This window comes from Elgaria multicarinata, chromosome 17 (genome assembly GCF_023053635.1).
Source record: "Elgaria multicarinata webbii isolate HBS135686 ecotype San Diego chromosome 17, rElgMul1.1.pri, whole genome shotgun sequence".
NCBI classification, from domain to species: Eukaryota; Metazoa; Chordata; class Lepidosauria; order Squamata; family Anguidae; genus Elgaria; species Elgaria multicarinata.
In genome coordinates, this window is record NC_086187.1 from 8,344,572 (window position 1) to 8,416,660 (window position 72,089).

Genomic DNA, 72,089 nt, shown 5'->3' on the forward strand with positions numbered 1-72,089 from the left:
TGCCAACTTTGATTTTTAAGAACATACGTTTCCTGGAAAAAATAAGGAGCACAAAACTTGAAACTGCTAAATTTATTTTAAAGTGCCAGAAATACGTCATGCCAATTATAGCAAACAAATTGGAAAGGAATGTCTGTGGGTCTAAAATGCATTACTTAATAGGAATATCACCTCCAAATCATCCCCCCTCAACTCTCACACACAATCAGCATCACTCACTCCAAACACACGCATGAACACATGCATTCACTCGAAAGACCCCATGCACCCCATTCACCCATACATTCTCTCTCTTTCTCTCTCTCTCTCTCTCTCTCTCTCTCTCTCTCTTCCGGACCGTTCCGGAAGTCCGAACATGGAGCCCCCCCCCCAGCGTCCCTGGCTTTGCTTCAGCTGGGCGGGCGCGGGGCACCATCTCACCCACCCAGGCGCAGCTGAATCCTCGGGCTGGCCCAGCTCACAACCAACGCGTGTGAGTGCTGCCCTGTGCCCGTCGCCCCTCTTAGCTTTGGCGCTCTAGGCAGCTGCCTGAGTGGCCTCTATGGTAGCACCGGCCCTGACTTGCATTTTTGTCCTGTCATGAATGTCCTGCATTCCGATCAGCTATAATCAAGATTCAAGGTGGTTAAAACACCCACACCCAGGCAATCGTATATGTTTATACTAGTCTAAAGCCCATGTTGTAGGCATTAGTAGGCAGGCTCCTTTTCTGCTTTTTTGCTTCCCTCACCACAAAGGGGCTCATGAATAATGCAAGTGTGGGTCGTGCATAGTGACCACCCTAAAATTTGCATGCAGCACAGCCCCGCCTCCTTCCTCACATGCCCTGATTGGCCGCCTCAATCCCCTTCCTCCTTCCCGCTGGCAACAACAGCCTAACCACTGCACCTGGGGCACACCTTCACACCACACCGATTGGCTAAACTGGCCTGTCTGTCTTCCTGCTGGTGGAGGAGTTACCCCCATCCCCTGTTTGGCATGGAGGAAATGGATTTGCTATTAAAGCTTGAGCTTTGAACTTTTTTTGAAGTGTCAAGGTTTTCTGTTCAAGCTTGAGTTTAAAACAAAACATGAGCAAAACTGGTCTGGTACAGCTTGAGAAATAAGCCTAACACTACAATATCCTTATATAAGGTTAGGCACACATTGGAGATTACTATGAGCTGTCCCCTCCAATGTACTGGCCTGTATATTATCAATACACACTGCAACCTGGCTCGTTTTGCTATTCGATCTCCCACTCCCCACCAGCAGAACATGGCACTTCGAATTTCCCATCTCACTCCATACACAAACACTAGTAAAATGTGCCAACATTAGTGGGGGAAATTCAGCATTGGTTTTTGTTGAGAAAACAGGGGCTGACTGTCCCTTACCACAGCAAGGACGCTCCATCACTCTCCACCCCTGGAAGCTGCAGTTCGTACATTGCTGCAAGCACCTTGTCCACATCATCAGGCCACAATAACTGGAACTGATCCCACAAAATCAGGCAGATGGTGGCATCAGACACCTCAACTGGAGCTGCACTAACAACAGCATTGCGCTCACTGCAGACAGAAGCGGTTTTGTCCTCAAAGTGAGATGTAAAAAGATCACAGCGGGTCCTCGATGGGGCCAGGAAGGGAAGAGGTGGTAAAATCCGACCTGATCAAGGAGGACACTATCCCAGAGTGGATGAAACTAACCTAGAATGGATGAAAATCTGGGGGTTGAATTGCAGGAACACGTATGAGGGGGAAAATACCTCCCATTTAGTCCTCCTTGCTCTCTCGCTTTGTCTTTCTCTCCCCTAGCTCTCTAGATACCTGGTTGATTCCCCAAGGGCCTCATCCTGCAAGGTCCTGCAGCTTTTATCTCTCCTGGAGCGTTAGATATCATCCCAGGCCTTTACAGTTGTCTGCACTACGAGGGAAAAACACGCAGCTCATTGTGCCGTCCCTCCGAAATCTCTCTCAGTCACTTCTGTTTTGCAAAAGATTAAAGCCCAGAACCTTTCTTCTACAAATTGCAATTCAAATTAGTATTTTTGTTCCCCTTTTGCTAACGTTATGTAGTCCCGTCACTCATTAATGGCTCCAGTTAAATTATTGTTCATAAAGCACATTTTTCTCTTTTTAGCAGCAGGTTGGGGTCATCCTCTGTAGTTAGGAATTAAACACCTTTCAATTTTCTTCTTCTAGGTTTTAAGGAAACACATCAATTAACAGATATCGCCGAAGGCAGACTCCTTCCTCAACATCTGTTCTTTCGTTACAGAGAATCCGGCAAAATGCATTATGGAAAGGAAATACATCATGCACTAAAAGTCATGCTCAGAAACTGGAGACCAAGGCCACAGCTAGACCTAAGGTTTATCCTGGGATCATCCAGGGTTCACCCCTGCCTGAGCACTGGTTCCCCCGTGTGTCACCTAGGTGAACAGGTTTGACCCCTGGACGATACAGGGATAAACCTTAGGTCTAGCTATGGCCCAAAAGGAGTTCTACAGAAGCAACCATATCGCTGTTGAGTATACAGCTGAGCCGATGTGACTCAAAGATTGTTTGTGAACATATTTGGCGGTCATGAAAATGCCCCCAACCCTTTTTTGACAGTATTTTTTTTTTTAGCACTGCTTGTGCAAATGTGAAGACATTGAAAATAAATTAGTGAACATGTCCCCTACCCAGACTTGGCCTCACTTGCTCTCAGAAGTGCCATCACTCTGATACATCTGAGTGGCAGTATTGCATGGTGACATTACCCCATTCTCTGCCAGTTTCCTGATTGGATGGGACCACACATGTGACAAATCCAGGAAAAAGGAAGAAGTATCTGACAATAGAAACAAATACAATTGGGCACATTTGGGGAAAAAAGGCCAAGGGGACAAATTTCTACTCCACTAAAATGACCAGTTCCTGCTGCAAATCTGAAACTAGATAATGCCTAATAGAGTTCTAGGTACTGTATATTCCCTTTCCATTGGTTCTGAGGCTACCAGGTGACAAGTATGAACAAAACTGACCTAGTCTCTTGCTTATGCTGGAGGCAATGGAGTCCAATTAACAGAGATTTGGACTGGTGTCTGGGAAGCACACACCCAAGGACTTCCTTCACTTCAGTTCTCCCTCTGCAAAGTGGGAACAATAGTGACCTGCCTTGCAGGATTGTTCTGGACTTGGAAGAGAAACAATAGCAAATAAGAACATAAGAAGAGCCCTGCTGGATCAGTCCAAGGGTCCATCTAGTCCAGCACTCTGTTCACACAGTGGCCAAGCAGCCATCGGCCAGGGACAAACAAGTAGGACATGGTGCAACAGCACCCTCCTGCCCATGTTCCCCAGCAACTGGTGCACACAGGCTTATTGCCTTGAATACTGGAGATAGCACACAACCATCAGGGCTAGTAGCCATTGATAGCCTTTGCCTCCAGGAATTTATCCAACCCCCTTTTTGGTGGCCAGATTGATGGCCATCACTACATCTTGTGGTAGTGAGTTCCATAATTTAACTATGCGCTCTGTGTGTTCTTCCTCTTCCCTGACCTTGAATATAGCTTTTCTTTGTATAGGGAGAGGAATGCATTCCCTCCTCCTCAGGCACCACAGGTCATATGAAGTCTGAGGATCTACACCAAGCAGGATATGACATGTTGAAAACATTTTGAAAACTGTATACGGAGTGTGTCCTGGGCCCCAACAGTTGTCACTACTATTATATTTGGAATCTATTCTGTATCAACTACACTTCAATACCACTTCAGAAAAGATTTTCTATCTCCTGTCTGACACTGACTCTAGGGTAACGCACAAAGTATCTCTTTTTGCCCTGGCAGCAATGCAAATTCGGACAAGATTTATTAGAGATTGCAGTTGACTGTGCTGGAGATGTTCTTATTTAACTACAAATTTTATATTCAAATTATGCTTTTAATTGTATTGAATTTTATCTTTTTACTATGTATGAGCTGTTTGTGATTATATGTAGTATTTTTATATTGTTGTTTCTTTATAGTGTATCTATTTTGTATGCGAATGGCTTATGGCCTAAGCATTAATAAATTACTACTACTACTATTATAAAACATTTTAAAGCCGTCATGTAGATCCTGCTCTCTCTCTCGTGTTATCTTGCTCATGAAGCTCTACAGCTTCTTCTTTTAGCTAAGGTTCAATCATGGCTTCCTCTAAACAGCAAACATATTTTTGCAAATGGCTGCCATTTTATGCAGAGCTCTACGAAGGTAAAAACAGGACCCTCAAGCTACCAGCAAGGGCCTATACATAACGAGAGAGAGAGAGAGAGAGAGAGAGAGAGAGAGAGAGAGAGAGAGAGAGAGAGAGAAATATGAAGATATATAGATAGCCCTAGGTTCTTTGTTAAATCCACCACCTCACCAAACTCGCTACAGTGAGATCCTCTGTCCCTTAACTGTCATATATTATCCACACAGTCTCTTATCCAATGATATACTTCTGGAATTGAAAGTTTAGACCAGTTGTTTGCCTGGGATAATACAAAGCCTTCCATTCCCATCAAGAGTAATTCATGCCCCGTCAACAGAAAATTGACTGTTTAATACAGCAAAATAACTTACTGTAGGGGGCAAAGAGGGCTAATGCCATTAGAGCGCCATTCCTTAGATATTAATGTCTCTCGATGTTTCTAAAATGTCCAAAACAGTTTTTGCCTCATGCAAGCAAAGCCAATAAGAACTGTTTGGAAATAAACCTTAAACCCCCTCAGGGCTCCGGCCGTAATAAGAGAATATCCACCTGAGAGCGCTTGGAAAGGGGGAAAGAAGCCAAATTTCAAAGCAAATCGAAAGCGAGCTAGTCCATCATTTTCTCCCCGGACGTCTAGCGCATCCATTGATTATGAGAAAATGTGCTGATCTTTCATCTCCAAAGGGAAATAAATTCTAATGCGGCTTTCGGAGCACGCTGCCTTCAAACCTTTCTAAGTTCTAATTAATATTCTGGAACCTAATCCAATAGAATCCTGACCTGAAAAATGTTTGGCTTGCAATCCATTACTGTTGTGGGTGAAGGAAAACAGAGATCAATGGGTGTTATGTGCCACCAATGCAGATTCCTCAGTTTCTGGAGTGGGGGGTGGAGGTTAAGGGGTCTTTGGTTTCATATCCAATTATTTTACTGTCCTAAATCCAGGCTCCACTACCTGGGACTATCAGTCACACTCTGCAATACAGCAGTTACACATGAGGTGTATTGCTGGTTTGTGTGTTTACTGGACTTTATATCCCATAATTTCAACTAGGGATTAGGGGTGTGCAAAGTGAGTCTTCTCTGCCTCAAAATTGATTCTGGAGCTCCACAGAGGTGTTTCTCTGCCTTGATTTCTGGGGCAGGTCCCTCTCTCTGCCTCGTCGAATTACCCGTCGAAGAACCGTTCAGTATTTGGGTAACTGGTATTGACATAAATGCTTACAGCTCCCTCAAATTTAAAGCTAGTGTTTAAACTTGGCATACTGATAGCTCTTAAGAAGTGCTTTAGCCCTGCCAAGATTGAATCAGATTGGTTCATGCTTTGATTTTTAGGATTTTTTTTAATGGAAATTAACAAAAATGCTTACATCTGTGTAATTTGTATAGATAAAAAGGTGAAACATGGCAAGGTGATAGTTGTTAAGGAGGGCTTTAGCCATAACAAGTTTTAATCATGTCCATTTATGTCATGCTCTTTTTAGGTTTTTTTTTTTTAATATTCCACACTCCAGCCTTCTCCAACCTGGTGCCCTCCAGATATATTGGACGGAGCACACCCAAAGTAGGAATGGATGAGAATTTCATTTGTGCTCACAAAACATAGTTGTATACCCTGTTCAAAGCTTCTGTCACTTGAGGCCCAGGTGGCCTCAGTGGCATGGAGTGCCTTCTACCAGCTTCGGTTGGTGGCCCAGCTACGCCCCTATCTGGACAGGGATAACCTAGTTGTCTATGCTCTGGTAACCTCCAAATTAGATTACTGTAATGCGCTCTACGTGGGGCTGCCTTTGAAGATGGTTTGGAAGCTGCAGCTTGTGCAAAATGCAGCGGGCAGATTGATAACTGGAATCAGAAGGTTCGAGCATATAAGACAACTTTGGCCCGCTTGCCTTGGCTGCCTGTATGTTTCCAAGCCCAATTCAAGGTGCTGGTTTTAACTTATAAATAGTTACATGGCCTGGGACCACAATACCTGATGGAATGCCTCTCCCGACATGAACCTACCTGAACACTATGCTCAACATCTAAGGTCCTCCCCCTCATTGGACTGAATCAGCCTCACTTTACTCTATGGAGGAAATTTGCACGTTTTAGGAAATTAGTGCAAATTTGTAGAGATCTGTGCAAATTTCAGGCAATTTGCGCAAATATCCCCTTCAATCGCTGCTGGAATGCACAGTATTCTAAGTGTGGTCGTACTACAGATTTGTATAAAGGCAGTATGAGACTGGCAGTTTTATTCTCAATTCCTTTTCTAATTATGCTTAAATGGAGTTTTTCATCTTTATAGCGGCTACACACTGGCTGATGTTTTCATCAAGTTGGCCATCACAACCCCAAGATCTCTTTCTTGGTTGGTAACTGCCAGTTCAGATCCCATCAAATTATACTTGAAGTTGGGTTTTTTTTTTACCCCAACATGCATCATTTCACACCTTTAAGCTGAACCTGAAGCCTAAAATGTGATTGCTTTCATTTTGTTCACACATTGTTTTTCCATAGTCTTTCAATGAAGGCCGACCTGTAGTTCATTAGTGAACCTCTAAAAGGATTTGATTCTCTATGGGAACAGATCTGGGATAATGCACAAATGTTTCCAACGTATATTTTCTTTTAAAAGAAATACACAGATGTCTAAGAGCACAATAATGAGTCATGTTTTCCCATGCTGCTCTGTACCTCTAGTATGCTCTAAATGCATGTGCAACTAAAGGTCTAACAACTAAGATAAATAATAACTGACATAATACATAATTAAACATTTTGCACATCAATGCATGATATTGATGGTTTCAATATTTTATGACTAATACGTTCAGTTAGACAGTTAAAAAACTATTTTGTTGTTGTTTTGTTACCTTACCAAGATTTAGTCATTAAGTTCACATGTCTAATGCCCTGCATCAGGGAATATCAATACAGCTTTCAGTATTTCTGGAATACAGATTTTACGTTTGCTTATCAGAATTTTTATTAAATTGGTAGGTGACTGCTTAATGAACAATGGGATGGAAGCTCCTCCAATAGTTGGTTAGGCAGGAAGGGTTTAATCAATAGGTTGAAGGAATTATCTAACCACAGAGAAGAGAAGTATACAAATAAATGGGTAACGGGGAAGTGGAGCACAAATTCTCATCTGAGTGTGTGGTTGAAGACCGGTTTCCCAAGGAAATTAAGCTGTTTTGAGACTGAGGGAATTTTGCAATTCCTTACTGTCACTTTCCTTCTGCTTCTGTCCCATGATACTTCCTCTTTCTTCACCTGGAGGAAGAAAGAGAAAGTAAACAATGACCACATGGCTCATTCAGTGGGTATTTTTTTTTTTTATCATGCTGCTGTTCCTGTACACAGCAGGAAATAGCAGCACATTTTGCTTCCCCCTGCCCCCCAAATCAGATGTACTGGGGTCTGTTTTGTTGTGGAAAGAAGACCAGGAGGAGCGGGAGATGTGCTGGAGGCAGACAGCATTGTCAAAAGGACCTGCGAGAAACCATGGGTGGCCAGTAATGCGTGTGTGATAAAATGCTCATCTGATGATGCTCTGAGAGGAGGAAGAGGCACTGGGCAGCAGAAAAGATTATGTTCGTTTGTCTAAACCTGGTCTTATTTCCAAAGTAGAATTCATGCATTAGGAAAATATAAATGATTCCATTTCTTTTCTTTCTTTTTTTTTAAAAAAAAGTTCTGAATCTTGTAGAGTATCATGAATGCACAATTTGACAAAGCACAGGTGTTGCTGGTCACTCAAAAGATTCAGGTCTCAGGCCCAAAGGACAAAAATCACATTAACCCAGCTGCTACCTACATGGCAACCAACCCCCCACCCCACCCCCATTCCATTGGCACCAAAAGATCCTCAGGGCTCTGGGGAAAAGCTGCAAGATCCTGATAAATAGATTTAGCCCCTGGTCTAGAAACATCCCCATGCCAAAGGTTTCAGCTCTTCCATTCCTCCCCCTCCCTCTGTTTTCATCAATGCACACATGTGCTTTGACAAAACACTGCAGAAAGCAAACTTGATGTTACGGTAAGTGCGTTTGCATCATGATGGATTTGGTGCAATGTTCTGATGGTGTGAATGCCCACTTGTGTGCATTGGTAAACATTATGAGAACATAAGAAGAGCCCTGATGCTGGGTCAGACCAAGGGTCCATCTAGTCCAGCACTTCGTTCACACAGTGGCCAAACAGCTGTTGGCCAGGGACCAACAAAGTAGGACATGGTGCAACAGCACCTTCCCACCCATGTACCTCAGCAGCCAGTGGACACAGGCTAAGTCTCTAGTGCAAAGAAGGCTGGTAGTTCTGATCTTGGTGGAACTGTGAATCCATTCTGGGTTTCAGTCAGAAACAGCCAGAATTCTAAAGGAGCTATCTGAGGTGCTGAACCCTATCCCTCAAATAAGTAATGGTTGTCCAACATGTCTGATAGACATAACTTTTCCAACCCCATATTTTTCCATACAGAGGGAGTAGCCCAGAGAACTAAAATGAAGCAATTGAATGTAGAAGTGCGGCCCACCGAATTCCCCACCCCATTTGCCTAATTTGTAATATATTACTAGAAGATATATTTAATAACATCAGAAGAGCCTATTGAATGGTCCATCTACTTCAGCACTCTCTTCACACAGTAGCCAACTGTTTACCCTCCTACACATGTTCCCCAGCAACTGGTGCATATAAGATTACTGCCTCAGATACTGGAGGTAGAACATAGCCATCAGGGCTAGTAGCCATTGAGGAGAAGGGAAGCACATTTGTTGTGTTTGTGCATACAAGCTCCCTTCAGAAGGGGGAATTCCTTTACATGCTCAGCTGAATGTGCTTAGAATCCCCCATGCAATTGGAAAGACTGTACAGAAGATTCCAGTTCATCCTTGAATCCTGTTGGGTCAGGCCTGTCAGGGGATGTGGAATGGGACTTTCTACATAGTGCTAAGGAACAAGTGGATAGCGCTTGGGGGAATGTGAACATGTGTGAATGCAATGATACAAACTTGCAGATAAATGACAAGCAAGGAACCTTGAGAGTATGGTCTCTGCTGCAGAAGGCCTTTTGTGAGAAGATCTGAATTATGCAATTTCAGGGCTATCTCTCTTCACCTAGGGATGTATGAGAAATATGTGTTGAGTTCATTTTTTATCAGGATTTACCTAGTTTACACCTTCTGGACCAAACATGTAATTGGACTCAATCTGTCAGTACATGACAGGCTGGATTCCTGCATTGAGCAGGGGGTTGGACTTGATCTCCTCATAGGCCCCTGCCAACTCTACTATTCTATGATTCTATGATTTCTAAGCTTGCAACATAATTCACCAACCAATTTTTAAAAACCGTTTGACATACCTTTAAAAAATGCCCATGGAAAAATGCGTACTCCTTAAAAACGTACACAAATGTGCTTTATCCAATAGGAGAAGTATGCGTACATTTCAAAGTTGTGCCCAGCTGATGCATACATTTCAGGAAACATGTATGGATTTTCAAGTGAAAACGAAACAGAAACCAATGCTCACAAACTAATATGGACTCTGGCGGGAACAAACTTCAAGATGGAATCCAGAGAACTTCAGCGAGGTCATCTTTTGCTGATTCACACATTCCTACCAGGCCTGCAAGCTAGTTGATGGACCACGAATGCTAGAGTTCACCAAGCTCCAAGGATTCAAGATAAAGTTGCAAGTCCTCCCCACACCTGAGACATCCCATCCTCTTTACTAATTAGCAAAGTATGCATATTCTGGAAGGATTAACATTCTGGAGATCCCTCAGGTGCAGCCAATGTCATCTATATGCAGCTACATCGCTGAGGGTGCTGTCAACGAGAGACCATAAATATCTCCTGCAATAAGGAACGGAATGCTCAGTCTCTCCAGCGCACAGAAGTACAGAATGGCACAGTCACCAGGAAAAATCAATTTTAATTAGGAAGACAATTATATTCCCCCCCCAAAAAAGGTTGCCAAGGTCTCAGAGATTTATCTCTAAGGTGATGGAGAAGTAATCCTTTGTCATTGTGTTTCAATTGTGCAGGGCAAACTTTAGTAATATTTTAGGTCCTAGGGGAAGCTCAGGGACCCTTCGGGTCTCGTAGGCAATACAAATCGATGGGACATGATGATCCTGCTCCCACCAATGATAGTTTATGATTGTGCCCTTTGATCACGGAAAAATATGTTTCACTCACCCTTGATCTGTGGAACACAGGTTTGTATACACTGTTACCTGCTTGGTGCAGTACTGATTGTCAAAAAGACACTGTGCAAATCTCTGGACATTTCATCCTTCATTTCTTTTTGTTATTTCATTGTTTCATTATATATATATATATATATATATATATATATATATATATGTATATCCATCCCACACTTTCCTCCAAGGAAGCCAAAGAGACTTACACAGGCCTCCTCCTCTCACAACAACCCTGTGAGGTAGGTGAGGCTGAGAGTCAGTGACTGTCTGAAAGTCACCCACTGAGCTTCATGGCCTAGTGAGGATTTGAACCCAGGTCTCCCTATCATTCTAACCATTGCACCAAACTGGTTATGCAAAACCTCTATGATTTCTGAACCAGAAAACACTGTTGCATCTTCTCTTACGATGGTCAAACATCTCTCCCTTTCATTCACATAGAAATGGGGTTGACTCAGAGTAGATAATTTGAGCTTGATTTGATTTGGGCCTGAATGAAGTTCAGTTCAGCTGTATTCGGAGCTAATACCCTGTTATGCATTAATGGTGCCATTGGGAATATGAGGGGCCGTGGCTCAGGAGTAGAGCCCTTGCTTTGCAGGCAGAAGGTTCCAGGTTTGATCCCCGGCATCTCCAGGTAGGGTTAGAAAAGAATCTTGCCTGGAACCTTGGGGAGCGGCTCCCTAAACTCTACTTTACAGCAAACCTTCTCCCAAACATTTACGGTAGAACAAGAAGTTGCAGTAATGGATCTAGAATAACTGAATAGCATTAAGGTTAAGATCAGTTTTTCCATTGCTAGAAATGCCCCTAGAATGAATGGACCAGGGCTTAAATAAGTTTAATAACCAAACTGTCATAAGCAAAAACATCAATTGAGCAGACAGATGTTCCATTAATTATATTTAAGCTGCTTCTAATAGATAACTGTCTTAGCAGCTCTTCATTCAATGTAACGGAAGGAGGCAGATCAACCCCCAATGCTAAAACTGAGCCCCGTCTGTTTACCAATTCCCCCCCCCCCGGGAGCCCCCGGAAGAGAGTTTCGCTTTTCCCTTTCCCTTTTCTTCTTTTAAAAAAAAGAGGAAGAAGAAGAGGAGGAAGAAGAAGGAGAAGGAAAATGCCCCTTCCTCATTCCAACTGTTGGAAAGCTCTTTTAATTCAAAGCAGTTTGCACTCAGGGAGATGTTTTATTATGCCATTTTGACAAAGAAAAGCAAGGGCAAACTTCAGTTTTAGTTTTGGGGGAAGGGTGAGAGTGAGACAAAGCTGAACGAGAACAGATTGGATCTCCTGCATGCTCGCCACAGCTTGCCTGTTCTGAGTGAAGCAAGCCATCTGAGAACAGTAGGGGAGGGAATGAGAGAAGACCGAGGGAGGTAAAGGGGGGAAAGGAAGGCAGAGGAGATAAGGAGAGAGGAAGACCAGTTGGGGGCAAAGGGTCTTCTTGGGTTCTCACCAGGTGGAATAAGGAAGGGGGAGAGGACAGAGATGCAGTAATGGGAGCAGGTAGACCACTCAGCAAGAATACAGGTTTGGCTTGCAACAGCAAGGGGAGAAGAAATCAAAGTATCTGCGATATACAAGATCCCTTTTTTGAATTTATTTTTGAAGTCCTAATATAGATTGCTATGTTGCAAGCAGTTCATGCTAGGGATGGACAAACCTGTCAAGGAAGGCAATTCTCCTTATGTAGTTCTACTTGAAACTATAGTGATAATTGAGAAGGTGTAATTCATAGAATCATAGAATAGAAGAGTTGGAAGGGGCCTACAAGGCCATCCAGTCCAACCCCCTGCTCAATGCAGGAATCCACCCTAAAGCACACCTGACAGATTGTTGTCCAGCTGCCTCTTGAAGGCCTCTAGTGTAGGAGAGCCAACAACCTTCCTAGGTAACTGATTCCATTGTCGTACTGCTCTAACAGTCAGGAAGTTTTTCCTGATGTCCAGCTGGAATCTGGCTTCCTTTAACTTGAGCCCATTATTCTGTGTCCTGCACTCTGGGAGGATCAAGAAGAGATCCTGGCCCTCCTCTGTGTGACAACCTTTTAAGTATTTGAAGAGTGCTATTATTGTATTGTTCTTTGTCATCACAATCCAGTAGCATCTTCGAGGTATATTGCTTTCAAGGTTTCTTTCTCCTTTTTGCTGCTGCCTTTCATATTTTCCTCCTGCCTGAGTGATAGGACTAAGGAAATTCTCTGGAACATTTAGGAGATAGGAGTCAGTTCATTGTTCCATTTAACTCAATATTATCTTCATTGATAGGGATGCAGAAGGTCCACGGGTTTCAGATCCGGGATTTCCTCACCTCTACCTGGAGATGTCAGAATTTGAACTTGGGACCATCTGCATGCTAAATAGGCATTCTACGGCCAAACTATAGCCTTTCCTCAAAGGGGAATTCCTAAATGGCTATTGAGTTCTGCCTACATAGTCTTGGTGAAACCCTTTATGGCTTCTGTCGAAATTCCTTGGGTTTCACCAAGATTAGTGACACATTTTAATACAGCTTGTTTGCCATGGTATGCCATGGGCCATCAATTGCTTCTCACTAGCACAGGATGTTCTGTTGGAACTTTAGGCTGGCTTGGAAACTCATGATACAATGAGAAAATTAATAAGACCTGGGATTGAGTTGTCACCAAATTTCACATTTAAAGGACAAATTTGGGGGTTCTTGCTCAGGAAAAAACCCTGAGGAGTTTCCAGGGAATCCAAAAGCTTTCAGGAAGTCTAGTTCAATGGCTCTTCTCAGCATCTCTGGTCACAATGGCAGAGTTGATGAATAACCCCTGAAATTTCATAGAATCATAGAATAGTAGAGTTGGAATGGGCCTACAAGGCCATCGAGTCCAACTCCCTACTCAATGCAGGAATCCACCCTAAAGCATACCTGACAGACGGCTGTCCAGCTACAACTTGAATGCCTCTAGTGTAGGAAAGCCCATGACCTCCCTAGGCAATTGGTTCCACTGTCGTACTGCTCTAACAGTCAGGAAGTTTTTCCTGATGTCCATCCGGAATCTGACTTCCTGTAAATTGAGCCCATTATTCTTTGTCCTGCACTCTGTGATGATCGAGAATAGGTCCTGGCCCTCCTATGTATGACAACCTTTGAAGTATTTGAAGAGTGCTATCATGTCTCCCCTCAGTCTTCTCTTCTCAAGGCTAAACACGCCCAATTCTTACCATCTCTCCTCATAGGGCTTTGTTTCCAGACCCCTGATCATCCTCATTGCCCTCCTCTGAACCTTCTGCAACTTGTTCGCATCCTTCTTGAGGTGTGGTGCCCAGAACTGGATGCAGTACTCAAGATGAGGCCTAACCAGTGCTGAATAGAGGGGAACAGTTATGATAGAAATATATCAATATGTTTTCAGGTGAAGGCAACCCATCAACCATGTCCAAAGGTCACAGATTATGGGGAATGTAGTTCAAAATATTTGGAGGGTGTCAAGTTACCCACTTTGGATTATTCCAGTCATACCTATTGATTAATCTATGCTACTAAGATAGGTGACTTCAGAAACTCCTACTTGGTGCAGGATGGCCAGTGTGCTGCCACGTCTTCTTGGATTGCCAAGAGGGTTGTCCTATCATGAACATTGATTTATGAACAGGGACGGTATTAACTCCAGTGTCAATGTAGCTGGAACCCTTCTCCTCTTTTCTCCCAACTCACCTGAATAACTTGGAGAGGCCTCTTAAACAAATTAAAGGCATAAGTGAAAGTGACGGCAAACATCGTTGGAGTATTTAAGTAAGCCACAGAGAACTACACTTGATAATTTATTCTTGCAAGCAACCTAATGATCACCCAACAGGTTTGGTTAAGAAAACGGTTTATCAGACCCCCTTGATATAGTAGGGCAAAAAAATGCACTGAGCACCTCCTGATGATGGATTGCAAGGTTTATTCATAGAGAAAAGGATTGAGATTTCGCCTCTTCAGAGTGGATTAAGGTGTTTAGACACAATCAGGACTGATTCTTTTTAAAACAACAGGGGACAGAGTCTTCTTTGAGATAAGGGCTTAATTTTTTATCGGAAAGCTAGCACCTTCAAAACAGTTTCTGTGGCTGAAGTGCTGTTATGCTGTCAAAAGGCTGTCAAAATAATGCCATTATTAAAAGCTTAGTTTGACAAATCTCTCACTGTTTTGATAAAGGAAATCTTCCTCCTTATGTGTATGAAATGAAATCATTGACTTACGCAAACTGATGGCAGAAATGGAGAATGTTTGAAATGCTGGAAAACACCCAGTTTCCCCCGCACTCACAGTCTTCCCTCCCAGTCAGCCACAAGAGGCAATAATAATAATAATAATAATAATAATAATAATAATAATAATAATAAATTTCTTACCTGCTTCTCCTTTTGGATCGAGGCAGGGAACAACACTAATACAACAATGCAATATAAATCAAATACATAAAATTAAAAGAGCATATAAAACCAATACAATATCAACGTAACAATCAAGACATCTTAAAATTCTTAGTTTAAAATTCATCTGGGTAGGCCTGCTGGAGGAGGCTAGCCTTTGTAGCTGTCTTAAACTTGGAGAGAGAGTGAAGTTGACAAATCTCCTCCAAAAAGCCATTCCACAACCTCTGGTGACAGAAGTAAAGGTTCTCTGGGTAACAATTGTCAGCCTAGTATTGGCTGACTGGAGTAAGTTTTCCCCAGAGGACCTGAGTATGTGGGGCAGATTGTATGGGGGAAGGTGATTCCACAGTAAACAGGGCCCAAACCATGTAAGGCTTTAAAGGTAATGACCAACACTTTGTACTTCGCCTGGAAACTAATTGGCAGCCAGTGGAGTGATTTTAATGTTGGGATAATATGCTCACCCCTAGATGTACCAGTGACCAACCTGGCTGCTATATTTTGAACTAACTGAAGTTTCCAAACTAGGTACAACGGTAGCCCTATGTACAGCACATTGCAGAAGTGGAGCCTTGAGGTTACCAGCACATGCACTACCATCATTAGGTCTTCTAACTCTAGGAAAGGGTGCAGCTGGCATAACAGCCGAATTTGATAGTAGGCACTCCTGGCTGTTGCATCAATCTGGACTGTCATTTGGAGGATGGGACTAGGTGTTATGGAGACTGTACATCTCCCCTCCTCTTTCTCCTTCACTAAAACACATAATTTGACACCATCACACTATAGATTGCCCCACGCCCTGCAAGTGACAGCCTCTGAAGTGGAATGGAGTCTGGAAGGACACTTTCAAATCACATTCTTGGTATTGTTTTAATCTCCTCCAGTTTGATATAGAGATATAGCTTCCAAAATTTATAGTTGCAACTAGGGATGCTCAAAGATTTTCACTTAGTCCACATTTTTAATTAATCCAACCCAAATCACACTTCCCAGCTTAATATGCAGACTAGAATATCCAGTTTTGCAATACAGTTCTCAGCTTGAAAAAAATTGCATTGAAATATGTAGACAAATGTGGCTTTGGGGATAAAATTAGGGATGTACGGATTTTATAAAATCTGTTCCATCTGCATTTTGTGAATTATTAGGTGTGTTTTGTTCCATCATCTACTCATTGACCGAAATGTGCATTTTTGGTCTTGAAAAAAATACATTTTTAAAAGTACTTCTTTTTCCCCAGTCAAAAGTGTGCATTTTCCTGCATAGGCTAAAGTGTGGAAATGCAGATTTTGGAGGGAAATGCACATTTATGCAGATGTGTACTTGCTCAAGTGTGCACTTTTTGACACATGCACAAGTGTCAATAGCTTCAATTTACGTATTCAATTTATATTAAATATAAAAATATTCAATTTTTAGGTACAATTTATATTGAATATAAAAAACAATAGCTTTTTATACCGCCCAATAGCTTTGGCTATTGGGCGGTGTAACAATGTAATAAATAAATAAATAAATAAATAAATAAAATAAACTCTTTTTAACACAAAGATAAGTTTGGCAAATTGCAAGAAATCCCCAAAGATGCTGTTCCTGCACATGTTCTTATTCAGGGTTCATATTCATTTCTGCATGATTTGAGAACAGGAACAAAATTCCTGAACATGAAATATGTAGAGAAGTATTTAATTCATTCTCTGATTATTTTCTTTGGGGTGGTGGTGGTGTCATTGTTTAAAACATTATTTAGGCATCATCAATGAAAGAGATAAGAAAAAGGCAATGCTGGGAGAGTAGATTTAAAATCGGGGGCTCCTGCCGTTGTGGAAAGTCTAAAAATCAGATACTGAAGCAAACTCAGAAGCTTGTATTTCTTGCCAGTCCCTGTCAAAATCTCACACCATGGGAATCGGGGCAATGTGAGCGGCAGATTCAGAGTGCCCGAGGAATTAGAAGGTCATCTCTCCTTTGCAAACTTGCATTCCTTGCATTCATCAAGTCACACGCCAAAGTAAATGGGGCAGAATTTGCTGGTAATGAATTAAGCTGCTCCAACAGCCATCTAAACGCAGATGCAAGACTCGGTAGGAATTAATGGATTAAGAAGTAGGAGGGGAATGGAAAAGATTGGAAGCACAAATGGCTAGGTGTTTTCATGCCATCTCAATTATGCACAGCCCAGTTCCTGATCAGCAGAGTGGCAAAAAAGAAAACTGTTTTCCCTCGGAGACAATTTACTTTTAATTCTTTATCAGTGAGATTATTCTAAACTCCCCGTCTCGGAGCCCATCAACTGTTTAGTTATAAAATCGCCAATCAACATAGAAAATCGTGACCTGGCAGTGGGAGATCCTGTACTGGGCCTGCTTGGGAAGGTTGACTTTGGTACCGCCTCGCCAACTTCGCTGCCGCAATCCATCCATCAGTTCTGATCCTTGTTTGAGCCAGTAATGATCAGGCCTCCCGCTTCCCTGTCTCAGCTTATCTGCCAAAGCAGGATTTGCTTTAGGGTGCATTGTCTGGGGGCCTTAGCTCAGTAGTGGAACACCCACGTTGCATCCCGAAGGTCCCTGGTTCATAGAATCATAGAATAGTAGAGTTGGAAGGGGCCTATTAGGCCATCAAGTCCAATTCCCTGCTTTATGCAGGAATCCAGCTTAAAGCATCCCTGACAGATGGCTGTCCAGCTGCCTCTTGAATGCCTCTAGTGTGGGAGAACCCACGACCTCTGTAGATCATTGGTTCTATTGTCATCCTGCTCTAACAGTTAGGAAGTTTTTCCTGATGTCCAGCCGGAATCTGGCTTCCTGTAAGTTGAGCCCATTATTCCATGTCCTGCACTCTGGGAGGATCAAGAAGAGATCCAGGCCATAGCTAGACCTAAGGTTTATCCCTGGATCATCCAGGGGTCAAACCTGTTCACCTAGGTGACACACAGGGGATCCAGTGCTCAGGCAGGGGCAAACCCTGGATGATCCCAGGATAAACCTTAGGTCTAGCTGTGGCCCCAGTCTCCAGAAGTTCCAGGTAGGGCTAGGAAAGAATCCTGCCTAAAATTCTGCCAGTCAGTGCTGACAATACTGGGCTAGATGGACCAATGCTCTGACTCAGTACCAAGGCAGCTCCCAATATTCCTATGAAAGATGGGTTAAAATAAATTAAGCAGGAATTTTAACTTTATTAAGTACTTCATGGCCATGTATCAGAGGCAGTAAGCCTATGTACAGCACTTGCCTATATACATCAATAGACTCACATCCTGCTTGTGGGTTTCCTGTGGGCAGCTGGTTGGCCATTGTGTGAACAGAAAGCTGGACTAGATGGACCCTTGGACTGATCCAGTATAGCTCTTCTTATGTTCTTATCTTCTTAATTTGTGTTGCTGCTCTTTAGCCCCTACAGTTGCCATCTCAGTGGTGCCAGCTTCCTTAACCACAGCAGCTCCAACAATAAGCCACAGCAAGTAGGGCTGTGTAGCCGCCCCCCGATCCACCTCGGAGGCCCCATATCTGCCTCGTGGCTGCCTTGGGGGTGGCCGACCTGCCTCGGAGCCTAAGCCGAGGCAAGATTCAGGCCCTCCAAGGAAAATCAGAGTTTTCTGGGTGCCAGCTGTGCAGCTGGCACCCAGAAATGGCTGTCCCACCGACCCCACCAGTCTCCTCACCTGCTGCCCCCATCGCCGCCACCATCTTTCTTCTGGCACCTTCCAGAGCTGCTGGTGAAAATGACCGAAAGTACGCCGCACAATTTAAGATATCATGCAGCCTCTGCTGATTAGTACCTCTATAGCCACCATTGTTTATGACCATAGAGGGACTGTTCATAAACTGTTAGTACCTCTATGGCCAAACTACGGTGGCCATAGAGGTACTAACCACAGCAGAGGCTGCGTGATATCTTAAAATTGCACAGCCTACTCCCTTTCAGTTCCGCCGATGGCACCAGAAGCCGCCAGAACCAAGATGGCAGTGACAATGGAAGCAGCAGGTAAGGAGACTGGGGGGTGGCTGGGGGGGCAGCTCTAAAGCACCAAGGCGGCCCAAAGCTTCAGAGCCGATTGGCTTCAGCTTCGGGCCACCTCAGCCTTCGTCTGAACTGCCTCGGATCTATTTTGGAAGGGTCCGAATCACCCTGATCTGCTTTGGATTCAGGGTTCGAATCCAAGTTGGTGCACAGCCCTAACAGAGAGCATGGCAAATACAGAGTAGGCATCTGATCTGCCAGGCAACCTCATATGTCATGGAAGAAGGTTCCCAAAGACTGTGAAAGCTGACAAGCCAGTGATGAGTTGAGTCTTTCTCCCTCCTTCCAAGGACCCAGTGGGTGTAACCAGGTTGGGCCATTGAAGTCCCAGTCTCTTTAATGGCATGCCCCCAGGGCAAAATGCAAGCACAGGTATGCATGAATTGACATTCCCAGGGAGTTTTCCACACAACCTGAAGCCTCTATGCTGGGTGCCCACAGCCAGTTCAGATCTCATCAGTGTGAATGCAAATTTCGGATTTATTTATTATTTTCTCCAAGTACAAAACAATTTTCACGTACTGACACAGAATCTCCCCTGCGTTGCACACCCGTTCACCCTATCTGAAGAGATTCTTTTGGAAATCTTGCATTCATATGCTGGATAAAATAATCCATCTTTGCAACGTTACTTTTTCCTCAGCATTGTTTTTCTTGGGAGATAGTGAGCATGAACAAAATAGGAGTGAAAATGCTGAGGCTTTGAAAATAGGATTGAACCTCTTACAAGATGTATCAAAGTTGGCTGCTACTAATAAACAAATAAGTAAATAAAAACAAGCCTAAGTCAGATGATGGGCAGGAGAGAATTAAAGGTTCTCTCCTCTTCATTCTAGTTGAGAAGGCTATTTTATAGACTGCCCCTCTTTCCTCCCTTTCATTAGTTATGATGGAAGGCTTCCATTTTGGAAGGGTGGCATCTCTTGGCATCTATATACCTTTCCGTATGGTGTTAACTTCTCAATATTGGCCAAGTACATTCATCTTCCTTTGCAAATGACTCCAAGCATGTGAATTACATTCAGAGTAAGAAGAACATTGCTGTGCCTATCCCATTAATATTAAGAAAGCCTATTTAATTCATACGTATCTCACATGGCGTTATCTGCACTAGCGAGATTGGGGTGGGAGAATGGTTTGTCATGGAACAGTTTGTCAAAAAGCAAACGAGACTGTCAGATGTTCAACACTTCACATCATGCACTCTGTGGGAATCTATATTTAGTCTTTGACCATGTTTATCCGCATAAATGATTTCTATCTATCATCTCACATCAGAAGGGTTTTGTGTGTGCACAGCAAACAATATTGGAGAGACTACCTTATCCTGCTACCCCAAGAGAAAAGAAGCCAAACACTCCTTGTGTATTGTAATTCCCAGTATTACTGTGGGGGTGGGGGAGTATGTACTCCTTTTCAGCTTTTCGTTTTACTTTCCATTCTCATTTATTTTCTCTCTCTTTCAACTTCACCGTTCTTATTTCCTCCCATTGCCATTCCAGTAGCAACTGTGGTTTTCCTGTCAATTGGCTAGTGAATGAACTGCAGAAAACACAGGATACAAGTCTGGCCACCATCCTATGATGGATCTTATGGCACCCATTTTCTCAGGTGGCCCAGCATCACCTTCTGCCTCAGAAGTTGAGCTTTCTGCCTTTCCAGGAGACAGATTTGAAGGCCTCAACCCTGAGGGCCCCAGATCTTCTTGGGGAGTGTTGGGGCCATAGAACCATAGGGCATGTCTACATCAGCCCTATATCCTGGGATCGTCTCTGTGCATCCAAATGCCACATAGGGGAACCCAGGAGCAGGCAGGGACGATCCCTCCATTTTCCTGGGGTGTAGAAAAGGGCCCAGAATAGTAGAGTTGGAAGGTGCCTATAAGGCCATCGAGTCCAACCCCCTGCTCAATGCAGGAATCTACCCTAAAGCATGACAGATGGCTGTCCAGCTGCATCTTGAAGATCTCTAGTGTGGGGGAGCCCATGATCACCCTAGGTCATTGGTTCCATTGATGTACTGCTCTAACAGTCAGGAAGTTTCTCCTGGTAAACAGCCAGAATCCCTGGGGCCATCTGGCTCAGAAAGTTCTGGTCCTTCTCTGAAGATGATTCCAGTGGAGGCCACTGGGACCATCACACTTCCCTCTTCCGCTGTGATTGGAATGAAAATTCCCACTCCCCATGCATCTAGCAGCCTTGGCACGAACAGAAACCTTTTTGCTAATGTTCCTAGCCACAACTCTCTCTCTCTCTCTCTCTCTCTCTCTCTCTCTCTCTCTCTCTGTGTGTGTGTGTGTGTGTGTAGCCATTTGGATCACATCTGAAGAGGGAAGAGATGAGCCTCCCCTTCCCACTTGGGGGCAGTCCCAATAACAGTTGGCCCCACATGCCTATAAAAACCTGGTGTGTAACTGCACGCTATGCATTAAGAGAATGTTTAAGCCCTATTCAAGTGTGTCTCACATGAATTGACTCCCTACGGTGAAAGAGCTAGTGGGACCTGCTTATTTACCTCTGACCCCAAAGTGGTGCCATTCCTTCCACCAAGGGAACCATTGGTGCTGTGTTCTCATAGAATCATAGAATAGCAGAGTTGGAAGGGGCCTATAAGGCCATCGAGTCCAACCCCCTGCTCAATGCAGGAATCCCTCTAAAGCATCCCTGACAGATGGTTGTCCAGCTGCCTCTTGAAGGCCTCTAGTGTGGGAGAGCCCACCACCTCCCTAGGTAACTGATTCCATTGTCATACTGCTCTAACAGTCAGGAAGTTTTCCTGATGTCCAGCCGGAATCTGGCTTCCTGTAACTTGAGCCCGTTATTCCGTGTCCTGAACTCTGGGAGGATCGCGAAGAGATCCTGGCCCTCCTCTGTGTGACAATCTTTTAAGTATTTGAAGAGTGCTATCATGCATGTCTTCTGAATTGGAAGGGCATCCCACATCATCAGGGTTCAAATTGTGCAAGGATCCTTCAAGAATATAGACGCCCTCCACCCCACCCCTCGTCCGAAGGTATACTGGACACAGCAACAGTGATGAAGAAGCAGTGTGATTTTGGGGTGGGGCTCAAAGTGCATCTCCAATCACCCCTTCCACCATGGATGTCCTATTCAGGCAAGTAACAGATGAATAGTAGAGGGGGTGGAATCCAGAGGAGACCCCCCCCCCCTGCTGGGCCACCTAGATTCCAGTCTGTGGATGGCACCACTTACCTCCCCCGATTCAACTCTCTGGATGAGCCGCCCCACACCGCACCTGGTGAACAGTGTGAAGATGCCTAACCTCTCAGTGAGCCGCCATTTTGCATAAAAATGGCAATTTGTTGTTTTTCGTAAAGTGGCCATTTACACAAGATTGCAGGCATGAATAGTCCATTCATGTCTGTAATGTCGCACAAATGTCCCCTTTATGGTTGTCATTTATGCAACGTTACATTTATGAAAACATCTGAGCCACCATTTTGTTTTTCAAAGTGGTGACTCGGTGAAGGATTACGTGACTGCACGCCACTCACTGGGCCCCCGTGGACTGCAGGATGTCTCATGTGGCATTGGGAAGAGGGGCAGGCTGCTGCCGGGGTTCAGAGAGGAGCACGCAACAAGGATGGTGGTGCGACCGTTCATCTGTAATGAATAGGGCTCTAGGCTGACCCTCATTCTCCGAGCATGTAGCTGAAAGCAAATAGATTTTTAAGCTGACAGACTGGAACAAATAGCGCACATTTGAAGAGGAGGGGGCATAACTCTGGGTACAGCACATGTTTTCTGATGCGACATTTCCCCAAGTTCTCTCTCCGACATCTCTAGTATGGAGGTAGCAAGGCTGGGAATGATATCTTCTCATGACCGGGGACATCTGCTGATAGCCAGAGGAGATATTAGTGGGCCAAATGTTCCAATTGTCCAATGGTATATGGTAGTGGTAGCTTCATATGTATTTACCTTTTTAAAAAGTGTTTGAGAGCCCTAGACCTGGAGATGTGACCGATTTTCCGTTATGAGCACCACAATGATTCGTGTCCCACTCTCCCTTCCACTTTTAATGCTAGAATAACTCTTACACTGGTGTTTTCTTTTATTAGGTCTAAGATGCCAGAATCTGCACTTATGTTGCAAAACTGCTGGATTACTGTTCCCCCCCCCCTCCGCCATCTGCTTTCAGCAAAGTCAGCTGCCACTTGAAGGTGAAATAGAGGGACCAAACAAAGCCTGAATCAGTATTTCAGTGCACTTGGGTTTTCCCGACAGGGGGAGAGAGAGTAACAACCCCTTAAGGACTAGCCTTGAGAGGCACCAAGGACAGGTGATGGAGATGCTGAATCAGGGAAACCATGAAAAAAATATATAGTGAGAGCCCAGAGAGACCGACGGCAGATACTCTACTGGAAAAGGACTGATGGGGGAGAGAAGGACAATGAAGCTTTTTCCCTGGGAGCAAAACTGGCTGGACCAGTTTTAAGCTCCACATAAAGTTTTCTGTTTGGGAATGCTGAAGTTCCCAGGTGCTCCAGGCAGAACTGCAAGCAACGGCCCAAACTTTTGAATAGCACCCAAACTTCAAATTTAGAAGGTTTCTTTGGAACATTGATCTTTTTCAACAAAAAACCCTTTTTCTAATTGCTAGGTATAGTTCAGCCAAAATGACTCTTTCACTGGAATAGGCCACCTGTATTACAGCAGACCACGTTACTAATTTTTCTTGCTAATTGCAGCCTTTTGCATTGCATCAAATTCCACTATAGAGGGTCTCCCCGACTCCGGGGAGCCAATGTTTGGGATGAATAGGAGAGCCCACAGTGGGAAGCAGGGAGGATGCAGAAATTCCCATTTCATCTGAACACCTCATGTGGCCCTTTGGGGCCAGATTGTGGCCAGATTGTGTGTATGTGTGTGAAAATGTTTAGTGGAAACATTTAGCTGTTCAATGGGTCTCTGGTTCTCTCATTCCCTGGCCAGATCTACACCAAGCAGCTGTATGAAAGTGGTATATGGTCTGTGTCAAAGGGCCCCGACACAATTGACAGTGCACTTCAATACCGCTATATCCTGCCTTTTATATACTGCTTCCATAGTGCTATATTCAGCTTGATGTAGATTTGGCCCGTTGACCCCTGTTACTTTCAGGTAGCCAGATCTGATTGGCTATGGCCTAACCTACACCAAGCAGGATATTGCACTATGAAAGTGGTATCTAAAAGGCAGGAGCCACACCAAGCAGGATATATAGCAGTATGAAAGCGGCATATGGTCTGGGTCATAGAATCATAGAATAGCAGAGTTGGAAGGGACCTAGAAGGCCATCGAGTCCAACCTCCTGCTCAATGGGCCCTAACAGTTGGCAGTCCACTTCAATACCACTATAAAGCAATAGTATGGCTCCTGCAATATTCTGCTTGGTGTAGATTAGGTCCAATCAGATCTGGCTACCTGAGAGTAACGGGAGTCAACAGGGGCCAGATCTACACCAAGCAGGATATAGCACTATGGAAGTGGCATGAAAGCAGTATACAGTATGTGCCATGGGCCCCAACAGTTGTCAGTGCACTTCAATATCACTATAAAGCAATAGTGTGGCTCCTGCCTCTTATATACTGCTTTCATTAGGGGCGTGCACGGACCTCCCAATCCACTTCGTGGCGCGATCCGGAAAATCCGGATCAGGCCCGATCCTCTTCGTGCCGCTCTGCCCATCCCCCGCTCCGCAGAGCGAGATCCGGCTTTGCCGCCGTCGCTACATGGACGGCGGCGGTGCAAAATAAGCCACCACCCCGCCCCCTTACCTGCATCCATCACAGGCTTCAATTGAGGTCCCGGTTGAAGCCGGAAGAGGCCTCGGCCTTTACTTCCGCCTTCAACCGGGGCATCAATTGAAGCCCGTGACGGACGCAGGTAAGCATCCCTCCTCCCTTACCTGGTGCCGCCACCGCCACATGGATGGTGGCACCGGCAGCGCCAGATGAATCCCCCTCCCCCCCCACTTACCTGCAGGCGAAACTCTGGATTGAGGCGATCCTCTTCGCCTCGATCCGCAGCCCCCCTGACTCTCTTCGCCTCCGCCTTTTCCGGAGGCGAATTAGGCCACCTTGCTCCTGCTTCTCTGAACCGAAGAGAAGCGGAGCACATCCCTAGCTTTCATACCACTTTCATAGTGCAATATCCTGCTTTGTGCAGATCTGGAGCTAGTTAGCTTGGATCAGCCATTTTACTAACCCAGGACAATCATTGCTTTCATCCTAATTGTACTCAGTGATGTCATCCTATAGCCAAGCCTGATTGGCTATGTGGCATTGTGATATCTTTCCATCCATGAAGTGATCCCTGATTGTGATTTCCTATGAGACAAAACTTGAAGGATAAAGAAGCAGACACCCCACCCATGAGTGATTCATAGACACAATGTAGTGATTCAAATATTGGACTAAGGTTTGGGATTTCCAACTTCCAGTCCCCATGCAGTCATGAAGCTTGTGAGGTGATTTTGGGCCAGGCACTGACCCTCAGCCTACCTAATCTAACCTACTTCACAGGGTTGTTGTGAGGATAAAGTGGAGACAAAAAGGACCACCTGAGCTGCCTTTGTTTCCTTGCAAAAGTTTTTTAAAAGTGGTATATAAATGTAATAATAAATAAATATTTGCGCAACCTGCTATTTGGTCAATTTTCTATCTTCTCCTGAATTTGCTACTTTTGGCCTGTCAAAAAAGAACAAAATATTCAGTGCAGCCATGGTGATAAATGACGTTGAAAATTATTTCGGGTGATGCAAAAAATCCCCTTATTCCAGAAAGATTTTGGAATGTGTTCTAATGGACATCAGATGAAGCGAATATGATGCTTGTTGCTTTAGCAAAATGGTACAGTCAAGTGAAATTTAGTGTGTAGGTGGGGTGTGTCCCTCTCTATGCGTCCTTATTTAGGACACACAGAAAACAGAAATGCAGGTTGTTAGTAAGACCAGCAGATTGTGGGGCCCATCTGTCTCTAAGGCCTTAGCTACACCTACGGTTTATCCCAGGATCGTCCCTGTTCATGTAAATGACACACAGGGGATCCCTTGAGCAGGCAGGGACAACCCCGGGACGATCCTGGGATAAACCATAGGTCTAGCTAAGGCCTAACTCTAAATGCATTGGGAGTCATGTTAACTTAACAGTGGGTCAAATTTTAGGTACTGCGACTAGATTTTCCATTGACTTCTTTCTCAACTAACATTTCCATGTGAATGTGGAGGCTTGTGTATAGGGTAAACAGCCAGTGAATTTTGAAGCAATAAAAAAGATGTTAAAAAGGCTTGTGAACTTTCTTGGGATGGGCTTGGAAGACTCTATCCAATTTGACCTCAAGCCACAAGAAACATGTTAGCCTTTAAAATGCCACTATAATGTCCCAGTCCCAACAGGCCTGGAATAATGACCCCAAGACATTGGATCCCATAGGTGTGGGTCAGCAGGAGTGTGGCTCTTGTTGTTTATTCCTTCAGTCACTTCCAACTCTTCATGACTTCATGGACCAGCCCACACCAGAACTTTCTGTCGGCTGTCGCCACCCCTAGCTCACCCAAGGTCAAGTCTGTCACCTCCAGACTATCACCCATCCATCTTGCCCTTGGTCGGCCCCTCTTCCTTTTGCCTTCCACTTTCCCTAGCATCAGCCTCTTCTCCAGGGTATCCTGTCTTCTCATTATGTGGCCAAAGTACTTCAGTTTTGCCTTTAATACCATTCCCTCAAGTGAGCAGTCTGGCTTTATTTCCTGGAGTATGGACTGGTTTGATCTTCTTGCAGTCCAAGGCACTCTCAGAATTTTCCTCCCATAATTTTCCCTCACTTCCCTCAATCAATCTTTATTGACAGTCAACAGACCATTGTTATAGCATATAAACAGACATACATTAATAAAGATACAGGATGGTAAAAAGAAAGAATACAAAATCTGAAAAAATGCTAATCAGTAGGTTTAAAATAATGTTCAGACATCCATGAGTGCTCTAATGAGAATAGACAGATTCAGAGATGTCATCCCAAAGCCAAATCTGATTGGCTATGACATAATGGCATTCATTATGTGGTTCCTGATTGAGTAGGATCAGCCATAACTAATTCAGGAAAAGGATGAAGTAGCCAATTGAAAAATCCCACCAAAGAAGTAGCTGTTGGGGAAAACAGCTGCACAAAAAGGATTAAAAAGTGGATTTCCAAAGTGAATAAAATTTGGCTTTATCCAAAATCAGTACTTCAGATGTGAAAATGGAAAAAAGGAAAACATCTGATGAGAAACCCCTATCTTCTGGTGCTAGTCATTGAGTCTCTTAAAATTTTATCGCCATTGTATGAAGAGCTACGAAGTCTCAGAATAATTGGTTGCAGCAACAGAGGGGAAAGTCCTGTAGGGCATCGTTTGGAGATCTGTAGAACTAAAGCTCACACTGAATGTCTCACAGAAGTGGGTATATTGTGGCTTCCAGTAACAAAAAAAGCACCACATACATTTTTAACCTTCCACCACGCATGTCCTTTTCAAATGTGCATCATTCTCCCAGTTCCCCAATAGCATTTGCTTGATGGATTGCTGGTGATTTCTTCACTGGAGCACCTTGGAGCCCTGACTTTAAACCCTTGACAGCGTTAGCATAAAAGATTTACATTATGTTATGAGGGCCACACAAGAATAATAATTTTAAAATACATTGCTTCGGCTGCTGGTGCACCATGGGAAATCTAGAAACGGCAGGCGGTGAGCCTGCTCAGTAATTACAAAATGGCAGCGCGGGAGGTGGGGGAAGCATTGAAGAAAAGGAACTGGAGACTAAAGCCATCTGCGTGCCTTGGCGAATTGAAATTACAGTAATATATGAAGACATTACCTGAAAAACCTGGTGCTATTCAAATGATTTACTATTACGCCCCAGCAAGCTTTAATTTAAGGATAAAGTCATTCCACAAGCTAATCTGATAGAGGAGGCATTATTTCACGCAGTTAAGTTAATTTACACTAGCTGGTTTGTTGTTGCAGTTGGCATTATTATCTGCACAAACAGCCGATCGGCCTTGACAGAAGCAATATACTGTTTAATACAGCATCTTAATTTAGCCAGCGAGCTATCTAGGATAAAGGTTTGTTTATAAGCAATAATGGGGTGGAAAGTCATTTGCGGGGCCAAGCTGATAACGCTGATGAGAAGTCTGGTGTTGCTTCCTTCCTTCCTTCCTTATTTATTTTTTTAAAAGAAGGAACTATCCATTCATTTGCTTGCTTTTATAATAATGTTAGCCTGATGGGTTGTTTTCCCATTGCTCTTACTTTCCCTCTCATTACAAAGTGCCCTGTGGTTCTTCTTATTTCTCTCCTATTTATTCTTTCAACTATCGGCTTCGGCCAAACTGGGTACAAAACAACCTCCAACCCTCTCTCAGCACTTATCGGTGCCATCTGACAAAGGTGCCCGTGCCCTGCTATTTAATTGTAACTAATTTCAAAAATGTCTGATAAGGACATTAAGGAACACGGTTTCCTCTGGCCAGTTGCCCATGATTTTTATTTATTATTATTATTATTAATTATTATTATTATTATTATTATTATTATTATGCCACTACATTGGTAAATCACACATATTAATAAGGATCTTTATCCTTCTACAAGGATACTGTGAGTTGGCAATAGTTCCAGTGTCGGTGATGAGTTATGGGGCAGGTGAGTTCTTCTCATCCACACAGCCTTTTTCTCTTTTAAAAGCTGGAGCCTTCCTGGCTTATAGATAATAGGGGCAGAGACAATCTAAAATAAACATGCCTGATATATAGATAGATAGATAGATAGATAGATAGATAGATAGATAGATATAGATAGAGTAATTCAATGTATTTGACTGGGACCAGGATGAATCAATTACCATATAACATGCCCCACAGAGACCAAACCTGGTCTCCTCCCCCTCCCCTTCTCTCTCTTTTCCTTTTCCTTTTCCTCCTCCTCCTCCTTTCATCTTCTCGTTCCCCTTCTCTTCCTCCCCTCCCCTCCCCTCCCCTTCTCCTTCTCCTCCTCCTCCTCTCTCTTCCCCTTCCCCTTCCCCTTCTTCTCTTCCTTCTCCTCCCCTTCCATCTTCTCCTCCTTCTCTTCTTCTTTTCCTCCTTTTCCTTCTCCTTTGCATTGCCTCCTCCTCCTCCTTTCTCTCCTCCTCCTCCTTTTCCCCCTCCTCTTCCTCCTCCTCCTTTCTCTTCTCCTTCCCCTCCCCATCACTTCCCTTGTAATCTTCCCCTTCCCCTCCTCCTCCTCCTCCTTCCCCCTCCTCCTCATTCTGACTCAAGCCCATATCAAATTATGAGCATCATTTTTCTTTTCCTGTGAAAATCCATGCATATTTTTGTGCATAGTTTTTTCCAAACGTCCACATCAATAGTGCTTGTTTATACAATGTTTGCATTTCCCCAACGATTAAAGCGTGCTTGTCTGCATGTTTCAATTTTTTTTAACGTGCATTTTTCAAATGTATGCATTTTTCAAACACATCTTTTTTGTTCCTCAAATCTCATTACACCCTTGGATATGCATGGAGCTTGGGTGCAGTTTGCATTGGGTTCCCTGTTCAGTTTTGGAAGATGTGAACTGGGTAAATTCTGACAGGGAAAAAAACGAAATGAAATGAATTTCACATACTTCCCTAAACCCAAGTGTGGGCCGGAGGAGCTCATGCTATGAGTCAAAAGGGAATGAAAGGGAATGGACCCCCTCACATCACAGGGCTCACTTGCCTGCTGTCAGTTGCCAAAACTCCCACTTAAATCTCACATGAAAGCTCTGAAACCAGAAGTGACCTTGCCAGCAAGACAATTGCCATGGAGAGGGGAAGATCAGCTCTGCCAGAAGAAAGGGAATTCATACTCCTCTCTTTCTCTGTGCCTCCCCAAGGTGGAAGGACCTTAGGGCATAGCTAGACCAGCTGGGGATTGCCCCGGGATCATCCCTGTGCATCCACATGATGCACAGGGCATCCTGGGAGCAGGGAGGGATGATGGAATGTATGGCCGGGCATCGCGTGTTGTTCCGGCTCCTCGTGAGTAACCACGAGGACCCAGGAGCTCTGTGCCCATCAGGTGTGGGGTGGGGGGAGCACAAGGTTGTTGTTGTTTTTTAAAAAAACGTACGGTTTTTGGACTTTGCTTGTGCGCTCCTTCTCCTTTAAAAAACCAAATCCAAAATGGCGGCCTCAATGTTGCGCACTGCGTGTAGACAAGAGCGACGATCTCACGATTATAAAATTGTGAGATTGTTGCCCTCTGACCCCCTCGTCTAGCCATGGCCTTAGATAACCTTCCAAAATAGATTCAGCACCTTGGATGACTCTTTTAAAGTTCTGGCTGTTTCTGACTGAAATCCAGGCCTAATCTACACCAAGCAGGATATTGCACTATGAAAGCGGTATATAAAAGGCAGGAGCCACACCAAGCAGGATATAGCAGCATGAAAACTGTATATGGTATGTGTCAGTGGGCCCCAACAGTTGTCAGTGCACTTCAATACTGCTATAAAGCAGTCGTGTGGCTCCTGCCTTCATAGCTCCACTGAAATCAGCAACCACCCTCCTCTGGCTACCATTGAACTGCAGGCCGTCCCTTAATCCTCTCTACCATTGGAACCTGCATTTGGAACTTGCTGGAGAATCTTCTCAGCTAAAAGCTGTTTCCCAAACCCAGCTTCAAAGATAATAGGTGCGGTTGGTTGCTCTTATTTTCAAAAAGGAAACTGGCAGCGTTCATGTTTGCTTACCATCTGCTTGACCTGTACACATGTAAAAACCGGTCTATTATAAACACACACAGCAAAACACTCATTACTCTCTTCCTCAGACCACAAGAACAAACCCTTAGAACAATCTATTGTTTAGGGAAGTGGGGAACCTTCGTTAACATCTTTCTTGCTTTCATTGGCAAACGCTGAAAAATGTCCGCTTATCCAGATACAAGAGAGAGAGAGAGAGAGAGAGAGAGAGAGAGAGAGAGAGAGAGAGAGAGAGAGAGGCTGAAAATTAATTCATAATGATGTGGAGTGATTAGATGTATGTCCTGGAAAAATGGATTAGACAGTTCAAGGCAGCATAAGGTAATGAGACTGAGGTTGAAATGCTCAGTGAAAACCTGTTGCCAAAAAGAATTCCCCCCCTCCCCAGTTATAGTAGAAAAATCAAATAGTAATCCTCCATCTCAGGTTTTTGAAATGTTTGATTTGTTTGTTTTACATGAAGTTAATACTAGAATTGAGGGGGGGAAGAAACCCAGATTCTACAGATAAAGTTATTTTTAAAAATGTCAAAATCTGCTAGCAAAATGCATTTCTCCATGTCCCCCACCACCACTTTTCCTCTCTGGGATGGCAACACACCTAAGGAGGTTCGCCTGGCACCTACATTATATGCCTTTAGACACCAGGTGAAGACCTTTTTATTTTCCCAGTATTTTAACAGTCTATAAATAAATTTTAACTTGGTGTTTTAAATTTGTAATTTTGCATTGCTGCTGTTTTTATCTGGTTGAGCTTTTATATTGTATTTTATATTATGGTTTTATACTGTTGTTTTATACTTGAATTGTCTTAAATTTGTAAACGGCACAGAGAGCTCCGGCTATTGGGCAGTAAAGAAATGCAATAAATAAATAAATAAATAAATAATGATTTTCCTTGTCTTTTCTTCTGAAGGATATGGATGGGTGGGTCTGTTCATTTCAGTTTCTCTCAGATTCTCATCCCCCCTTCCCACAATATGGGGTTTGGTTTGTCTTGAATGCTGAGAATTTCACCAGTCTTAAATTTGGTTTGCCCCAAATTTCAAGATTTTTAAAAAAGGTTTGCATGAAAATGCACGAGTAGTTTTGTTGGTGCAGTGCAGAAAATGTCTTACTTTTTTCTTGATCTTTTTTTTTTAACCTTTCTCATTCAATCTAATAGCAAAGAAATTGGAAGAAGAAGAATTTCTTTTGAGAAATTCTCATGGGTTGGGTGTGAGGTCCTTGGGCTTACCTTACCTATGAAGTGGCTGAGGACTGCACATGAGTCTTTCATTGGAGAACCACCTCTCTGGAAGCCCGTAGCCTCCTCAGCTTCATGCACTTCAATAAAAGCCCAGGATAAGACTTCGTGAAGTAACTTATCCCGTAGGTCTTTTTGAGATCAGGAAGCACAGGTAGCCTGGGAGCTTGCAAATCTAAGGACAGAAGTATAACAGAAAGAAAGATGAAAAAAACAGTCAAAGCACCATCAGTCACCTTGCAGTGATGAGGCCAGCTCTAAAAGACCACCAAAATAGTCAATACAAATGACAAAATGCCTCAAGAATGAGGCAAATAACAAACATAACATCAGAAGAGCCCTGCTGGATCAGCCCGCCTCAGCTCGGATTCGGGGTCTCAGTCCGAGGCGGAGCACAGCTCTACTTCTTATGTTGTTATGGTCTTACGTACTCTGCACAGTAAATGCGTTCAGAATTCTGTGCAAGAAAAGCTAAATTCCTTGTCTTGTGTTTTGTGACTTAAGCAAACATGTAGGAATTATCGTGTTTTGCATAATTTAGTCTGCAGTTCTTATGACAGAAGTTGCCTCGTGTGGCGCAGAGTGGTAAAGCAGCAGTTTCTGCAGCTGAAACTCTCCCCACGGCCTGAGTTCGATCCCAGCGGAAGCTGGTTTCAGGCAGCCGGCTCGGGTCGACTCAGCCTTCCATCCTCCCGAGGTCGGTAAAATGAGTACCCAGTTAACTGGGGGAAAGGTAATAATGGCCGGGGAAGGCAACGGCAAACCACCCCACTATAAGGCCTGCTGAGAAAATGTCAGTGAAAGCTGGTGTCCCTCCAAGAGTCAGTAATGACTCAGTGCTTGCACAAGAGGTTCCTTTCCTTTCCTTCTTATGACAGAGCAGAGTTGTTATTGATTTATTATTTTAAATATTTATATAATTGCAATAAAAATCATGCATCCTTCTTAGTATTAAATACTTAGTATTAAATACTTAGTATTAAATACTAAGTGTTCAGTATTATTCTCCTACTAGTCACGGGGAAGTTGTAAAGTGCTCTACAGGCAACAAAGCCACATATGATGAAATTTACAAAGCTTGCCCTGCTGTTCCTCTGGCTTCTGAGATTTCACCAGGCATTTTCAACACAATTTGAAGCTTACCCTTTCAAAGCAAGGACAGGAAGAACAGGATCCCACCATGCCATCGCGCTAATGCAAGTGACATGGTGCTAGCATGAGGAACTTCTAGCACCCTGCCAAGAGGATGCTCTCCAAAGCTTGTGGGGGTGGGGTTTCCTGGGGAATCCCATCCCGCAAGCTAATGCTATTGCTATTGCTCTAGAAATTAGGGCTGTGCTCCGCTTCTCTTCAGGTCGGAGAAGCAATAGTGAGGTGGCCTGATTTGCCTCCAGAAAAGGTGGAGGTGAAGAGAGTCAGGGGGGGCCTGCAGATTGAGGTGAAAAGTATCGCCTCAATCCGGAGCTCCGGATGCAGGTAAGTGGGGGGGGGGAAGGGGACTCATCTGGTGCTGCCACCACCATCCCTGCAGTGACGGTGATGGAGCCAGGTAAGAGGGCAGGGAGGAGGGAGGCTTAACTGTGTCCATCGTGGTCCATCGAGGGCTTCAAATGATGACCTGGTTGAAGCCAGAAGTGAAGGCCGAGGCCTCTTCCGGCTTCAAGCTGGAGCCTCAATTGAGGCCTCCGACGGACTATGATGGATGCAGGTAAGGGGGTGGGGGGTGGGTTGGCCTACCTGGCATCACTGGTGCCACCGTCCATGCGGCGACGGTGGCAACGGAGCCAGGTAAGTGGGCAGGGAGGAGGGAGGCTTACCTGCATCCCTCGCGGGCTTCAATTGAGGCCCCGGTTGAAGCTGGAAGTGAAGGCCGAGGCCTCTTCTGGCTTCAAGCTGGGGCCTCAATTGAAGCCTGCGATGATGGATACTGGTAAGGGAGTGGGGGGTTGGCTTACCTGGTACCGCCGCTGCCACCATCCATGCAGAGCAGAGCGGGGGACAGGCGGATCATCCGGAAGTGGATCGGGCCTGATCCGGAAGTTCCGGAAGCGGATCGGGCGATCCGTGCTCAGCCCTACTAGAAATCCCTTATGCCAGTGCAATATAATTTGCATTAGCACATTGACATCACTGGATACTGTCCAAAGCTGGGAGTTTTTAAAACCAAGGAAACAAAACAAAAGCTGAACTTTTTGGGAAGCTGAATTCAGCAGCCTCTTAACATCCCACAGTTTTCCTGCATGCCTTGAAAATAGTAGCATGCACACAGCTTGGTTCTGCCTCTCTGGAAGGCAGGGGGAAGCTAATCTCAGGCAGAGGCAATGAATTATGAATTTATGAATTTTAGGAAGCTGTCTTGCACAGAATCAGATGAAGGATGGAAGAATCAGTCCATTTTGTTTTTTTCAAAGTTCATTTTTGATCGTTATGTGTGTGTGTGTGTGTGTATTTGGTATGATGATGTTGATGATTGGAGAACTCCATTGCAAAATTTAGAGAAGCGCAAAATTCCAAAGGATTCATATGTTCACTCGATTCATTTGGGCCTAGTATAAAATGAGTTTATCAGTCAGTTGTCTCCCATCTTAGACATGATGACATAGGCCTTAGACATGACCTACCTGAAAGTCTGGGACAGAAGAGGGGAGATCTTGGGTTGCGATTAATGTGAGATCCCTCCTCGATTTACATTTAAGGCTCGATGACCTCAGGAGGACAGGCATCGCACCCGCCATTTTTTATTTTTTAAAGGAGACGGAGCGCACGAACACTCATGCACAAAGGTACTTTAATTTTTTTAACTACTTTCCCTGCTCCCCCCGCACTACCTCTGATGGGCGCAGTACTCCTTTAAACCCACGGAAATGGGCCATACACCCGAGACAGTGGAAAAAGCGGGTCCAAAGGAGAGGGCTGTATAATCCCTCCCCGATCCTGGATCCCCTGTGTGGATGCACAGGGACAATCCCAGGGGTCGCCCCGGGATAAAGCCTGATCTAGCTAAGGCCATAGATATGAGATTGCAAGGGCCAAAAGAGACATGCTATTACTTCTGAATCTAGCAGTGACATCTAACTGTTCCATTTTTAAGAACATCAGAAGGGCTGTGCTGGATCAGACCAAGGGTTCATCTACTCCAGCACTCTGCTCACACAGTGGCCATCCAGCTGTCGACCTAGAACCCACAAGCAGGACACAGTACAACAGCACCCATGTTCCTCAGCAACTAGTGTATATAGGCTTACTGCCTCTGATACTAGAGGTAGCACATAGCCATCAGGACTAGTAGCCCTTGATAGCCTTCTCCTCCAAAAATTTATCCAATGACAGCCCTGGTGAGACTGAGAATGAACATAAGAAGAGCCCTGCTGGATTAGACGAAGGATCCATCTAGTCCAACACTCTGTTCACACAGTGGCCAACCAGCTGTTGACAAGAGAACCATGAGGAGGGGTTCCTGGTAGGGATGAGCTCCGCTTCTCCTCAGACCGGAGAAGCAGGAGCAGATTGGCGGGCTTCGCCTCCGCTTAAGGCGGAGGCGAAGAGGATCGGGGGAGCCACGGAGCATTGCGGATTGGATTGAGGTGAAGGCGGATCCTTTGCCTCGATCCGGAGCTCTGCAAAAAAGTTAAGGGGGTTTTACTTGGCCCTGCCACTGTTGCTGCCGCCCGTGTGGCGACAGCAGCAGAGCCAGGTAAGGGAGCAAGGGGGAGGGGGGTCTTACCTGCGTCCGTTGTGGCCCATCCCAGCTTCACTAGAGCCCACGGCCGCGACGGACACAGGTAAGGGGGAGGAGGGAAGGGGGCCTTACCTGGCGCCACTCCCCGCCACTGCGGAGCTCCGATTCGGAGCTGGACATCCGCAGCGGAGCAGAGGGGCCCCTAGGTGGATCAAGGCGGGGCGGAGCGGGCCCGATCCGCAATTTGCGGATTGGGTGCGAAGAGGATCGGGGGGTCCGTGCACATCCCTAGTTCCTGGTTGATAGCTGGTTTGTCTTTATAGTAAGGAAAGAGGGCTCAATCAGGACCCTAGCATGCAGATAAAGGAAGCTGTTAAGATCTGGATCAGGTCTGCTGTGCCTACTCTAGAGTAAAAAAAAAAAGACATAGCTGCTAGATAAAGATTAAAAGTAATGTCTGTTTTGGTCCTAAATCAAACAATTCTCCCTGCAATGAGCAAAGCTGACACAACCTTGGAGTGAAATTGACATCAGATTCCAGAAGGGAAATTTGAAGGCAAATTTGGGGTGTTCCTGTTTGGGAGAAATATTAGAGGAACTTGCAGGCGAGAAAGAAAAATACTGTGATACAATTAGACTTGCAAAATTCTTCAGGGGGACTGTGCACCACCTTCAGCGAAAGGGACTCTGACAAGGTGATTCTTAAGTCTTCAAATCAATTGACAATGTTGGAAGCATTTCCAAAACCTGAAAATTAAGTCATTTGTGGAGGCATTATTCAAGGACCGAGGGGGTGATCCAATGCCACAGTTAAAATGCAGAAGTATTGGCACAATCAAGAAAAGGGGGTATTAAAAACATGCCAGGGAGAGAAATTATATTACAGAGCTTGTTTTGCTACGAGGATCTATTCTGACTACATATTGAAAAAGAACAAATAGAATTGTGTTTTCATCTAGTTTTGCCTAAAGCTTAAAATAAAGAGAAGGGGTGGGGAATAAAGCCTTTCTAGTAGTAAAAATCTCCCCTCTGAATATCCCCATTGTATATTTTTATTAACTTTTTTATTAGCAATCTTCTTACAGTTGATCTGCAAGTGAATAAAATCCATTTACAAATGATCGGGACTGGATGAAGAAGGTGCCGTTCAAATGGTTCCAAATTATTGGCAGGCTTAGTTCTCATCTGCATATAGATTGAGCGAGTCAATCAGGAGGTTTGCTCCAGGTACATTTCTTGAGATATGATTACGGAGATATTTGGAAAAACCCTCGCGAGCACACAATGGCTGGAACAAGCCAAAAGGAATGGTTTAATTTGTCAAACACTCCTAGGTGTTGCTTGCTCCCTCTGTCCCCCCCTCTCTCCCTTTAAAAATGAAACTATATTGAGTGCTTGCATCTGCAGACAAAAAAAGACCACGCTGGGGAGGAAGCCAAGCTTTTCTTTTCCAAAGTGCGTTTGAAACACATGCACAAAAGAAAGAAAATCCCCACATTATAATGTGATTTGGGATGCTAAGCTCACTTTGCTGGGTTCCCAAATGATTGAAACCAGGGTTCCCCCCCACCCTCTCCCTGGGTTACTGTAAAATCAGGATGAAGTTCATAAACAAGCTGGTCCCAAGCTGTCTCCCAAGTCAGAGAGCCTCAGTAGCCTTGGGGACAGTCCTCTCTCCCCCCCACACCCCTGGGGTTGAAGGTAATGTTGGGAATATTGCAACCTCACCTGCAAGTTGCAGGAAGGGGGCAGTGTTAGGGTGACCAGATGAAAAGGAGGACAGAGCTCCTGTATCTTTAACAGTTGTACTGAAAAGGAAATTTCAGCAGATGTCATTCGTATATGTGGGAAACCTAATGAAATTTCCTCATCATCACAACAGTTAAAGCTGCAGGAGCCCTGCCCTCTTTTAAAACTGGTCAATCTAGTATAGCTTCTGCAGCTTTAGCTGGTGTGATGAAGAGGGAATTTCACCAGGTTCTCCATATATACAAATTAGGGCTGTGCACGGACACCCCCCCCCGATCCTCTCAGCTCCCGATCCACAAATTGTGGATCGGGCCCGCTCCACCCCGCCTTGATCCGCCTAGGGTCCGCTCCTCTCTGCTGCGGAGCTCTGGCTCCGAAGCCAGGTAAGGCCCCCTCCCTCCTCCTCCTTACCTTCTTCTGTCCCGGCCCGCCACCAGCTTCACTAGAGCCCACGGCTCAACCAGGAACTGTAGGCCCCGCTTGCGGCCTACACTTCCGGGTTTAGCCGCGGGCTCTAGTGAAGCCGGCGACAGGCCACAACGGATGCAGGTAAGATCCCCCTCCCCCTTGCCCCCTTACCTGGCTCTGCCGCCTTCGCCACACAGGTTGCAGCGGCGGCAGGGCCAGGTAAACCCCCTCCTTCCTCCCCCTTACCTGCGTCTGTCTGCGACCCCGTGGCTGCTTCAACTGAGACCAGGCCGTCTGAGTCCTTGGGCTCAGTTGAAGCAGCCGCAGGGCTGTGAACGGATGCAGGTAAGACCCCCCTCTCCCTTACCTGGCTCTGCCACTGTTGTCGCACGGGCGACGGTGGCAGGGCCAAGTAACCCCCCTTACTTTTTTTGCGGCACTCCGGATCGAGGTGAAGGATCTGCCTTCACCTCGATCCGCTCCGTGACGCTCCGCTGCTCCCCCTTAAGGGGAGGTGAAGCACCCCAATCTGCTTCTGCTTCTCCGGTCCAAGGAGAAGCAGAGCACAGCCCTAATACAAATGATACCTGCTGAAATTCCCTTTTCAGTACAGGAGATAAAGATACAGGAGCCCTGTCCTCCTTTTCATATGGTCACCCTAGGCAGTATGGCATTTAGTAAGTTGATGCATGCCCATGGCTAGCCTTGGGGTCTCTATAGCATACGGTGTGGTTCCTCCTTCCTTGTCCTCCCCTTCCCACCCCACATCTCTCTGACCGCTTTGTCTTTCCTGCTGGTGTTGTAGAACAAAAAAAGAAATGGATTAAACAAACTTTGTCTTCAAACTTTACGCAGTGCCTGCATTTGTGTGAGCATGACTATTTGTGAGTAAAGCTGGTTCTTTTCCCTTCACTAAAGTAAGAGCGGGTTTTTTTGAAGCCTTGTGTGTACATGTCAGAATGGTAAATGATCATTCTGTTTTCTCTGCTAAACTGCCTTTTTAATAGGAGGCAGCAAAACCAAACATCTCATCAGGAATTGCTGCTGAATGCCAAGTTAGTGAATGGGAAAAATCCCACCATCCAGCGATTGATCCTAGATGAGCGTACCAACCTGGTCCAAATCATGGAGACCTGATTGGATGAGGTTGGGGGAGTACATCCCTCCCAACTTTAAGGTGACCCTATGAAAAGGAGGACAGGGCTCCTCTGTCTTTAACACTTGAATAGAAAAGGGGATTTCAGCAGGTGTCATTTGTATGCATGCAGCACTTAGTGAAATTCCCTCTTCATCACAACAGTTAAAGCTGCAGGAGCCCTTCCCTCTTTTGTAGCTGGTCAAGAGGGCAGGGCTCCTGCAACAGTAGGGTGCCCATGTGAAAAGGAGGACAGGGAACCTGCATCTTTTACAGTTGCATAGAAAAGGGACTTTCAGTAGGAGTCATTTGTATGCATGCAGCACCTGGTGGAATTCCCTCTTCATCACAGCAGTTAAAGCTGCAGGAGCCCTGCCCTCTTTTGTATCTGGTCAAGAGGGCAGGGCTCCTGCAACAGTAGGGTGCCCATGTGAAAAGGAGGACAGGGAACCTGCATCTTTTACAGTTGCATAGAAAAGGAACTTTCAGCAAGAGTCATTTGTATGCATGCAGCACCTGGTGGAATTCCTTCTTCATCACAGCAGTTAAAGCTGCAGGAGACCTGCCCTCTTTTCTAGAACTGTTGTGACAAAGAAGGAATTTCATCAGGTGCTGCATGCCTACAAATGAAAATCTCACCTCTCCCAGCCTCTTTTGTCCAAGTTTTCATTCCCCCCCAACCCCCCCCCCCCAACGAAATGCCAAAAAAAGAATGGTCAAAATTTTCAGCACTATTTTATGCATATCTACCAAGGCTCGGGAAATACCCCCATCCCACCAGCCTGCCAGCTCTCAGTTCTACCTCTATACCCTTCTTTTTACAAGACAGGAGTGTGGAAGAGAGGCAGAGTGAAGGAAAAAGAAAGGTTTTCAATCCATTTAGGAATTCTGTTGTTACCAGGAGTGTAGTCAAAGATTCTGAATCCTTGGAGATCTCTGCAGACGATGACCCTAGAAATGTCAATTGAGGGGCTTTCAGTGGTGCTATGAGGAGTTTTGCTTTGTTTTTAAGAATCTTTACACAAAATTCCCAAGAGTTGAATAATTCTGAGACAATGTAAAATGCAAAGCTTAATTACCATGGCAGGGCTCAGCCTTTTTACACTTCAAGATGTATCCGTGAAGGCCCTGTCCCTTGGGGTGGATATATCAGCCTCGCAAAGGTTTCTCTGAACTATAATAATAATAATAATAATAATAATAATAATAATAATAATATCTGGAAAAGCCATGCTCTCTGCAGTTATGGGAAGAAAACAAAATGTTAAACATAAGAACTGGAAAACACCAAAGGCCTTTCTAAGGAGGACCATGTAAGCCTCCCTGGAGTCCTTCCTAGAGGAAAAAAAGGTGGGATATAAATGTAATTATAAATAAAAATACAGATCTAGTCCAGTATTTTGTTCACACTGTGGCCAACCAGCTGCCTGTGGGAAGTCTGTATGTAGGACATGAGTGTAAATGCACTTTCTATTCATGTTCCCCAGTAAGTGGTATACAAAGGCATATGTCCTCTGATGCAGGGTGTAACGTGTAGCCATCACAACTATTAGCTGGGTCCTTCTTTCCAAGGTAACCGATTCCCAAACCAATTAAGGATGAAATTGACATGGAGGAATTATGAAGCCATCGCAACTACTAGCTGTTTTCTTTCCGAGATTTCTGATTCCCAAACAGGGAACCCTTGAAGTGGAGGATGAAACTGACAAGTTCTTTGACACGTACGGAACATGGCTCTGCCCGGCTAAATGAAACAGTGTGTGGAAATGATGAATTCTTGCTATTATTATCTGTTATTATCTGTTTTGATTTTGGTATACCAAGTAGCAAATTTACAGTTTTTTATGTATTCGGAATCTCTTTGGCCTCTTCACCAAACACAATATCTCAGCTCTTATGATTGGATACAACCTGTCTTTTCTCTATTTGTTCTTCCTGCTCTGACCTGATTAGGATTCCTTTGGAAGGGCCTGTCCCAGGTGGTGCAGGAGCCACGTTCTGTCACTGGTGGGACATACGTCCCACCCATGATGCCCATGTTGTGTGATGTCTTTCAGCTGTAGCAGCCATGGCTCTCCACATAGTTCTTGAGTCGTGCATGCCTTTTGTAACCATAGATCTATGCCTACGGCTATTACTATTGCTAAAAAGAACACTGGCATGCTTGCATTGAAGGGCAGGATATAAACATAAATACAGATAAATAAACAAGCACCCAGCTCCTTCATTCCCACCCTATTCATTTCACAAAATTGGTTTCTACTGAGCATTATGCGACATCTTATATAAGGGAAATCTCTCATTTCCACAATAGCTGACTCAGTTCTCTGTGGTTCTGCCTGAATTCATTAATTAATGTGTATCCTACATTTCTGCCAATGAATGGCTCTCAAAGCAGCTAACAGTAAAAATCAGATTAAAACCAAAATCTTAATTGAAACGAAATATAAAAACAAATGCTCCAAAACCACAGTTAGAAACGCAACAGTAAAAGAAGATAACCAGCACCCGAATAAGTGAAATATTAATTAATCTATATAAATAAAAATGAAAAAGACCGTTCGTTACTGTCGTTATATCTCTGAAAGTTCTTCACCGATTGCTTTGAAATTTTGACACAGCGTTGCGTTCGAATACGCGAGCGTTGTTATGTAACTATGTTCTCTATGGGGTCAAAGGTTTGTCTTATAATCGAAGAAATAGGCCTCCTCAAAACCAGTCCTGCTGATCTTTGTGACATCACCAACCAGTAGGCCAATCCGCTGCCTCTGCCTCCTCTCCTATTTGCATGTACTCTCGCAATTGGCTGAGTGAATATAAATGTCACACCTGTGACAGTTACACGTTCTGAAGAAAGGTAACTGCCAGGAGTTTCCACTAACCTCATCACCGTAAAAACATCCTTTTTTAAAAACCAAACAGTAGGCCAATGCACTGCCTCTGCCTCCTCTCCTATTTGCATGTTCTCTCACAATTGGCTGAGTGAATATAGATGTCACACCTGTGACAGTTACACGTTCTGAAGAAAGGTAACTGCCAGGAGTTTCCACTAACCTCCTCACCGTAAAAATATCCTTTTTAAAAAACCAAACAGTAGGCCAATCCACTGCCTCTGCCTCCTCTCCTATTTGCATGTTCTCTCACAAAACTTTGCAATGGCACGCAGCATGCAGTAAAAAAATTACTGAGCAACATTATAGAAGGAACAATCTTGACAGGACCTTTCAAAGGTGAAGATGTCCTCATTCCTCGCATTCCTATGATTCCAACAGATATGCCATTTCAATTTAAGAGATTGCAATTCCCAATTCGATTGGCGTTTGCAATCACCATCAACAAAGCTCAAGGCCAATCTTTAGAATTGTGCGGTTTAGATCTAGACACAGATTGCTTCTCACATGGACAATTATATGTTGCGTGTTCTAGAGTCGGCAAACCAGACAATCTCTATATCTACACAGACAATGGAACAACTAAAAATATTGTATATCCACAAGCATTGTGAAATTAAACATATTAGAAACATCCGCTTTGTCTTTTCTTTCTTTTCAATTTAACCAGACTGAGCCACAGCAACGCGTGGCAGGGTACAGCTAGTCTATAATAATTTGGATTCTGCCTTTCCACAGAAGTTCTCAAGATGGTGTACAAAAAACATGCTACCCACCCCCTGACCCTACTAATGCCATAAAAAACATGCAAATCAAGAACAGAACCACAAAAACATTCAGGCAACGTTAAAAAACACAAAAAGCAATTTGAAAGCCCAGATTAAAAAGATGTGTCTCTTATCACCATTTAAGAACATGAGAAGAGCCGTGCTGGATCAGACGAAGGGTCCATCTAGTCCAGCACTCTGTTCACACAGTGGCCAATCAGCTGTTGACCAGGGACCAAAAAAGCAGGGCATGGTGCAACAGCACCCTCTGACCCATGTTCCCCAGCAACTGGTATATATAGGCTTACTGCCTTAGATACTGGAGGTAGCACATAACCATCAGGGCTAGTAGCCATTGATAGCTCTCCTCCAGGAATTTATCCAACCCCCTTTTAAAGCCATCCAGATTGGTGGCCATCACTACATCTTGTGGCAGTGAATTCCATAATTTAACTATGTGCCGTGTGAAGAAGTAGCTCCTTTCATTTGTCCTAATCAGTACACTTTTTCATGTACATCAAAACAAAATTTTTCCCAATGGAGTTTGTTCGTTTGTTTGTTTTGCAAATCATATCGTAAATTTAGAAATGTAAGGACTTTGAGTCCAGTTCAGTTCCGGGAGGTATGAACTGGTAAATTCTGATAAAAAAGAGAACTCAAACACATTTCTCATACATCCCGACAAGTGGGCCTCTGTGAGTGTTGACACAGTACTCTCAAAAGGACTTCTCTGGCTGAGGTTAATAATTAGACAGGTTCATAATAAGTCATGTGTTTCCTTAGATAGCCAGGCCCTAAATAATTTGAAGTTGAAAACCGACACTTTGAATTGAGCCTGTAAAACAACTGACAATAAGTGCAGATCTCTAAATATTGGGGAAATATGATCTTGATACCATGGAATGGATTTAGCCTAGCTGCCAGATTTGAAGCTTCCAGATGGTCTTCAAGGGTAGCCCTAAGAAGAGCATAATGCAATAGTGAAGACGTGGTATGACCAAGGCATGGATAATGGTTGCTAAAGGACCCAGGGCTTGGGAGGGGAGAAAACCAGGGAAGCTGGCTTATGCAGCTTCTTATACTCGGCCCAGCTTCCTTCCCTCCTGATCGGAAGTGCCGTGGCTAGATGGGCGAAATCACCCATCTAGCAAAAAGGCAAGAAAGCCAGAGCACAGAGGTGAGGATTGCCTCTGTGTTCCAGCTGCCCTGCACTAGGATACGTGGCAGCTTTGGACTTCAAAGGCTGACACCTCTCAGCATAGGATAGTGCACAGAACGGTGTTCTAAATGAACCCATGTGAAACTGACATAATCCAGAAATGGACCGGTGCATCCACTCCTGAACCCAACCCTTGGATCAGCAGTTCAAGACACACTGCAGTCTCAAGAGCTTAATAACTCGTTTGGGAAGAGAAATTGTAATTTTACAACCACTTTTTGAGTGGGATTGAGAAGAACTCCTGTAGTGTTCTGCAGAGAACAGCTTTTATCAACCCTGCCTGCATCAACCCTGCCTGCATAACCCTGACTCGTGTTTGATTGTTGTTACCTTATTTATTATACATGTCTCCATACGGTGATAATTGGGTTCGTAATATCCAATGCAGCCTAATGTGAAAATGGATTTTCTTTTCTTTCTTTTCTTCTTTTTGCTGAATAGAAATGACTTTTATAAAAAAATATTCCTCAGGGGTTTGTTTTATCAAAACTCATGTAGTATTTAGCAAAGTAATCATTGCTCAATTGTGAAGTATAAGAAGTGTAAAATTATGATAATAGAAGTGGAAAGAACGAAAGCTATAATAGAGCTGACCTCATTTTGCTTGATTATTAATGGTGTTTCATCTAATTTACAAGGCCTAACCTTGCGCGATACATATGCGCAGTACAAGTGTACCTTTTTAGCTCACAAAACTTAATTAGATTTGCAATATATCATATAGTTATTTTTTTCCTCATTAGGCAACAGAAACCACGGGAATTTTAGCCAGGCATGCAGTAAACAGTGTTTAAACAGTGTCAAGTAGATTTTTCCTGTATCGGGGGGGGGGGAACCCTCCCAACTACAATTGTTAATTGTTTTCAACAGAAAAATTTTAAAAAATAAGAAGTCAATATAGGGCTATTATTATAACTCAGGCTATGGACTCTTTTCCCTGGTAGCAACCATCAAGTGGGAATGGGATGGAATTTTGTTTGGTCTGCATTTTTAAGTGAACCAACTTAATTTGCACAGTTATCCTTCGGATTGTGCACCTCCCCAGATTTTGGGATGCAGGACTCAGCTCATACAAACTGCACACAAAAACGTTCATATTAGGAAACGTCACATACAGAAATAAATGGAAGTTCATGCGTGTTTTTCATAATGTATGCATTAATGTACACATTTCAAATGCATACACTTTTAAACATGCATAGGTATGGCACATGCACCCATTGATTGAACTACGTGTGCACGTTTGGAAATGCATACATTTTCCTGGTGCCTTTGGACTCTGTATCATCTTGGTTCTTGTCTGAGGAAGATTCGTCTGGTGACCAGGCAGGCATGTCAGACAGCCGCAAGTAGAGTGTGTTATGGTAATTCTTTTTAGAGTCTATCAAAATGGGGGCTCACAGTCGCTGAGTCCTCCTCCCCCACCCAGAAAAATTGCATCAGGCTTACAAAATAGGAGAGTGAAGTCTTGGCCACAGCCTCAACCTGGGAGTCAAGCAACAGGACTGGGTCCATGAGTAGGGGAGGGTGAACTCACCAAAGTCTGACTTGTTGGATACGTCAGGGTCTGGGGCGTGGGCAGCAAGGCCTCAGTGCAGGAACACCAGGGCTAGGATGGATGGTGGTGGAACCAGCAACAGTGTCAGAGGCAGAAGGCAAGGTCCAGGAGCAAGCAGGGTTCAGAGTCCAAAGGGCAAACAGAGTCCAAGCAGGGCCGGAGGTGAAAGGCGTGGTCCAGAGATGAGCAGGGTTCAGAGTCCAGGAGTGACAGGGTTCAAGCAGGGCCAGAGGCAAAAGGTATGGTCAGGTGAAGCAGAAGGCCTGGAATCACAGGAAGTCAGGAATAGGCTACAGCAGGCACAGGAGACCATGTTGCTGTGACAAAGGCTGGAGCAGAAATGCCATTCCTGGCTGCTCCCGGCTGGTCTGCATCAGCCCATCTGGGAGTGCTTGCTGATATGGGCCTGGGTACTGCAACTACTCTGCAGCCGGCAAAGTGCACTGCGGCCACCAGGTGGTGCTGCAGGACAGAACCTGATAGATGCTTGCCCCACCATCATCCCCGCCTGCTTGCGCCCTTTCCTTGGCAGCTCAGCAATCATCCAATGAGAGCCTCGAAGCCATCTGTCCCCATCCAGAGCCTCCACTGTCCCCATCCAGGCTCCAGAAATTACATAATTCCCCCCACGGTGTAAATGGCAGCCGTAAAGGTCCCATTTATGCAAGAGTATAGGCACGGGTGCTTTGACTCTGCGGCCACCATTTACGCAAGGGCAGAAATGCTTGACAGCTGGTGGGGACTCCTGCCCCCATTGGCTGTCAGCGCCCTTGTGGTTTCTCCTTCCTTACAGCCACCATTTACACAATGGGGGCAGAATACGTCATTTCCAGAGCCTCCATCGTGGTGCACAATAGCTGCAGACAAGGGCAAAAACAATCAATTTTTTTTAAAAATGGCACAATGCCAACTTTCTTTAAAAAGTTGGTTCATGCAAAGAAGAAGAAGGTAGAGAACGTGGGGAAAGAATCTAAAGTTCCTCTGGATGATTTATTGGCTAGAAAGAAGAGTCCCCCAATAGCAGTGAAGTCTAAATTGGTACAGATTTGTGAAAGTACAAGGCCTAACTCTTGGGGGAGAGCACCCCTTCCTGTACCGTTTTAAAAGGATAGTGTATAAGCAAGGCCACAGTTGACCTAAGGTTTATCCTGGGATCATCCAGGGTTTGCCCCTGCCTGAGCGCTGGATGCCCTGTGTGGCACTTAGATGAACAGGTTTGACCCCAGGACAATCCTGGGATAAACCTTAGGTCTAGCGATGGCCCAAGTCTCTGGAACACTATGTGGAGCAAAGGAAAGCCAGGAAGCATGAAGGAACTGAATGCATGCCTCTGGCTTATGAATATTGGGTTAGCACATGCAACTGAGGAACCGGATCAGGAGAGGCTAGCTTTGATAAACAAAGATGGAAATCATGATGAACTACAGTTCTCTCTCAAAATACTGAAACCCGGGGTCATCCCATGAAACTGATTGGTGGGAGATCCAGGACAAATACAAAAAAGGACTTCTTTACACAGTGCATAGTTAAATTATGGAATTCACTACCACAAGATGTAGTGATGGCCACCAATCTGAATGGCTTTAAAAGGGGGGTTGGATAAATTCCTGGAAGAGAAGGCTGTCAATGGCTACTAGCCCTGATGGTTGTGTGCTATCTCCAGTATTCGAAGCAGTAAGCCTGTGTGCACCAGTTGCTGGGGAACATGGGCGGGAGGGTGCTGTTGCTCCATGTCCTGCTTGTTCACTCCTGGCCGATGGCTGGTTGGCCACTGTGTGAACAGAGTTTGGACGAGATGGACCCTTGGTCTGATCCAGCAGGACACTTCTTATGTTCTTACAGTTGAAACATGAACGTTTTGAAAGGGACTTAAAGCAAGTGGCTATTCACAATTTGAGCTTAGTTACCAAAAAGGAGGGACTGAGAGAACAGGTGGCCTCTCAGAGCGCTTCTCTGCAAACGCGCCACAGTGCCTGACTGGGTCCAGAGGAGACAGGCATGAGAGAGTCTGTTGGACACCCGGACTCAATCAGGCACCCACAATATCCCTACTCCCAAGCTTTAAATCTGCTTCTTAGGATTTGGTAGGAGGTGAGATACTAGAATGCTGAAACAGTTGTACACACTATATATATATTTGCAGCCTAATTTATGACTGCACATTTACAGATGTACCAGATTTTGGGGGAGAAAGTTCTCTTGAAAATGGCAAGGTTTGCTCTGAATTTATTATTCCCCGATAACTTCAGTTATCGGCGCCTTTTGCTTGTTCACTGTTGCTATCTCTGTTGAGATAATTTGTAAAGGAGGAAAACCTCTGTTGACTCTGGAGCAGTCTTATTTATTACGTTTCCCTGAAGAGATCCACCGCTCCTTTTGCGACACTTGGCTATTTTTAAAAGCATCTGTTTTCAACACCTGTGTTCTCTTGCTCCCTTTGCTGTGCTGCCTAGTGTAAAAAGGATTCTGTTTCAGGGAGTTGGTGGGAAGCAATTTTGTCAAGCAAGAAGCCACGTTGGCGACTTCTGAGCCAACCACAGGAATCTGGCATCATTTGAAACACGCAAGAAAAAGAACACAGAGATTGGAGGGGAAGAGAGATGTCTCCGTGTCTGAATACCGTAGTGGGGATTTCCATTTTTCATCCGTGTATCGTTCCAGCTGACGGAAATCATCCCTCATGCTGTTCTGTAAAGGCTTATGCAGCTATAACAATGCTCTTCAGAAGCTTTCTTGGACTAATTTTAGAGGATGCCGGAAAAAACAACATCAGCAACAGCCTCTACTGATGACACCCGAAGCAAGAACCAAAAGAGAATATGCTTGCCACAAAGTTTAGGCCTGTTCAATGTATTGAACGGATTTATCTCCGAATCTGTATTTTTGTAGACTGGGTTGAGTATTCTCTAATTTGGGTATTTGCTTGGAAGTAAATGGGATGGCCCTGGATTTCACCTGGATCATTTGCGTTGATGGGAGTGGACCTCAACACCACTTCCTTCTTAGGACAGCTCTGCCACACTCCTGAAAATACTACACCCAGAGTCAGGAGACCCTGGAGATTGGCCAGGCTGTGCGAGCCCCTTCTGAGGCTCAACTTGGCCCAGTGAGTCCTCGACAGCTGCCCTCCCATGTGCTGAAATCGTGCACTTGCCATTCCTGAGTCAACGGCAGCTGCCGTTGACTCGATGGGGGAAATTGCACAATTTCTGGAAGGCCCTGTAAATTGTGCACTCTCCTGTCCACACCAATGGGGGCCTTAAAGGCCTAATTGGTGCAAGGGTGAAAGTCGAAATGGATCACGGAAACAGGATGTCTGTCAACTGTTGAACTGAGTGTCATAGGAAGAAGTGACATAGGCAGCAGTGGGCTTGAATGCATCAGTGGGCTTGAATGCATGGGGGTCCTAGAAGGTGCTTCCAGGGGTCCTGGGGACTCCAGGTTACCAACCCCTATGCTAATGTTTAGCTTTCAGTTCTCAGTGGTCAATGTCTACTGTGGAAATGAAGTCCTTCCTAATCCTCTAGCTTGGATCAATCCCACAAGAAGCAAGAACGACACATGGAGATCTCTGGTATATCAGAGATCCTACTAATTACACCATTAATCTTTGTTTTACTAACAGCTCCCCTACAACCCCAGAAACCACAGAAGTTGCAAAATGCCATCCCAGTATGTCCCTTGATTAGAATTTATGGCCCTAAAATTTACAGACCCAGAGGTTAATTGCAACGAGGAATGCCAACATGCCCTGTAACTGCTTTTTCTATCTAATTAATATCATATAATTAATTAAGTTGAAGAGTCAATAGAATGGGGTGCTTTTCCCACTTCCTCATTTGGATATCTAACCTGTTCTGAAATGTCAGGTGCAAAGCATTTTCTACTAGAAAGAAGTAATCAGAACATTTAAATGGTGTTTTTAACGTGATGGATAAATGTACAAGTGAGTCCTCCAAAGACCTGGTTACCCAAACTGCCAACTCTCCTCAAACAGTTGAAATGGCTTAAGCCGTCCCAAAGGCCTAGAGGTTCCTTTGCATACCCAATGACATCACCAGATATCTGACAGGCCCTAGATCTGGGGCTGGCAACCTGGTGCCCTCAGATGGACTACAACTCTCATCATGCCCAGCCACCATGGCTAATGGTCAAGGTTTATAGGAGCTGTCCAAAACATCAGGAGGGTACCAGGTTGCTCTAGATCCACTGGAGGCTGGTAGCTCTGATGTTAATGGGGCAGTGAATCCACTCTGGGTTCCAGTCAGAACTCTTAAGGATCTACCTATTTGAATAGAAGACCACCATAAGAAGAACCATTATGGATCCAATGGTCCATCTAGTCCATCATTCTGGTCACATGGTGCCCATGTGAAAGGCACAATGAGGACATGAGTGGAACTGGTGTACATAGGCATAGTGTCATGCTTTCCTCAGGCTGGCATCTTTCAGTTGTGTTGGAATACAAATCCCATCACTCCTAACAAGCATGGCAATTGATTGGAGTCAGAATCCAGCTCATACAGGAGACAAAAGGCTGAGGAAGATCACCACATGAGGAAGTGTTTTGGAAACTATCCCATTCTTTTTTTAAAAAAAGAAGATTTTTTTTCCCTATGTGGCAAAGGGCATAGCAGACGTTGATGTGCTGTTCTTTCGATCCAGACCATCTATCCTTTGCTTCCTCCCATTACCCTTCTGCCAGTTGCACTTGCAATATGAAAAGTTTATAGCTGCAGCTATGTTTAAACTCTTCGATATTACCAGCGCACTCATTCTGCCACATATAAATATGGGCAATCTTTTACGTTAGTAAAACATAAACGTAAAAATCCCAAAGGAAAATGAAACCCACCGTAATTATGGATTTGCATATTCTTCTTGTGGTGCAGATGGCAATGTGGACAATCAAAAAAAGAAAACGGGGGTGGGGGGAAAGAGCTGTATATAAAAAGAAAACAGGCTGGTGTTATTTCTATAACATTATGTCTAATATCACCAGGGTAATGTTAAAAAGAAATTGCTTATTTGCGTATATGTCCTGATGTTGCCACTAAATTTGAGAACCAGACTCATTCGATACCCTTTATTGCTGTTATTCATGATGCTATTTCCAATACTTCATTAGTGGACAACGGAATTTTAATGCAATGCTTCTCTCTCTCTCTCTCTCTCTCTCTCTCTCTTTCTCTTTCTCTCTCTCTCTCTCTTTGTATTGCATGATTACAGTGGGAAATTACTGATTTGTTTCTTCTTCATCATCTTCATCTAGAATAGGGTTTCATGGGACTGTTCCCTGATTGGAGCAGAGCTGTTCTCTCTTGCTACAGAGGGCAGGACTAGAACCCACAGTAGTTGCAGGGAAGCAGATTTTGGCTAAACATTAGGAGAAACTTCCAAACATTGAGGGCTATTTGGCCATGGGATAGACTGCCTTGGAAGTTGGTGGGTTCTCCTTCATTGGAGGTATTTAAGCCGAGGCTGGATGGCTATCTGTCGAGGACACTGTGACTGCACCCTGCGTTGCATAGCCTGCAGCAAACAAGGAATTGGGCTGATCGAGGCTGAGATGATCCAGGGCCCATTTTCCACCCTGGAACCCAGCATGGGCCACTTTCTGGTGTCAAAATTACACCCACCAAATTTGGCAGCAATCGGGTGGCAGCAAAAAGCTGCGTTTTTATTTTAAAACAAGGCATACAATGAGTGTGTATGTGTGTATGTGTGTGTGTGGGTTTGCTTTAATGAATAATCAGACTTCTGGAAGTCCCAGAGAAGCACACATTTCCATTAAAACAAGGCATGGACCCAACAGAAGCGACTCAGGGGCAGTGGGAAGCAGTCCTTGTGTAGTTCCTTTAAGAGTTCTGATTGGTTCTGCCTGAAACGAGAGTGGATTCAGTGCCCCACTGGCATCAGAGGGTCCAGCCTCCACTGGTGGGGGTACAACAGAGGTTGGGGCTGCATGCATCCCAGTTGATCTGGCCAGGAAAGAGGAGGGACGGAATCATAGAGCCATGCCATCGGAGGGACCCTGAAGATCAACTGGTTCAGATGCCTGCAGCCCCAACCTCTTCTCCCGCCCCGCCTCACAAATCGGTGGTCAGGGTTGGAAGCTCCCCACAAACCCCAACAACAACAACCAGGTTAGGGGATTTTTTTGGCTGAACTTCTCAAAAATTTTAAAGCAAGGCAAAATGAAACACCTTTTGGGGGTCCAACACTGCTAAGTACAGTATCCTGCAGAAATGCTAGAAGACAACAACAACAACAACAACAACAACAACAACAACAACAGAACAATACAGGGTCAGTAATGCAAAAGTTCTACTTCAGAAACAAGGCTGATTGATTTCAAACTCCAAAATCTGGGGACGTAAGAATGTAAAATGAGCCTTGCTGGATCAGACCAAGGGTCCACCTAGTGGACCAGCACTCTGTTCATTCAGTGCCCAACCAGCTGTCAACCAGGGACCAACAAGCAGGACACAGTGCAATAGCACCCTCCGGCCCATGTTCCTCAGCAACTGGCGTATATAAGCTTACTGCCTCTGACACTGGAGGTCACACATAGCCATCACAGCTAGTAGCCATTGATAGCCTTCTCCTCCAGGAATTTATTCAACTCCACTTTTAAAGCCATCTAAATTGGTGACCATCACCACATAGAATCATAGAATCATAGAACAGTAGACTTGGAAGGGGCCTACAAGGCCATCAAGTCCAACCCCCCGCTCAATGCAGGAACCCACCCTAAAGCATCCCTGACAGATGGCTGTCCAGCTGCCTCTTGAAGGCCTCTAGGATGGGAGAACCCACAACCTCCCTAGGTAACTGGTTCCATTGTCGTACTGCTCTAACAGTCAGGAAGTTTTTCCTGATGTCCAGCTGGAACTTGAGCCTGTTATTCCGTATCCTGCACTCTGGGAGGATCGAGAAGAGATCCTGGCCCTCCTCTGTGTGACAACCTTTTAAGTATTTGAAGAGTGCTATCCTGTCTCCCCTCAATCTTCTCTTCTCCAGGCTAAACATGCCCAGTTCTTTCAGTCTCTCTTCATAGGGCTTTGTTTCCAGACCCCTGATCATCCTGGTTGCCCTCCTCTGAACACGCTCCAGCTTGTCTGCATCTACCATCTTGTGGCAGTGCGCCTACCATCGTCTACCATCTTGTGGTAGTGAGTTCCATAGTTTAACTATGCACTGTGTTGAAGAAGTACTTCCTTTTATATGTCCTGAATCTCCCTCCAATCAGCTTCATGGGGAGGAACAGATGAGGAGAATACTTGAAGCAACTTTATTTGTCTTTGCTTTTTGATCAGGATTTTACCCAGTTCGCACCTGTCTGCTCAAAAACAGACTCAATCTGCGATTGAAGTCCATATGTGTCTGAGCTTTCCAGGTGATTCGCAGACACTCACCCCAAATGCATTCCAACAACATGTGTACATTTGAAAAAACTGCGTGAAAAATGTATACTTGGGGGAGGGGGGGAGACGAATCTGTACATTTAAAAAATGCATACATTTACAGATGACTCTGTACAGAGGCAAAGAAATGGAACAGCTTTAAACCAAAAGCGACAAGTTATTCCCCAGTCTTGGTCCAAACTGCCTTGCCTGTGTTCTGCATGGCAGAAACCCATTCAGGAGTGAAAAATGGGTTCCATCATGTGACTAAACTCTTGCTGAATGAGTTCAGTAGATACAAGAGCTTGACATATGGCCCAGCCATGCCCCAGAAGGCAAGGTTAGAAAGCCAATCCCTTTTGTCAAATGAGAGCCTTAACTGCTTGACCACCTAGGTGAGTCTGTACTGACTACTCTGATGATTTCTCCATCTACCTGCTGATTGCTTCCCTTGGTGTGGAGCCATCGGTACAGAATTGTTACTTTCCTTCACTGAGAGGTGAACACAACAACTCTGTATTTGTGTAACTTCAGCAGGAGAGGATGTAGTTCAGGGTTACAGCACATGCCGTACAAACTCAACATCCCACCTTCGATCTCTGGCTTCTCAAGGGCTGAGCCAAGTTGCTCTCTATTTGCAGATGGCAAAAATGGTGGTGGTGGAGGTACATTTGCTGTTGGTCTAGATATGAAATTGCACAAGGTTATGTGCATGTGTAATAGAGGGGGGGGAGGGAGAGATCATCCTATTTCTGAGGTTATCTCTAATTAGCTAATGTGACTAATCCAGAAAGTAGCAACCATGTGTACATGTGCGCATAGGCATGGGGCAAGCCACTGAGCATTACTGAAAAAAGTTGAAAGTTCATACAAAGTGTTTTTCTGGAGAGAGGGAGATCTACTCTATAGGAGTTGTTGCTTTTAACACATAAGAAATTGCATTTCCAACCTGTAAGGTAAAACAGGAAGATATTCACTGCAGCACTACTAACTGGAGAGCCATTGTGGTGTAGTGGTTCGAGTGTTGGACTGGGAGTCAGGAGATCCAGGTTCTAGTCCCCACTCAGCCATGGAAACCCACTGGGTGGCTTTGGATCAGTCACAGACTCTCAGACCAACCTACCTCACAGGGTTGATGTTGTGAGGATAAAATGGGCCTTAGCTAGACCTAAGGTTTATCCCTGGATTGTCCAGGGGTCAAACCTGTTCATCTAGGTGACACACAGGGGATCTAGTGCTCAGGCAGGGGCGAACCCTGGATGATCCCAGGGTAAACCTTAGGTCTAGCTGTGGCCATGGAGAGGAGGAGGATTATGTATGCCCCTTTGGGTTCCTTGGAGGAAAAAAGGCAGGATAGAAATTCAATAAATAAATACTAATTAAGTGTGGATGAATTTGCCAAGTTCAAATTTTCCTCAGTTTTCTCCAATTTCCTACATGAAGTTTGTTCCATCCCATTTCTGCATTAATTTACAAATTATTTTTAAGTCCTTATGAAAATTCATAAGTATTTCCATGCACATTTATCTAAATATACATATTTCTAAATGTACGGGTTTTTTGCAAGCGATTTCACCTAATGCAATTTGGTTTTCTGCATACTTTCTCCTAATATATTATTCAGTGTGTGTGTGTGTGTGCATGCGCGCATGCCCATATGATTTGCAATTGACATTGCAAAATTCCAGAAAGTGCGAAGATTGCCAATTCCTGCATGCCTTTGAGATGTGCAGATTTGGTAAACTTACATTAAAATGTGATCCCAGTGCATTTATCACTCGTCCCTACTAATAACACTCTAGCCCGTACCCTACAAGTAGCTGCAGGGAACTTTCCCCACCCTCAGCTCCTGTTGCCTTGGAAGTGCAAGTGAGGCCCCCTGCTATTAGCAAGAAGAGCACAGACTGCTTGGTAGGGATATACAAATCAGCAAAAGTTCACCAAAGTTCTCTGAATTCCGAAGTTCCTGAATTCCATCTCAAAGTTTGTTCCAACTCGAGTCTGCATCAGATTGTGAGCTATGTGTTTTGCTTTTCGCATGAAAATCCATGCCTGTTTTTCTGTGTATTCCCCACCCCAATGTACGCATCGCTTGCGCACATCTTTGAAATGGATGCATTCTTCTCCTGTGGAGTAAAGCACATGGTTGCGCATTATTCAAAAGAGTGCATTTTTCTTTGCGCATTTTTTCAAATGTACACACACCATCAATACATTTATTTATTTATTGTCCGCAAATAACATTTCAAGCTTGAGACTTCAATCGCAGATTGGGTTCAACTCTACATTTTTTTTCTGAAAGGTACAAACTGGTTAAATACTAGGGCTGGGCATGGACACTGCAACCTGCTTCGGAGGCTGATTCGGAGCTTCTGAATCGGACCCAATCGGCCTTGTCCTGATTCAGACATGGTCCAACCTGCTTCGGACTCTGAAGTGGGATTCAGACATGCAAATCGCCCCACCCCGCCAAGCCACATACCTTGCCTGCCAGGCCATGCACACCCCACGCAACACTCAGCCCCGCATGCCACCTGCTACTCCCGTGAGCCCCCTGATCCTTCCCTGGAGTCCTGAAGCTGTTGAAGGAGTGCCTGCAGCCATTGCTATCTTTGAGAAGTCTCAATTTTCTTTTAAAATGATGACTCTTTTTCCGTAAATTAAATGATGTGTACGTGGCTGCTGTAAAGGCATCATACGTTCAACATTACAGATGGAAATGGACTGTTAAAATCATCATCATCATCATCTGAAGAAACGCCTCCTCTCATATGTACCTGCCTAGACCCTAAGGTCATCCTCTGGGGTCCTTCTCTGTGAGCCCCTGCCAAGGGAAGTAAGGCAGGTGGCTACTAGGAGGAGGGCCTTCTCTGCTGTGGCACCCCGGCTGTGGAATGAGCGCCCTAAGGAAGTTCGCTTTGCACCCACATTATATGCTTTTAGACGCCAGGTGAAGACCTTTTTATTCTCCCAGCATTTTAACAGTCTATAAATAAATGTTAACTTGGTGTTTTAAATTTGTAATTTTGCATTGCTGCTGTTTTTATCTGGTTGAGCTTTTATATTGTATTTTATATTATGGTTTTATACTGTTGTTTTATACTTTGAATGTTTTTAATTTTTGTGAACTGCCTAGAGAGAGCTCTGGTTATTGGGCGGTATAGAAATGTAATAAATAAATAAATAATAATTTGCACTTCCAAGGCAACAGGAACTACCCAGAGAGCTTCAGCTATTGGGCGGTATAAAAATGTAATAAATAAATATAAATAAATAAAATAATAATAAATTTCCACAAGCCACCTTGGAGAACACTTGATCAAAAGGTGGGCATAAATCTTTAATGTAAATAAATGCAATACCTGGTGTGGGAGAAAAGGAAGTGAGTCAGTTTCAAGGTGGGAGAAATGCAGAAGTGGGGTGGCTGAAGTGGGGATTCAATTATATCCAGCTGAAAAGAAGTGGGAGGAATTATAGGTCCACCTGAAAAGAATTGGGCTAGCATACCATTCTTTCCTGTTCAAACACTGGAGAAATCCAGTGTGAATAGTGTTTACAAACATGTTGTTTCATCAGGATACAAATCCAGCGCAGTAAACATACGGCATTTGTTTTCTGAGTGGAAGAGCATGAATATTTGCAGCATGCCTTCTAGTATCAACCATCCTAAATCCTACAGACATCTCAAACACAGGAGCGCTCAGCACACCTGATGAATAGTCAGGTTCTACATGTATTTGTGCTGCTCTGATGGCCAGGCAATTGCATCCTTACTATTTGCATCCACAATTTTTCATCACAATAATGCGCCCTAATGCACACACTGTATTACGTCGCAGCAGGACCAAAGGGTCACAGCATCGTCCATGGAGCATTTAGAAGAAAGCAATTATCGGAGAATGCTGGGCACCCATCCGCCACCTACAGGGGGAAATTAATAAGCTTTCTGGTGCTCGTGGTTCACTTTTCATTCCCGGTATTCACCCTGCAAACAAAAGGTAAAAGGAATGCAAGAGATCAAATTGTAAGTGTTTTTTTTAAAGCTGGTAAGCAGATATTGCTACAGTTTTGTAAATTCATGAGCTCCAGCTAAATAGACCCAGAGTTTATGTTTTGCAAACAGTTCCACCAACGCCTATCTACTGTAACACATGGATACATGACTGATTTTAATACACCATCTTTCTTTCCTTCTGCCCTTCCTTTGTTCCTTCCTCCAACAAGGTCTTTTTGCAGAGAGTATTATTAGTTGTTGAAAGGAACTCCTTGCAATTTGAAGATTTTCGATTACTCCAAGTATTTAGAGAGGATAAGTCTCAAGCTGAGTTCTTGTTCCTGAATTCTTACTTGCTCAGAATTGACTGGAGGAAAAGTAGCCAAAAAGATAATTAATTATCCTGCTAATAAGAAACTTAGATTTGCAGTTTGAATGAGAAATTTAACCTCAAAATTTGAAATGGGAGGCCTTCATCTCTTCACATGTTTCTGCACTGTTAGGCATTAAGCATATTCACTACATGTTCAGTGGAAGGGGTGCGTGCTCCATTCCAAAAATCCAAAAATCTGACAGAGCTCCAATGGAGCTCTGAGTTTTCAGAGTGGAGAGGGGATGGTTTAAGAAATGTCAAATACCTGCAGAGCAGAGATGCACCTCATCGGAGCTCTAATCTGTTTCAGTTACCCATTCCATTATAGTGTATGGGAATTAACCAAAATGCTTACAGTTCCGTCATTTTTAAAGAGATGGAACTTGGCAGCATGATAGCTGTTAAGTAGGGATTTAGTCAGGCCAAGTTTGAAGCAGATCTGTTCATCCTTTGGTTTTTAGGAATTTTTAAAAGTTTGACAGTTGTCAGATTTTGACAGCTGAGCTGCTTCGTTATAGTCTATGGGAATTAACACAAATGCTTACAGCTCTGTCATTTCTAAAGATAAAGAAATTAAACTTGCCACCTTGATAACTCCATGCCAAGTTTGAATCAGATCTGTTCATCCTGTGATTTTTAGGATTTTTTAAAATTCCCCCCTCAAACCATTCCCCCCATAAGCACACAAACACACTCCTCTCTGATTCTGCATTAATTCACCCCTGCACATTTATGGAGGGAGCTTTTCTCTTTTACTTTGCTGATTTTTATTTATTTATTTATTTATTTATTACATTTTTATACCGCCCAATAGCCGAAGCTCTCTGGGCGGTTCACAAAAATTAAAATGCACAGCAGCTGTGAATCTTCAGTTTATAAAAATAGAGATCTGCTGCATTCCCTGACCATTTGCTTAATGGGGTGAAATGGGGTGGGTGGGTTATTTCTCAAGAATTAGTGGGACGACCAACAAAAAGATCCACTTGCTCACAGTTACTCTCTGAACTTCAACCTGAAGAGGCACTCAAAGAAGGTCCACCACTGATGATCTTAGAGCATGGGCAGGTACATAGGAGAAGATGTGTTCCTTTGGCTACTGAGATCCCAAGCTGTGCAGGGCTTTATAGGCCAAAATAGTATTTTGAATTGGGCCCAGAAACAAGCTGGAAGCCATTGCCTCTAAGCAAGGACCAGCACAAAAAATAGAGACAGTGAATTACCAGTGTTAGAGAACAGAAAATAGGGGTGTTTGTACCTGAAGAAGGTTCTAAGGTTTGAGCAGATGTAGTCAATCCCTGGGCAAAGTCCTAGCCCAATGGGCAGTATCCAATGCTGCCATTCTGCTCACACAATTGAGAAAATAGGGGTGTTTGTACCTGCAGAAGGTTCTGAGGTTTGAGCAGATGCAGGCCATCCTAGCCCCATAGGCAGCATCCAATGTTGCTGTTCTGCTCACACAACTGACATAGCACTATTGTTCAGGCTAGCAGTACATGAAGTGGAGTGGCAGCATTGGATATGCCCCATCTAGTGATTGGATCAAGCCCCCAAATGCCTGGCATACATGGTCTCCCCAACTCAAACATTGCCATGGCGCTGGTGATCCATGTAACAAAGGTCGGATTAGGCCTTAACTCTGGTACTAATATTTTAAACGTCTAATTGACGTAACCAGTGACTGCCGGAGACATTTCGATCTACAGAATGAGAATTTGGCCACAGGCACAGGAGGCAGCCTTGCTTTGCAAGAGAAGCTTAAAATGTCCCTCGAATACGGGGCCATCTTCTTCTTTTCAAATTTTACAGCTGGCCGCAGCTGTCACAACTCATTTTGAGCGGGCATCCCTCTCAGAGTGCTGTGTGATGGGCCTGACCTAACATGCTGCCTTGTCTGAGGTGTCACATTTGAAGTTCAAAAGATGGAAGGTTTTGCTGAGGAAAATGAGAACACATGTACACCAGTGGGTGTGGGTGTGATCCACAAAGAAATTAAGACTTGAATAATGATGCAAATTCTTGTAGGAGAAATTCTCCTTCCAATTCTCTGCAACAGGAAAGAAAAAGATTTCTCTTTGATTATTGAATATGTATACCAGTTGGTGGTGGGAGCGTTCTTTCTTTCTTTCTTTCATAGAATCATAGAATCATAGAATAGTAGAGTTGGAAGGGGACTTTAAGGCCTTCTAGTCCAACTCCCTGCCCAGTGCAAGAATCCACCTTAAAGCATCCCTGATATGCTTTATTACCCAGCTGCGTCTTGAAGGACTCTAGTGTGGGAGAGCCCATGACCTTGCTAGGTCATTGGTTCCATTGTCGTACTGCTCTAACAGTCAGGAATTTTTTTCCTGATGTCCAGCTGGAATCTGGCTTCCTTTAACTTGGTCCCGTTATTCCGTGTCCTGCACTCTGGGAGGATCGAGAAGAGATCCTGGCCCTCCTCTGTGTGACAACCTTCTAAGTGCTATCATGTCTCCCCTCAATCTTCTCTTCTCCAGGCTAAACCTGCCCAGTTCTTTCAGTCTCTCCTCATAGGCCTTTGTTTACAGACCCCTGATCATCCTCATTGCCTTCCTATGAACACGCTTCAGCTTGTCTACATCCTACCTACCTTCTTTCATGTAAGTACTATGGTAGTGTGTGTGCTGAAAAGTGAAATGCAGGCCAAAGGCTAGAACTGCCTGCCATCTCCTTTCCCCCAGAATGCTTCTAGGCTCTGAGATACCAAGGAATGCTGGGAAAATGAAGAAGGTAAACTTTAAAATAAAGTTGTAAAAATGTTAAAAAGAAAGATAGAAAGAAAAGAAAGGGAGGGAGGAAAGGAATTGGCACCACCGTGATGCCACACCAAATTCTCTTTCACTCCCCACCCTCCACAATGTTGTGAATGCTTGCTACAGTCAAAAACACAGGACGGCTTTGCAGTTGGATTTCAGTTCATGGACACCATCACTCCCATGTCTTCTTATTGATTCACATTTACAGCATCATCTTAGACATGTGTACTTGGAATAGAGCCCTACTGAGTTGAAGGAGGCTAAGGGCCTTGCTAGACGAGGCGTTAGCGCGCTTTGAGGCCTGGTTTCTCTGCTGTGCGTCCACTTGACACACAGGGGAATCCAGCCCCAGGCCGCACTAAAGCCTCCCTTAACGCGCCATAAGTGAAGTCGCCTTTTCTGAAGGCGAAGTCGCTTATGGCGTGCCTGAGGCTGGGGCTGCAGAATGTCTAGCGACTTCCGTGGCTTTTTGTGGCTACTCGCTTACTCGCTGAGTGCTACTCGCTGAGTGCTACTCGCTGAGCGTTGTGCCCATCGGGCCGGGGGGGGGGGGATCCCGGACCGGTAGGAGAGGGGGATGGCGCAGGGCGACACGGGACGATGGGTGATGGCGCACGGTGGCACAGGACGACGGGGAGGGAGGGATGGCGCACGGTGGGACAGGACAACGGGGAGGGAGGGCGCAGGGTGGCACAGGACGACGGGGAGGGAGGGCGGGTGCAGGGTGGCACAGGACGACGGGGAGGGAGGGCGGGCGCAGGGTGGCACAGGACGACCGGGAGGGAGGGTGGGCGCAGGGTGGCACAGTACGACGGGGAGGGAGATGGCAGAGGGCGACACAGGGGACGGGATGGGGAGGGAGTGTGGGGAAAGAGTGGGCAGGGGGCAGGGGGCTTAATTTAAAAAAGGGTGGGGGGCTTAATTTTTTTTAAAAAGGCTCTTACTTTCTCCGGAGTCTTCGGGGCGCACGTGGCCCCTTTAACAAAAAAAATGGCCGACGCTGCAGGGCTTCCGCAGTCCCTGCGCATCGGCCGTCTAGGAGGCGGCGCGGCGCACGCTAAAGTTAGCGCGCCGTCGCCCCGCCTCCAGGCCGGCTCAGCCGGCCTGGTCTAGCAAGGCCCTTACTCTCAATAAGGGAAATATGAGAAATTCATTTCAGTTCATTTTTTAAAAAATCTGTACTTAGCCGTTCACATCTCCTGGAATGAACATAGACACAGACTCAATCTGCAGTTGAAGTTCATACGTTTCTGAGCTCACAGGGCTCCATCAGATGAGTATTTTATTGCACACTCGTTGCTGGGCACTCACGGATTTTTGCGGTCCCTCTCACAACATCGTCTGCTTCCCACGTGCCTCCCGACCCTTCTAGCCTTCTTCACACCACAAAAAAAGCCCACCCCAGTAAGTCCAACTACAGTGGCAGGATCTACACTACTGCTTAAAATGGTTTATAATGGTTATGACAACTGTTCAGGCCCAGGACACATTACATGTACCGTTTTCACACTGTTTTTAAAGTGTTATAGCCTGCTTGGTGTAGATTGGCCCAGTGTGGTTTTTAGACCTCCCCAAATGTGTTTGACATTTGAAAAAAAAAATGCACATAAATATGCGTACTTTCAAAAAATACATGCAAATATACTTTCATCAATGGGAGAACAATTAATACATTTCAGAGAGGTGCACAATTGATTTGGAAAAGTACACATTGAAATACGCATGAATTTTTCATCCTTAAAAAAGAAGAAGCTTGCAATCTGAAAAGGAATTAGGTCAGAACAAACTTTGAGATTGAATTTGGAGAACTTCAGCAAGGTTGAATTTTGCTGATAATTTTCTCAACTATCTTGGATGGTAAAAGTCCAGTTCCTCATTTCTCAGTGTGCCTGAAATACTCCCCATTCTTTTTTCTTCTCCTTTTTTTATTCTGGCTTCGGAACAAACCATGTATGAGGATGGTTGAAGTCCAAGTGACAGCTACTATAAATTTCAGCTTGGGGATTAAGAAGGAAATTAGCTATTTCAAAGTGTGGGAGGACCATTCAGAGCATTCCAAGGCAAGCAGAAGCTACCATCACATTTTCCTTTTTCAGAGAATGCCTTGGGGGATTCAGCAGAATCCATCACCTTCCTGCTAGCAATGTTGATGGATGCTCTTATTAATGTGGTCTGCTGTTCCATGTCATGTGCAGAGCTGGAAGAGGCTGCGCTTCTGTTTGGCTCTTTAGATTCAACAATGCATTCTGAATCCCGATTTTTTAAAAGATACTTAAAGAAAGCATTGTGCCCTGGGTAATTGAGCAGTTCCCATCCTGGGCCTCTCTGATCATCCAGGGGCCTTGCTAGACCTACCTGAAAATCTGTGCTTCAGGCGCGGTGAGGCCACGCTACAATTAGCATGGGCCATCGCACCTATCTATACGTCAGACGCGATGAAGCCCCGTCGCGTCCACCATTTTGGTTGTTGTTAAAGGAGCACACCACCGGAAAGGTAAGTTTTTTTAAAAAAAATAGGGTTCCCCCCCCGTCCCCATCCCCTGATTCCCCCCCCCACGACCTCCCCTGGCCTGTGATCCCCCTGTCCCCACCTCCTGTGTCCTGCCGCCGCCACGCTGACGATGTCCCCAGACGCTCTGTCCCGCTGCCGCTGCCACTGTCCCCAGCCGGCGTTTCCTGTTGTCGCCATGTCCAGCCTGTGATGCCTGCTGTCGCCATATCCTGCAGGCCAGACATGGTGACAACAGGAAACGCCGACTGGGGACAGTGGCGGCGGCAGCAGGACAGAGCGGCTGGGGACATCGGCGGCATGGTGGCAGCTGGACACAGGAGGTGGGGACAGGGGGGATCACAGGCCAGGGGAGGTCATGGGGGGGAATCAGGGGAAGGGTGCGGGAGTGCTGTGGCCCATCCGCTGCTTTCCCCGGCTACTCACGCGTAAGTGCGGTAGCCGGGAAAAGCGGCGGAACGGTCGACATGCACGTGGTCCCGGCCTCAGCCCGATCTGAGGTCGGGACTGTGGGAAAAACTGGGCTAAATGGGGTTTCATTTACCCCGCGCCCAGGGAGGTTTCGCCCCTGCCTGACCCTGGGATCCCCTGTGTGTCATCTGGACGCACAGGGGCAAGCCCGGGGTGAGCACTGGGCTAAACCTCCATCTAGCAAGGCCCCAGGTTTGAGGTTAGTTCCAAGCAAGTTCATCATCATCATCATATTTCTTACCCGCCTCTCCCTTTGGATTCAGGCAGGGAACAACGTTAGTACCACAAATCAACACATCTTAAAAATTCTTGGTTTCACATTCATCTGGTAGGCCTGCTGGAAAAGGCTGGTCTTTAAAGCTGCCTTAAATTCAGAGAGAGAGAGAGAGAGAGTTACATTTACGAATCTCCTCCAGCAGGCCATTTCACAAACTCGGAGTGGCAGAAGAAAAGGTCCTCTGGGTAACAGTTGTCTGCCTAGTTTTGGCTGACTGAAGTAAGTTCTCCCCAGAGGTCCTGAGTGTGGGGGGAAGATTGTATGGGAGAAGGTGATCCCGCAGGTAATCTGGACCCAAACCATGTAGGGCTTTAAAGGTAATGACCAAGACTTTGTACTTTGCCTAGAAACTAATTGGGAGCCAGTGGAGTGATTAGTAGGGATGTGCTCCGCTCCGATTAGGAGCGTAGAAGCAGTAGCGGATTGGCCTGCTCCGCCTTACCCAGAGGCGGAGTAGGAGCGGACCGCGGACCCCCTAGAAGCAAGGCGAAGAGAAGCGACCATTTTTCGGAGCTCCGAGTTCAGTCGGAGCGCTCCGGTCGCCATCTTGAAAACATTTCGCCATAGGATTGCATTGCGGCAAATAATCGCGCATAACTACGTTGTTTTTGAAGCTATCGTTCTGGAAATTCTTGTGCACAGAGAGTCGTGGATGGGGGTCATTTTGAGACCACTCTCACCTCTCTGCGTGCTGTGGTTCACGTGCAATATTTTTTTAAAAATCGGGTCAACCGCGGGGCTCAAACTGCGTTTCGGCTTTTCGCCCATAGGATTGCATTGAGGGAAAGAATCGGGGATAACTGGGGGGGGGTTTAAGCTATCGTTCTGAAAATTCTTGTGCACAGAGAGTCGTGGATGGGGGTCATTTTGAGACCACTCTCAACTTTCTGCATCGTACGGGTCGCGGGCTAGAAGTTTTTTAAAAATAGGGTCAACCGCGGGGCTCCGTTTCGGCTTTTCGCCCATAGGATTGCATTGAGGGAAAGAATCGGGGATAACTGGGGGGGGGTTTAAGCTATCGTTCTGAAAATTCTTGTGCACAGAGAGTCGTGGATGGGGGTCATTTTGAGACCACTCTCAACTTTCTGCGTGCTGTGGTTCACGTGCAATATTTTTTTAAAAATCGGGGTTTGGGTTTTTTTTATTTTTTTATTTTTATTTTTTTGGAAGCGATGACAGGCACATTCAACTCCCAATCCTGATGAGAATTGATCTCCTCAGAAAGCATCCTCCTCCAATCCCAGCGTTGGAGGGGGGACTAAGGCAGACCCACCCTGAGAACTTTCTGTTTTGTGTCTCTTTGTGGGTTGGCGTTCGTGGAGGGAACACTTAGTTAGTTAGTGCTCCTGCTTTGGACTTTGGAGATAGATTAGGATAGGTTTAGTTTGGCGTGTGTGTGTGTTTGTTTGCTTCTTTCTGACTTGTAGCTTAGTTTGCCCTGTGTTTTCCCCTTACTTTGATTTAATATAAACTTTATTTTTGAATTTTGGAGTGTGTGTTTGGGTTGGTTGGGTTGGTTGCCCCCCCCCCTTCCCTGTATTAAAGCCTGACTGTTCTGCTTTTGTGAAAGCTTTCTTTTGAAAGCATACACACAGTTTTTGTCCCATTTCCCTACATTTATATTCTTAAACATATTTTATTATATTCTTTCACATAGTCCATTAGTATATATTCTCATACATATTATATTAGTATTCATATTTTGTTCTTCTTATAGTAGTGGTTGGTTCTTTTCCCCCCTCCCCTCTCTTAAATCCTGATTGTGTTTCCTTCTATCTTCTATACCAAATATACCAAAAAAATTGGATTCTCTTTTTCTTCTCTGTGTAACTTCGACGGAGTGGGCTGCTTTTGTCAAGTTCAACAGGCAGCCACAGATTGAGCATTTTGGGGAAAGCATACGCACACCATTTCCCTATTCTTAAACATATTATTATTATATTCTTTGACATAGTCTTAGTAGTCTATTAGTATACATTCTCATACATATTATAGTAGTGGTTGGTTCTTTTCCCCCCTCCCCTCTCTTAAATCCTGATTGTGTTTCCTTCTATCTTCTATATACCAAATATACCAAAAAAATTGGATTCTCTTTTTCTTCTCTGTGTAACTTCGACGGAGTGGGCTGCTTTTGTCAAGTTCAACAGGCAGCCACAGATTGAGCATTTTGGGGAAAGCATACGCACACCATTTCCCTATTCTTAAACATATTATATTATATTCTTTGACATAGTCTTAGTAGTCTATTAGTATACATTCTCATACATATTAGTAGTAGTAGTATTCATATTTTGTTCTTGTTATAGTAGTGGTTGTCCCATTTCTTGTCCCATTTCCCTACATTTATTAGTAATATTCTTAAACATATTATTATATTCTTGTAGATATTCTTAGTAGTAGATATATATATATATATTAGTATATTCTCATACATATTAGTAGTAGTATATTTTATTGTTCTTGTCCCATTTCCCTACATTTAAACATATTATATCTTCTTATACATATTCTTAGTAGTACCTTATACATAGTATTAGTAGTATTAATATTTTGTTAGTCATCATGAAAAGAGGAAGCAGGCGTGCTGAAAGCAGCAAGGCTCAGTCTGCCAGCAGTAAGCAGGCTTCCTCTCCTCCTGTGAAACTCAAACGGGCAACTCCTTGGCTGACTGCTCCAAAACAGAAGCAGGACAAGCAGCAGGCAGAGCCACTCTCTTCTGCAACTTGTGCCCGGCGTTCTCTTTTTGAGGGTGGGAATGGGAAAAGTGCCCGTTTGCAAGAGGCACGTGGCAGCAGTGCCATTAGAGGAGGAGGAGTATCCCCAACTCCTTCATTCTCCTTTCAGCCCACGAGCCCGATGATGGACCTAGACGAGGTCCTCAGCACAGTGGAGGGGGGGGAGGAGGAGGAGGAGGCGGTGGGCCTCCAGGATGTGGGGGCTGAGGAGGAGCAGCAGCAGGCCGAGGCTCTCTCCCCAGTCTCATCCCACACCCCTGTTTCTGTGGCAACACCAGAGAGCTCAGGCGGGCAATTGGTGGTGTCACCACGGAAACGAAAGACAAGCATCGTGTGGGACCACTTTGAGTTGGGAGCGGATCCCCGCTTTGCTGTCTGTCGCCACTGCAAACTCAGCCTAAGCAGGGGTTCATCGACAGGGCATTATGGAACCAGCAGCATGAAGATGCATCTTAAGAGGCAGCACCAGTCGGTCTTGCTGGGGAAAGAGGCGGGCAAGGCGACTGGTTCCAGGGGAAAGCCGAAGGCGGCGGCTGCTGCTGCTGCTGCTGCTGCTGCTGCTGCTGGCACTTCCAGTCTCAGCTCTCCATCTCCCATCCCCACAAGGGTTAGGCAGGCAACCCTGCCGGAAATGGGGTGGGGGAAGTATGGAACCACAAGATGGCGTTTTCCAACGCCCTCCCAGATCACCACGTCAATCGGTGAGATGGTGGCGTTGGACGACCAGCCATTCAGCCTCGTCGACAACGCAGGCTTCAAGAGGCTGATGGCGCTTGTGGTGCCATACTACAAGCTGCCGTGTCGCACCACCCTGAGCAGGCGGGTGGTGCCTTCCCTGTACCGTTCCTGCAGGGAGTTAGTGCTGGGTCGTCTGTGCCAGGCAGAGGCACGGATGGTGCACTTCACCTCGGACATTTGGTCCAGCGAGGGCGGAGTGCACGCTTACCTGTCCCTGACGGCACACTGGTGGGCAGCCGTGGGGCAGGAAGGATCCAGCACTACAGGGACTGGCAAGGAGGGCTACTGCTGGGCCCTCCTCCACACGCAAGTGATGGACCAGTCCCACACGGCAGGGGAGATTACGGAGGCCATGAACCGCATGGTGGATGGGTGGCTAGCTGGGCAGAAGGTCACCCGCGGTTACATGGTCACGGACGGGGGAGCCAACATGGTGAAGGCGGTGCGCGACGGCGGATTCGAGGGCGTCCGCTGCATCGCGCACGTCTTGAACCTGGTGGTGAGGGATGGCCTTGGGATGGGCAGCAGCAAGCCCAACCTCGGTCCCCTGTCCGGGATCCGTAACCTCCTGGAGAGCTGCAGAAAGGTGGCAGGCCATTTCCACCACAGCGTCAAGGGCAGTCGCTTGCTGCGGGAGAAGCAGGAGGAGTTGAATCTCCCGCAGCACAGGCTAGTGCAGGATGTGGTGACACGCTGGAACTCCACCTACCTGATGCTGGAGCGGATGGTGGAGCAACAGCGTGCCATCCACGACTTGTTCAGGGTCAGGGACATGGGCGTCCACCACCTGGGCAAGCAGCAGTGGGACGCCATGTCCCAGCTGGTGGCGGTCCTCAAGCCGTTCCTGAACGCCACCGAGACCCTGAGCAAAAGCTCTGCCCTCCTCAGCCAGGTGATCCCTGTATGCAGGCATCTCCAGAAACAGATGGGCGACTTTCTGGAGTACAGGGATCCCGTCACCGGCAGGCGCTTCGAGCCCGAGGTCCGCGAAGCGGTGACTAGGCTGAGGGACGGCGTGACGCGGAGGCTGGAGCCCATCCAAACCGACAGGGTCCACATGTTGGCAGCCATGTGCGACCCTCGTGTGAAGGATGGGCTTTGTGGGCCAAATAGCAGGCAGCACTGGGTGGAAACGCTGGTGGGCGAAGTGCGGGCGGCATGGGCCAAGAGGGTGGGGCAGAGTGAGGCAGAGGAGCAGGCCACCCCTCCCCGCAGCAGCACCAGCAGCACCAGCAGCAGCCTCACCTGCATCCCTCCCAGCAGCAGCACAGGCGAGGGGTATTGGGAAGAGGCTCTGCACACCGTGTTTGGGCAGAGACCCTCCCCAGCCACCAGCCAGGATGACGCTGCAACCACCGTGCAGCGTTACCTGTCAGAGCCCATCGAGGACTCCTCCATGGACCCCCTGGCCTACTGGTCATCCCGTTTTCAGATTTGGCCGGACCTGGCGCGGGTGGCCATGGATCGACTCAGCTGCCCACCCACCAGTGTTCCAAGCGAGAGGGTGTTCTCTATGGCGGGCGACATAGTGACCCCTCACCGCTCTCGCTTGGAGCCGGACTTGGTGGAGCAGCTGGTCTTTCTGAAGGGCAATCTCCCCCTGCTGGGATACCCCACCCTCAAGCCCTCGTGGGAGTGACAGGCAGGCTCCCTTTAATTCCACCCCTCCTTGGGTTGGCAGGCACACTACAGTTCAGGCAGGCTGGTTTTTTCTCTGTAGGCACTAGGCAGAGTTTGTCACCGTGCGTGTGTGTGACTGACTGTGAGGGCAAAGCACCGCACTTGAGTTCATTTCATTTCTGTGGCGTCCGGTACAGCTTAGTCAACTCATCCGGATAGTTTTCCACCCAGTTCCAAAAGACTCCATTTATTTATTTATTTATTTATTTATTTATTTATTTAATTAATTACATTTATATACCGCCCCACAGCCAAAGCTCTCTGGGCGGTTTACAACCGTTTGTCCATGATTGACTGCACGTTTAGGTGAGGTGCAAGCAGGGGGCAAGGCAATGCCTGGCACCACCACCACCACTAGCCAGGCTGCCTCTCTCCAGCAGTCCACGGGTCGCCCTTTGGAGTGCCCTGGGAGTGGAAGACGTACTCCCTGATCCAGAAGTATGGTTTTTTGAGAAGCAAACAGGCGAGTCCTCGCCTTTGAGAAGCAACCTTTCACTTGAACTCATGGAAGTCATTGACTTCAGCACAGCCACTACATAGAGGCTGTGGACCTCTGGGTGACTCCATCAGTGTGCTGATTTTGAGAAGCAACCTTTCACTGAAACTCATTCACTTCCCCAATTGAGGGTGAGGGAGGTTACACTCCAGCAGTCCACGGGTCGCCCTTTAGATAGCTCGGGGATCAAATGGAGTCCTTGATCTGTGTGCTGATTTTGAGAAGCAACCTTTCACTGAAACTCATTCACTTCCCCAATTGCGGCTGGTACTCCAACAGTCCACCGAACGCCCATAGCACAGCCACTTAGTGCATAGGGACAGTTTAAGTTTCCTCCTGAGAAGTGAGCACTCACTTCAACTCATGACAGCCATTGACTTCACCACAGCCACTACTGCGGATGCTGTGGTCCTCCAGGATGTGGGGATAAGTAGCAGTCGCTGGTCGAGCTTCTCTCCCCAGTCTCATATGGAGCAATTTTGAGCTCTCACTTCGACTTCAAGTTCAGACACTTGAGCACAGCCCCTACGGTGGAGGCACAGCTGGCCGTGCCTCTCTCCCCAACCACTGACTGCACAGGGACAGTTTAAGTTTCCTCCTGAGAAGTGAGCACTCACTTCAACTCATGACAGCCATTGACTTCACCACAGCCACTACTGCGGATGCTGTGGTCCTCCAGGATGTGGGGATAAGTAGCAGTCGCTGGTCGAGCTTCTCTCCCCAGTCTCATATGGAGCAATTTTGAGCTCTCACTTCGACTTCAAGTTCAGACACTTGAGCACAGCCCCTACGGTGGAGGCACAGCTGGCCGTGCCTCTCTCCCCAACCACTGACTGCACAGGGACAGTTTAAGTTTCCTCCTGAGAAGTGAGCACTCACTTCAACTCATGACAGCCATTGACTTCACCACAGCCACTACTGCGGATGCTGTGGTCCTCCAGGATGTGGGGATAAGTAGCAGTCGCTGGTCGAGCTTCTCTCCCCAGTCTCATATGGAGCAATTTTGAGCTCTCACTTCGACTTCAAGTTCAGACACTTGAGCACAGCCCCTACGGTGGAGGCACAGCTGGCCGTGCCTCTCTCCCCAACCACTGACTGCACAGGGACAGTTTAAGTTTCCTCCTGAGAAGTGAGCACTCACTTCAACTCATGACAGCCATTGACTTCACCACAGCCACTACTGTGGATGCTGTGGTCCTCCAGGATGTGGGGATAAGTAACAGTCGCTGGTCGAGCTTCTCTCCCCGGTCTCGTCCCACCCCTCTTCCGCTGTAACCCTGTCTTTGAGAAGCAAGCTGTCACTTCAACTCATGGACTTCCCCTATGTGCGGGTGGTACTCCAGTAGTCGACCGATCGCCCATAGCACAGCCACTTAGTGCGTAGGGACAGTTTAAGTTTCCTCCTGAGAAGCAAGCTGTCACTTCAACTCATGGACTTCCCCTATGTGCGGGTGGTACTCCAGGTGTCCACCGATCGCCCATACCACAGCCACTTTGTGTGTACGGACAGTTTAATTTTCCTGAGAAGTGAGCACTCACTTCAACTCATGGACTTCCCCAATTGCGGCTGGTACTCCAACAGTCCACCGAACGCCCATATCACAGCCACTTAGTGCATAGGGACAGTTTAAGTTTCCTCCTGAGAAGTGAGCTTTCACTTCGACTCATGACAGCCATTGACTTCACCACAGCCACTTCTCGGTGGATGCTTTGTTCCACCAGGATGTGGGTGAGGAGGATTAGTTGCAGCAGCTGGCCGAGCGTCTCTCCCCAGTCTCGCAATTCAAGTTATCTGAGAAGTGAGCTTTCACTTCGACTCATGGACTTCCCCTATGTGTGGGAGGTACTCCAGCAGTCGACCGATCGCCCATAGAACAGCCACTTAGTGTGTACGGACAGTTTAATTTTCCTGAGAAGTGAGCACTCACTTCAACTCATGAAACTCATGAAAGCCATAGACTTCCGATGCAACCTCTCTCTCCTCAGTCTCATCCTCTTCCTCTTCCCCTTCTGCTGTAACCCGTCTTTGAGAAGCAAGCTTTCACTTAAACTCATCATTCACTTCCCCAACTGAGGGAGGTAAAGTCCAGCAGTCCACGGGTCGCCCTTTGGAGTGCCCTGGGAGTGGAAGACGTACTCCCTGATCCCGAAGTATGGTTTTGAGAAGTAAGCTGTCACTTGAACTCATGAGCCTCTGTGCAAAAGCTGTCCTTGTGTGTGTGGTTGTGAGTGTTACTGCAGCTGCCTGTCTCGCTGCGAAAATGAAACAGGCAAGTCCTCGCCTTTGAGAAGCAACCTTTCACTTAAACTCATGGAAGTCATTGACTTCAGCACAGCCACTACGTAGAGGCTGTGGACCTCTGGGTGACCCGATCAGTGTGCTGATTTTGAGAAGCAACCTTTCACTGAAACTCATTCACTTCCCCAATTGCGGCTGGTACTCCAGTAGTCCACCGAACTCCCATAGCACAGCCACTTAGTGCATAGGGACAGTTTAAGTTTCCTCCTGAGAAGTGAGCACTCACTTCAACTCATGACAGCCATTGACTTCACCACAGCCACTACTGCGGATGCTGTGGTCCTCCAGGATGTGGGTGAGGATTAGTCGCAGCAGCTGGTCGAGCTCCTCTCCCTGGTCTCATATGGAGCAATTTTGAGCTCTCACTTCGACTCCAAGTTCAGACACTTGAGCACAGCCCCTACGGTGGAGGCACAGCTGGCCGTGCCTCTCTCCCCAACCACTGACTGCACAGGGACAGTTTAAGTTTCCTCCTGAGAAGTGAGCACTCACTTCGACTCATGACAGCCGTTGACTTCACCACAGCCACTTTGTGTGGGATGCTGTGGTCCTCCAGGATGTGGGGATTAGTAGTAGCCACTGGTCGAGCTTCTCTCCCCGGTCTCGTCCCACCCCTCTTCCGCTGTAACCCTATCTTTGAGAAGCAAGCTGTCACTTCAACTCATGGACTTCCCCTATGTGCGGGTGGTACTCCAGTAGTCGACCGATCGCCCATAGCACAGCCACTTAGTGCGTAGGGACAGTTTAAGTTTCCTCCTGAGAAGTCAGCACTCACTTCAACTCATGACAGCCATTGACTTCACCACAGCCACTTCTCGGTGGATGCTTTGTTCCACCAGGATGTGGGTGAGGATTAGTAGCAGAAGCTGGTCGAGCTTCTCTCCCCAGTCTCATATGGAGCAATTTTGAGCTCTCACTTCGACTCCAAGTTCAGACACTTGAGCACAGCCCCTACGGTGGAGGCACAGCTGGCCGTGCCTCTCTCCCCAACCACTGACTGCACAGGGACAGTTTAAGTTTCCTCCTGAGAAGTGAGCACTCACTTCGACTCATGACAGCCGTTGACTTCACCACA